The 71,037-nt window shown below is 45.5% G+C and overlaps 3 protein-coding genes and 1 long non-coding RNA gene across 9 annotated transcripts; 3 read left to right on the plus strand and 1 right to left on the minus strand.

Annotated features, from left to right (window-relative positions):
* Positions 1-6,982: 6,982 nt before the first annotated feature.
* On the plus strand, positions 6,983-36,487 carry LOC135391625 (uncharacterized). Of its 4 annotated transcripts, XM_064621952.1 has the most exons (7): positions 6,983-8,930; positions 9,550-9,624; positions 29,481-29,562; positions 29,630-29,755; positions 29,884-30,024; positions 35,429-35,557; positions 36,159-36,487. In XM_064621952.1, exons 1-4 carry the CDS (start codon positions 8,691-8,693, stop codon positions 29,701-29,703), a joined length of 471 nt encoding a protein of 156 aa, XP_064478022.1. In that variant the 5' UTR covers positions 6,983-8,690; the 3' UTR covers positions 29,704-29,755; positions 29,884-30,024; positions 35,429-35,557; positions 36,159-36,487. The 4 variants fall into 4 exon arrangements, 1 of the variants encoding a protein (XP_064478022.1); XR_010422062.1 differs by lacking the exons at positions 6,983-8,930; positions 9,550-9,624 and adding an exon at positions 16,549-17,119; XR_010422060.1 differs by lacking the exons at positions 6,983-8,930; positions 9,550-9,624 and adding an exon at positions 24,003-24,458.
* LOC135391628 (uncharacterized) lies at positions 17,113-23,485 on the plus strand. Its single transcript, XR_010422063.1, has 2 exons — positions 17,113-17,643; positions 17,731-23,485. It is a non-coding gene; the product is annotated as an uncharacterized LOC135391628 (long non-coding RNA).
* LOC135391624 (ran GTPase-activating protein 1-like) lies at positions 36,111-51,847 on the minus strand. Of its 3 annotated transcripts, none has more exons than XM_064621949.1 (11): positions 51,556-51,847; positions 51,266-51,396; positions 50,825-51,205; positions 49,951-50,109; positions 48,752-48,865; positions 45,173-45,357; positions 43,000-43,105; positions 42,060-42,313; positions 41,758-41,979; positions 41,422-41,572; positions 36,343-36,438 (listed from the first exon to the last, which is right to left on the minus strand). In XM_064621949.1, exons 1-10 carry the CDS (start codon positions 51,680-51,682, stop codon positions 41,425-41,427), a joined length of 1,827 nt encoding a protein of 608 aa, XP_064478019.1. In that variant the 5' UTR covers positions 51,683-51,847; the 3' UTR covers positions 36,343-36,438; positions 41,422-41,424. The 3 variants fall into 3 exon arrangements, with proteins under 3 accessions (XP_064478021.1, XP_064478019.1, XP_064478020.1); XM_064621950.1 differs by lacking the exon at positions 36,343-36,438 and adding an exon at positions 36,510-38,099; XM_064621951.1 differs by lacking the exons at positions 41,422-41,572; positions 41,758-41,979; positions 42,060-42,313 and having other exon boundaries at positions 36,111-36,438; positions 51,556-51,843.
* A 209-nt stretch (positions 51,848-52,056) lies between these two features.
* LOC135392484 (uncharacterized) lies at positions 52,057-58,022 on the plus strand. The gene is made up of 3 exons (XM_064623192.1): positions 52,057-52,324; positions 54,258-54,457; positions 57,512-58,022. The coding sequence occupies exons 1-3, from the start codon at positions 52,207-52,209 to the stop codon at positions 57,869-57,871; spliced, it is 678 nt and encodes a 225-aa protein (XP_064479262.1). The 5' UTR covers positions 52,057-52,206; the 3' UTR covers positions 57,872-58,022.
* The last annotated feature ends 13,015 nt before the right edge of the window (positions 58,023-71,037 follow it).

Consider the following 71,037-nt stretch of genomic DNA (forward strand, 5'->3'; position numbering starts at 1 on the left):
ATAATGATCGCTGCGTAGAAGCACGGCACCGTTTTCTTCGTATAGCGAACATGCATTCCTTTCTTTCTTTACTGGTTCGCGCCGGCCGAGTGACGATATCCTATTACATCCGGAACGAGGACCGATTGTCTTGCGTAAGCATACATGTCTGTGCCGTCTTTTGACGATGGCAGGATAATTATTGACCTGAGGAATAATATGGATTTATGTGGTTGTGAAAATAGACTTTGTGTTTGTGAGTGTGAAAATGTTAGTGTGTGTGTGTGTGCCTGTGTGTGTGCGCGCGCGCACGCGCTGGGACCCCACTTGACAAGTAAGTGTTTGCCTTTTCGTGTGGCACGAGTGATACATTTATGTACTATTGCGTGAAATAGTGGTTTAAAAAATAAGGGCAGTCGCGTTTGCATTGCTATCTGTAGGATAGGACGAGCGTTTTTAATGGAATTGCCTCGCGAACCTGGCGAAGTCTTTGTTTTGGGCAGGGTATTTTATGAGTGCCCGACGCCGGTCCTGCTGTTGTTTGTTTGTTTGTTAGTATGTATCTGTCACGTTCGTAGCGCTGTTCAAGCGCTAGCCGCGTAGCGATACGCGGTGATTCTCCGATTATTCCTGAGCGGTACCGACTTTCCCTGCTCACTTAAGGAAATTTGTGTATCCCTGTCCTGTGACACAAATGCGTGTAATTTTTCGCGGTTCTTTTCTTCTGTCACTGTTTTTACTCAGAATGTAGGTGAGGGGGGAAAAAGTCAGCATCCAGGTAGAGCAGGAGAAAGCCGCTCGGCAGAGGAGAGTTCATGAGAATGGAATTTGTTTGTTTTTTGTTATATATCGTTGAGTGTCAGTATTCACTAGAGGTGTGCGAATATTCGAAATTTCGAATATTGTTCGAATATTGTTGATATTCGAACCCTCATTGCGTGCAGCCAACTTAAAGGCACAACGTCTGGTAGGCTACTAGCCGATTTGATTTTTTTATGTGTGCTTTCGTTATTTTTTAAAAGATAATACAGACTCGAAGAAGTGTTTGTTTGTTTGTTTGTTAGTATGTGTCTGTCACCTTCGTAGCGCTGTTCAGGCTTTATTTTCTTTGCAAAAATTCAGGCTTTATGGTATTAAGCTGTTCGAGTAGAAGTGACTTTCCGTGCTCGCTTAAGATAGATTATGTATCCCTGTCCTGTGCTTTCTTCACGCAGGACCAATGCAAATGAGTATTTAGCATTATGCAATAATTATCTGATAGCAGAAAAGGGTGTCTTTGTCACAGTTTATTAGCGTGTGCGTCGTTCTTTTATTTATTTTTTCTCTTATAGCTATGCGAGCAAAAGTGCGTGTAATATTTCGCTGCTCTTTTCTTATTTTCTCTACTTTTTATGTAGAAGAACGCCTCCTGCGTAAAAGCTGAATAGTGTTCTACCAGTGGAAGTGGGGTTGTTTGTTTGATTTTGTTGGGTGTTCGATATCTTGACGAAGTAAGCAGAGCTTAATTTTGCAGGTTTTTGAGCAGAAATGCTGGTATCTGAGCACGGAGTACAAATTTATATATTTCTCTGCTCCCTAAGAAAATTTGTACGTCGTTTTCCAAGCAGACCGCGTTTAGTTTACGCAAAATAGAAAAATGAGGTTGTGTATGCTCTATGATGATCCGCCGCAGGCTTAGGCCTTTTCCCCGATCACCAGTGTTTTCGCATTCGATGTCGCATGTCTAGACTTGTTCAGTAGTGTTGCAATTTTTACCCTTCGCTAATATCTTGTTGCTGCCGTCTTGTGTTAGACGTTGAGCTTCGTAGCGATGTGCGGTAACGCTACGATTATTCCTGAGCGCTCCGTGTGTTTAATGCGTTGTCCTCTGTGCGTGCATGCGTGTGCTTTTTCCCCTGATTTGTGACGTCATCGTGGCATGTCTGGACTTGTTTAGCAGTGTTGCAGTTCTTCCCGCCGCTAGTATGTTGTTGGTGTCATGTTGTGCTAGCCGCGTGGCGATGTGTGGTGACCTGAGGTCTTAAGCCTTTTCCCTGCTCACCTAAGAATATTTGTGTATCCCTGTCCTGTGCTTTCTTTACGCAAGGGTAATGCGACTGTGTATGTGGCATTATGCAAGAATTATCTGGTGGCAGAAATAGGTGTCTTTTTCTCAGTGTATTGGCGTGCGCTACGGTTTCTTGCAGTTACAGCTATTGGAGCACACATGCGTGTAATTTTTCGCGGTTCTTTTCTCCTTTCACGGCTTTTACTCAGAATGTAGATGAGGGGAAACAGTCAGCATCCAGGTAGAGCAGGAGAAAGCCGCTCGGCAGAGGAGAGAGTTCATGAGAATGGAATTTGTTTGTTTTTTGTTATATGTTGAGTGTCAGTATTCGCTTTCCTCGATATGTTGAGGAAGTCAGCCGTTATAGGTATTTGTGCAGAAATGCTGGTATCTGAGTGTGTGGAGTAGAAATTCCTATAAAGCACCTCTCCTTGTGCATTCCTGAGCTGCTGTGTGCGCGCGCGTGCTTCTTTTTCCTGGTTTGCGACGTCATGATGACATGTTGGGGCTTGTTTAGCAGTGTTGCAATTTTACCCGCCGCTATTATCTTGTTGTTGTTGTTATCTTGTGTTAGCCGCGTAGCGATGTCCAGTGACTCTGCTATTATTCCTGAGGTCTTAAGCCTTTTCCCTGCTCACCTAAGGAAATTTGTGTATCCCTGTCCTGTGCTTTCTTTGCGACAATGCGTCTGTGTATGTGGCACTATCAGATACCAGACATGAGTGTCTTTTTCTTGGTTTATTGGCATATGCTTCAGGTTTTTTTTAAGTCAAGCACAAGTGCGCGCAATTTTTCGCTGCTCTCTTCCTCAGATCACCGATTTTACGAAGAAGACAGTCGCATGGTACAGCTGAGAAGAGGGTTTCTCTGATTGTTTGTTTGATTTTGTTGGGTGTTCGATATGTTGAGGAAGACAGCTGTTAAAGGTATCCGTGAAGAAATGCTTGCATCTGAGCGCAGGATAGGAATTCCTGAAGCACGGCACCCTCAGTGTAAATTAATTATTTTGGATATGAGTCTGCTTCCCTGCATGACAAGGCTGAAATGGGAAGAGAGAAAAAATTGGAGCGCTTCATTAGTAGCGATCCAAGTAATAGGGCAATTATAGTTTCATTAGAAAGTAGAATTTTAATGGGCTCCTAAAATTATAGTTTAGTTGTAGTTTTTCTAAACTGCAATGCAATAATCATTAATATAGTATAGGAATGCTATCGTGTTCCCGTAAAGGCGTTCTGTCTTCTGGTTTGGAATGCGCGAATAGAACTTTGCTCCCAGGCTTTCCCGCCTTTATGCTCGCAATGCGCGAATGGAACTTTGCCCAGGAATGAATGGAACTTTGCTTCCGCGCCTTTTTTGCTCGCAGGTGTAGCCTCAGACAACGAATGTATGAGCATAGAAAGGGTCATGTATTACATAAGCCTGGAGGTGATGTTGAGTGGTCTCACTTATTATTTTAAAAGAGCAGTGGCAGTTTACTGTAATTCTAATGACCATGATGAGCCTTTGGGGTGAAAATCGTTAATATGCGGGGTGCTTTTTGTTGAATTTTAATGAGAGAATCAATGTCATTAAGAGTAGGACAAAGGAAATAATCTTGCGATTCAATAAATAATAGGAGTCTTTGCCGGTGTCTTCTTCAGACAGGATGTGATGACGTCACGCAGTCTGTAGCAATGCATTGACCGTTACTGGAAAAAAGTGTGGCAATAGAAAAATAGTGTGTATTGTCCTGGGCAGATTTATGATGAGCACTGTTTTTGAATAAGAGGAGTGCGTGTGCTTAGAAATAGTTTGATGCTGGTTTCCTTCTTTGTTTCTTTTCGCTTTTTCCCCCCTTGTCTGACAAACATGTGCTGACATGGCTGGGCTTGTTCTGACATGCTTTCCTTCTACATGTAGTTTTTTTCTTTTTGTACAAGGCATATTCTTGACGATAGTGCTGCCTTGAATGGGAGTAGAGCTATTCTTAATAATTTTGCGATTCATTTAGTTCAGAGAGTAACCGCGAGGGGGACAGGTGTGTGACTTTATGTCTTGCTGAACCATTTTTTTTTTCCTGTACAGAAGACTTTGGGAATGAAATGCTACAATCTCCTCTTGTCTATGGTGCTCTTCTGCAATAGTTTCCTATGCAATCGTTATAGATAGAAGAATAAAGGAAATAATCTTGGGATAGTGATTCAATAAAAAATAGGTCCCCTGTCTAGAGCGCACGCGTCCTTGAGCCACGCAGGTGCATGATGACGTCATACCGTGGCTTCACTGCAGATTGACCAAAGGAGCAGTAGTGGAAAAAAACAGGGTAGCCCTGAGACAATAGGATGACGTCACGACCAATGAGAACGGCTAGCAGGGGGCGCAAGGATTCACTTCTCTCTTGGACACTGACGGGTCTCGACACGCAAATTCTGCTCCTGGCGTTGGCCGTCAGTGGAAGAGCGTAGCTTCGGTGGGGTTCTGTCTGCCTCTGATGGGGTGCGGATGTGTGGTTCGTCACTGGTGAATGGTGTTCGACGATGCAGGTGGATTTTGTGACGAGCGGATTTACAATGAGGGAATGCTGTGAACAGGAAAAATGATGGTGAGTGCCTTTTTCACTCTGTTCAAGTGTTTGTTTTCCTCTGTTGCCCAACAGTCGTACGATTTGTCCTGACGTGTCCTGACATGCCCCGGTATGCATGCTTTCCTTTGTTGACGCTTAGTATTTTTTTCTCTTTTGACAAGGAACATTGTTGTCTTGACGATAGTGCTGCCCTGAGTTCTGCGCTCCTGGTTACCCGTACTCTGTGCTGATATGTTGAGTGCCTAGTCCTCTTATTTGTCGTTGATGGAGTTACGTGTTAGGATATTTTGTTCTTTTGCAAGTCTCATTTAGTAAGACTTTGGAATTCCTACGATCAGCTTTCATGCATGGTGCTCTTCTGCAATAGTTTCCTATGCAATCGTTATAGAAGAATAAAGGAAATAATCATGGGATAGTGATTCAATAAATAATAGGTCCCCTGTCTAGAGCGTACGCGTCCTTGAGCCACGCAGGTGCATGATGACGTCATACTGTGGCTTCATTGTAGATTGACCAAAGGAGCATTAGTGGAAAAAAAAACAGGGTAGCCCTGAGACAATAGGATGACGTCACGACCAATGAGAACGGCCAGCAGGGGGCGCAGGAATGCTCTTCTCTCTTAGCCTCACGACCAATGAGAACGGCCAGCAGGGGGCGCAGGAATGCTCTTCTCACTTAGCCTCACGACCAATGAGCAACGAGAGAAGAGGGCGCAGGAATGCTGTTCACTCTTAGCCTCTCGGAGGTGGTCGCCCCAGAGGGCGCTAGGAGTGCGTATGCGTAGCGGCCGCGGAGCGGCGCCCCAGTCAGTTTCTCTCCGGCTGTCGCAGAAAGCAGACGTGCGCTCCCCGCGCTCGCTCAGTTTCTGGCTGGTTGTCACGGAGAGCAGTCGCATCGGTCTGCGCTCCTGCTGTGGTTAGGTGATTTGTTGCGTAACTAATGGTTTCGTCAACTTTGTTCCCGCTTTGTTTGCGATTTTCGTGCCAGTGCTGGTTGCTGTTGTCCGGGCATCCCCGGCATTTTCTATCATCTTCTGCCTTGGGAACGGCAGTAGCGCTGGCGTGATTCTTAATAATTTTGTTGTGAGATTAGTTGAGAAAGTAACCGCTAGGGGGTGCAGCTGCGGGGCTTTATACAGGACAAAAAAGCATTACGAGTCAGTTTCTGCCTGCCTCTCGGATGGAGCAGTCGCATGGTTCTGCGCTCCTGTTGTGGTGGGATCATTTGTTGTGTAACTAGTTCTATTTTCTTGTTAGCTATTGATGGTTTGCATACTCTTGCTTTCCCAGCCTCTGTATTACGAGTGTTTTTCTCCTTGCATGTCCAGAGCTGTCCTAACTTGCCCAGACATGCCATGATGACGTCACAGCTGACGTCACAGGATGTCCGGAACTGGTGCTGCGATGCTTTGCAACCTGCCTCCGTGCTCCGTCGCCCAGCGACAGTCAGCGGCCGTTCCGGGCCGCTTTCTACAAGATGGCGTCGTTGATCTTCAACTAAACTCCTTCTCTCCACTCTATCTCTATCTTTTTATTTTATTTTCTACCTATTTTTTTTATTTTTTATCAGCTCAAGTAGCCGGCAACTCACATCTTCGTCTGGACGTGTCTTAGATGATCCCCAATTAGTGTAATGACTCCCTGGTGGGTCCTGATTAATGTGGGGGGTCCCAATTAGCTCTAATTGCTAATTAATGGCGTCCAGACGAAGATGTGACTTGCCGGCTAGTTGAGCTGATACATTACTACTCCCACCTTTCGCCCTCCCCGTTTTTTTCCATTGATCTAATAAATATACCCCCCCCCCGCTTCCCCGGGCCAAAGCCGTATTACACGGCACTGGCACTGCCCCGGCCAAAATAGGGAAGCCGATCGGCGACAGCGCTGGTTTATGTGGCACTCAAAATAATTCATACGGCAAGAAAAGCTTTTGTTCGTTTGTTAAACCAAGCATATCATTCCAGATTGCAACAAGAAGAGTAACTCGTTCACTAGTCCTTTCTTTGCAGGCAAGATGGGGGGGGGGGATATATTTATTAGACGAAAGAAAAAAAGGGGGAGGAAACGCAAGATGGAGATTAGTGTTCGCCAAACGGAAACACAAGTGCCTGCTGCTGAACTTCGGAAAAGTTTGCGATCAACAACTACAAATCACAAGGGGACTGTTCTGAACTCCCTGAACTGCAGTCTTCTGCAGCATAATACACTTTAGACTAACTGCGACAGGTGTGAGCAAGCAGATGTGCCTGTGATGTGTGATTCAAATGTGTGCTCAAATCGCTGCAAACATAAAATAAAAGAAAATAGAAAAATAATAGACTGAGAGCAATGTACATATGATTAATGTATTCCATTTAATGAAAGAGTTTCTCTGTATATCTGGGATCTCTGTATATCTCTATATAAATTGGGAAGCATGTACAACAACAATAATAAATGATAGAGAAGTCATGATGACATGGGATGTTTACCCCTGGAAACCAAAGGACCCTACCCTCCTTCACAGAGGTTGATATGAGAGGAAACACAAAGTTCATACAAAAGTTCCACATAGCTATGATAATCTATACTATTTTGTGAAGTAAAATAAATGTGGAAATCATCGTGTATCGAATACATAATGCTGAATTCGAGAAGCCGTAATGGGTAACATGCGTCGGACAGCGGCACACAGGCAACGTCGTAAATAATATTTCGTGACGCGTTTTGAAGTGCTGCCTGTTTCAACGGAACATTTAACGGAATGTTTATCCTGTTCTCAGTCTGACGGGCTGCGTACATATAATCGCTCATAATACATTTTTTGAAGTTAGAACTTCCAAAAAGCTCGAATAATTTGCCCTACTTGCAAATAGTTCTGCCGTCGGGCACATACCTCCCCATCCCCGTCTTTGGTGTTCCCGCCATTCCCGCTCCATCCCTTGCTCACTCTTTCCCTCCTCACGTGACATATGACGCACGCTATGAGCCTGTGTGACTCGAACTACAGCCGAAAAGAGTCTCCCTGCGAAGTGCCATGTCGCGGAAGAAGCTCCCTGGCGAAATACGTTCATACTTTCGGGAATATCTAGGCAGCGCAGGAACGACATGTAAACAAACTCACATGACCTCAAAATGACGTTACCTATGACGTGTGGCCGGAACAAGATGGGTGTTTTATGAAAAGCTCCCGCTTGAGGGTGGTTACAACGATGTCGGGTTTATGTCACACCTGTGCTCTTCTGGACCTGTTGGGCTTTGGGTTCTTTCCACTCCGCGGTTTTCCTGCATGCTTTCCTGGTTTATGGTTCTCTTTTTCCAGGACTTCTACTCTGTTCATTAGGGATTTGATTAGTTCTAATTTCGTCTCATTTTCCGTAGTGATCTCAATCACACAATTTTACAGGTCTACGATATTTTTTTGTCCTGTTGAGCATTCTGCCCCTCTGAGGTTGTCGTTCCTGCTCTCTATATAGTGTGGTGAGCCTGTCCATCATTGATCTTCATAACGAACCCTGAGACTGGGGAAAAACACACTAAACAGAAGTTTGAGACTCCTGTTTGGTCTGTTTTCCCCAGTCTCAGGGTTCGTTATGAAGATCAATTATCACCAGCTCGACTGCTTTCTCGCCGCTCTTTACGGTCCACTATTGTTTGCTTGTCGACGATTAGTTTCTGTACCCTACTTTCTAGGGTCTTATTATTGTTTTCCTTGAACTTCCGGTTCAAAGCGTGTTGGTTTTCTATTTGCTTCTCCAACTTTTAGAATGTTTCGCATATATTACACTCGAAGCGGGCGTTGAAGGCGCGCGTTTCGTCAACGTTTCGTCAACTCCGTTTGGTCAACCTACATGCAACTCCTACATTTATCGCACTGTATCATTTCCTCTGCTTCCGGTGTCTTCTCCATACCAGCTTGTGAAAAGAAGAAGAAAAAAGAACGGGCACTTCCAGTGACCGTTTTGAAAAGCGCGCCGCACCAGGCCACAACCGCTACAGGCGCTAATAGATGGCGCAACACTAGCCCCGCCATCTCGCCATTGCTTGCCTTCTTCTGCGAGTGCCTTTGCGTATGTGAGTGCTTCCGAGTTTTTTTCGTCGTTGTGCTGCAGTTTTGTGCAAAATGTGGAAAAGCAGAGGGAAGACTTGTTCCGTGTTTGCGTGTAGAAACTGTGACAGGGATCTTATTCTCTGGGACGAAGCAGTTTGTCAAATCCACGAGCCGTCGCTACACAAAGACTGCCCGTGTTTGAGGCCTTTTGCAATGCACGGGTTCCCACAAGGAGAGAAAAACAAGCTTGTCCGACAACGATGGGTATCGAATCTTCACAGGAAAGATTTCAGACCGGGAAAATCAGCGAGGGTGAGTAGCTGACACAATCTATTTGCGCACTGCCCGTCGATAGGGCGGTGTGCTTAGCGTTTATTTAGATGGAATGCTTCTCCCATTGTAAACACATTATTGTAGCGCTGTATGTATTGTCATGGCAATTTAGCAAAACAAGACGCAAGAAAGCTGGTCTTGGTTTCTTCACGGTTTTGCACCGCGTGTAATTTCAGAGCTATTTTGTATTGCAAACTGTAGGATGGGACAAGCAGAATGCTTGCCCACATGCTTTTTCTTTGACGTAGGTGCGGCCCTGTTGAACGTGGTCTTCGTCGACAGAGGATGATACAGTGCATGGCGCGCAGACTTTCCTTAAATCGCGTGCTGATAGACAGCTGGAAACGAGATAGGGATGATCGACTGGGCCGTTGAAGGGAGTGTCGGCATACACAACGGACGCGTCAGAAAACGGTGCGGTGTGGCCGGTGTGGCGAACGCATCCGTTGTGCGTACCAACCCTCCCTTCAAGGCGAAAGTGGATCATCCCAATCTAGTTCCCAGCCGTTTTCAGCGCCCGATGACGCGCGCTCCGCTGTTCAATGCAAGTCTGCGTGCCACTGTACGTGGTCTTTCACATGGGTTTTTCTTACTGCAGGTGTGCTCAATCCATTTTGTTGATGGTCGTCCAACAAAAGACAACCCATACCCAACGCTGCACCTTCAGACACTGGTAGGCACGCAGAGCTCTTGTTCTGTCGTAAATATTTTGCCTTGTGTTATTTATCCTGTGACATTTTGTGTTTGTATTTCATGCAATATCAGCCCAGCAAACCGTATACATACGAGGTACATCCTGGGAATATCCCAAATTGGATGTTCGGATATTCATGGGAGCTTCACAGTGAGCTCGTTTACATAGAAAATATATCCATGCCGCTGCCAGTATTCCATCTGTTTTCACATTCCAGAACTGACGCATAGACATCTGTTTTGGATATTTGAATGTTCAGGGGATATTTAAAAATTTATGTTGTTTTTGTGTTGAATCAGTTTGCAGTTGATAGTTTACTATAGCAAATAGTGCACACACCATTAAATAAAAGTAAATCTTTACTTTTGGCAGCACACTCTGTGCCATATGTATACAATATATTTATCGGCAACACTGCATGACACTAAGTGACACTGTGTAAGAGAGGGATCGTAGAAAACACGAGACATGTGATACTGGAGTGCACGGTCCTTGGTGGAAAAAGAACATGCTTGCTAGAGGAAGCCCTCGGTTTTACGGCGGCCAGCGGAGAAGATACAGAGGTGGCAACAACCAAACGCCAATTGAAACGATGGTCGGTAGAAAATCGATAGGAGCATAGCAGACAGAAACGGAGGAATACAGGCGATGCAAAAGCAGACGATACAATGGGACCCCTCATCAGTGGCGTAGCCACGGGGGGGCTAGGGGGGGCTCGAGCCCCCCTTACCTGCCACGACGGACCCACGCAAATCGCGCAAATCCGAGGAGAAAATAATATATAGGGGGGGAAGAGTGTGACAATCGCGAAAGTTCTTACAGTTCATGGCACTCTTGAATGGTTTTCAAAGTATGAGCTTTTCAAAATCCTTCCGATCCCGTGACACCGCCTCATTGGACATCACTGCGTAATCGTATTGTGAACGCCCAAATCAATTACCGCATTGTGCGGTGTGCACAAGTATTGTGTGTTGTCGCACCCAGGATCAGCGGGGGGCAGGGGTGCGAGTTTTCGTATCGAGCCCCCCCTACCTTGGCGGTCTGGCTACGCCACTAGCCCCTCATCCCAAGAGAAAAGACGGACGCGACATCAGCACTACCAGCGGGGATATAGTTGAAAGGACACGTCTGTTAAAGACAAGAAAGGACGTGTCAACTACTGCAACTAATTAATGAAAGAAGAGAAACGAAGCAAAGAATATCCGGCATGTCCGCACATTTAAAGCTGGGTCCTCGTTCCATAGACGCACACCAGGGGTGCCCCTACACTCCATCCATCCATGCAGTAACCAGTAACCCCACTGCGGGAGGAGTGCCCAACGATCTTTCGGACGTAGTCCAAGGCATTGTCCACAAACGCAAACTGCATTAGCAAATGTGCTCTCAGCACCGGAGAAACAGGCTTACTTTTTTACCCCTCCATCAGATACATGGATTTGAAGAGGGACAAGAGCATTTGCTGAAATACAAGTTGTTGAACTACGCTCATTATACTGGGACTCCACAACAAAATCACCACAAAGGTTGTGGTATACCTGTAACCTTTGGGGTGTCAGGAATATGTTTACAAAATATCTCGTTCCAAAACTGCACAGATTTTATTCAAACGAATTTATTACGAAGAGAGCGCTTCGCCTCTCTGAATCGAGAGGTTACTGAGAGCAACATGCTGCCAACATCATCGGCAAGGGAGAACGCAGGTTGCGAAGCAGACGACAATGCTGGTTGGCTCCACGGTATACCATGGAGCTCTGCATTCTGCTCTTCACATTTTGGTTTCAGTATGGCATTGTCACATTTACAAATTAATTGCTCGTGCAAAATGGGTCCAAGTGTTGTATTCAGCGTTGAGGGGGTTGTTCGCGTTCTGTATGGTGCTCACCTAATTTCTTTTCGAATCCTCGCGAAGTCCCCCTTTAAGTATAGTGTGCCGTATCACGTGTGCAACAGTGCCAACATCTTAGCAGTAAACCCGTGCGTCTCCAAGCGACATCAGCGTATACCTGCTAATGTTCCTGGCATCCCTTCCTGGCAAATATTGTACGTTTAATTCAAGCTACCATCTATAATTAGGGCCTGACTTTTTAGGGTTAAACCCGTATCCGCCCGATATTTACCCCCCGAACGAAATCTGTAAAATTCGGGTTTAACCCGAATCTACCCGAAAACATCCGGGTCGCGTGGCACACTCATAAGCATGCATTAAAATAAAGTTTGATAACATTGCTAAACATTAGTTCCATGTTAAGACAAATTTTTATTAAACAAACAAAAAATCACCCGAATACACCCGAATTCCTGACAACAGAATATGCCGTAACGGGATTTAACCCGAATACACCCGAATTTTCAAATGGAAAATATCACCCGATATTTACCCCCCGAATTTGGCCAAAAATAAAACCCGAAAAAGTCAGGCCCTATCTATAATGTGATTCCTTTTACTTGGTAAATAAAGTCAGAAAAGGCCATGACAAAAAACCGAGACTGGGAAAAGACGAAAAACAGACGACACAACACAAAGTCAGACAAAAAAGACTTTGTGTTGTGTCGTCTGTTTTTCGTCTTTTCCCAGTCTCGGGTTTTCGTCATGGAGCTTAGCCACCAGCTCGCTTGCTTTTTAAACCATTTTATCTGTATCGGAAAAGGCAGTTCAAGTACAGCAAGACTTTAATTCAGACCACAGCACAGTACACTTAGTACAGCACATCTGTCTGTGAAAACACAAGCGAAACAGATTTCAGTGTGTACTCCACATTCTGACCAAGCCAGTTCCACTTTTTAACTGGTCTGTCAAGCGTGGCATTTGACGAGCTGGTGAGGGCACTTGCCACCACTGTGAAAACCCAATTCACCGTGGCACCCTAACATCAAGTGCTGGTGACACTGATGAGGTTGCGTCTGGGACCGCCTCTTCACGACCTCTCTTTGAAGTATCAACAGCTGCAGTCAGCAGGATTTTCCGCTGCATAGTGTCGGAGTTCGCCAGATTCACAAGGAAATATCTGGTGTTTCGGATGGCCAGAGGCACCATCAAGAAAACATTGCCTGACATTTTCGACAACTACCAGTCTGTTAGATGTATCATTGACTGTTTTGAGCTCTTTATAGAGAGACCCACTAGTCTGAATCAAATGAACCTACAGTCAGTGCAAATCACGTAACACTGCAAAGGTCTTGCATGTGATTGTTCCAAATGGTTTTGTGATGTTCATCTCGAAACCACACGTTCGTCATCCCAGTGATCGTTTCATCAGGTTAGATAGCATAGATTGAGAAGTTACCTGTCAAAAAGAACTCGTTACGAGTTAAGTTACCGTGTGAAAAATGTAACTAAGTTGATAACAAAGTTCTTCGACCTGAAATCTGACTCACAGTTACTGAGTTACTTAAAAAAAGAATGAGTTACTTCCAAGTTACTACGGACACAAAATAGCATTACGCTTGAGTTAGACTTATTAGAGTTAGACTTACTTAGAGTTATTATTGAGTTACATCTTGAGTTCCCTGCGAAGGAGTGCAACACGCATAGATCGTTTTCGTTTATGTCCAACAATAGACCTCTCCCTGTTTGTAAAGAAATGGCGTCATAGTGTTCGACAGCACCACAAATTTGGTAGAGTTGGACTACGCTTGAAGCTAGAGGTGATCAAGGCCACGCCCAAAAGCCACAGTCTTGAGGGGATTACGATATGGTCCCTTAAAGGGACGCAACCCTCTGTCCTGCTTTTCTTTCAATGGGAGACAGTGAACAAGTGCCCGTTCGTTGAACCCAGCCCTCTCCTTCCGATTTGTTTCGGTTTCAGTCTGTCTACCAACGTCATGATGACGTTTCTTGGGTAGAGGTCTATTTGAACGCTTTGCACCTTACTCCCTGTTGGCGCACAATGGTTCAGCTTCATTTCAATGGCAGCGGTTCTTACTTCCTGAATAAAATACTGTCATTGATTGAATATCACATTTTATGGCAAAAAATGCCATGAAGGAACCGGAGAGAAAGCAAGAAAATATGTGGACGTGAGTGAAAAGCAAACTAGAAGTAACTTGGAACTTAAGTTACTTCTGCTAAGTTACGTGAAATGAGTTCCTCTGAAAGTTACCATGGCGCAAAAGTACTGAGTTAAGTTACCGAGTTAATTAAGTTAAAAGCTACCAAAAAAAGGGAACTTAGTTACAGTAATGAGTTACCTCGACCTCTATTAGATAGTGGCTGTTTAAAGCTCCTCACATCAGGTGATGAAATTCTTGCAGACCGAGGATTCACCATATCTGACGTAATTCCTGTAGGTGTTAAAAGTAGCACAGAAGTCATTTCTAACACCCTGCACCATGCAAAGTAATTCACATCGCAGAGTCATAATTATTGCAGAAATTGAATTTAAAGTACGCCGCAAAAAGCGACCATGTGCAACGGCGGTGAAGAGCAGTACCAGCCTGTGATCTGCCTGGAACATGCCTGGAAGAAGGAGAACGCTCGCTTATTGGTCTAGAGAAATGTTGTCGGCTACTCCTCTGTCGTCTGTTCTCGGCTGCTCGGGGTTCTGAAAAAGCCCTTCTCCTGGCTCGGTAATGATTCGGCTGCTCATTCTATCCCCAATTCTCCGGGAGAACTGGAAAAACTGGTTTACGGCGGCAAAGGGACAAGGCACTGACCGACAAACCAGAAGGAGTTCTCCTTATAACGTCATCGGTGACGTGGCATCATACCTTCTCCTCCTCGTTGTATCCGGAGTGGCGAGATAAGGGTGAACGCGCGGAGCCATGTTTATGTGAGTTTTTTTTCTCGGAAACAAATTGCACACATCAAAACCTTTAGCGCTATTCGGTAAAATGACGCACACACTTTCATCAGACGTCTTAATCTGAAAATTTTTTGGATGGCCCTCTGTACTCCGTTAAACTTGTACTGCCACGCTTTTCAAAGGGCAGCCCTCAAATCGGTGGTCCAAAAGTGGTGGCCTCGCGTCACCTAGCTAGGCTTTGAATTCACATTGAGAGCTCAACTAGGTGTCGTAAATGTTTCAAATTGTTGAAACATTTTCGAGCCAGCATTTTTGCTAAAAAGCCACTGGCTAATGATGTTCTTGTAGCCATAACTGGGCTGTGCAACCTTCAGCCCTTCTTGATAAAGGATGACTGTGCTAATGTTCCTGGACAATATACCCACTGTCTACCTCCTACAAGCGAGCAGTTAGGAGCAACAGAAAACTTTGTGATAAATGACAGTGTTGCATCCAAGATTTTGTCCCGTTTATTCTGTTTTCTTTCTCCCTTTCCTTTCAACTGCGTACCAGCCTCTACTGCTTAGTTTTGACAATGGCAGGCAATAACTGAAATAAATGCTTTTAAGCTTTGGAACACAGCTCTATAAAATTCTTTGTCATAAAGCACCTCAACAACGTGCGCTTAACTGAGTGTCCAAATGACAAGGTCGCGTTGTTCCTTCTGACAACAGAAGAGCCTTCTGCTGCACTTGCAAATAATACAGATTTTTCCCTGTGTTGCTCAAAAGAAGTCCATTCTCCGTTGCAACAACATATAATACTTTTTACTCTTAAAGAGGCTTTGTAGGCTTCCGTACTTCTGTACGAAGATTACAGTAAGGGTGTGTCGAGAAAGTGCCATTTGCTATTAATACACAGCAGACATTTAGCAGACTATTGCATTGTTCGATTTTTAGTGATAGTGGTTCTTCACTTAGCTCATTTACAGTTTTGCTTTTTTCAATTCACGTTAAGGCTTCTGTAGCAACCGCAAACCGTACCAGCACATTCCTGCAACTCCCTATTGAAGCGTGCACCCTCCTGAAGCATTTATTATGTAACTCAACACGCAACAATACAGAACTAGAAATGAAAATGCGGCTAGGTGACGGATAAGGTGTCTGAAATGAAGTTGAGAACTTTGATGTTGAGTGCACCGCACTCTGTAGGAAGTTTTTAGTCTGTGATGGGGCCTGATTTACTCTTGTATCCGTAGCGCCAGCTTGAACGACGGTTTGACGAAATAATGCTAACCAGTTTTCGCAGTTATGAATTGGTGTTATAGTTATGTTTTGTGGGTGTGATTTCCCTGCTGTTCGAAACAGTGTTGACGAAGCAAACATTTTGTGCCTCGAGTAAACCCTGTTATGTTTGTTATCAATTGAAAGGGAAACTCACACAGAGGCGAATGCAGTCAGTAAAAATGTAATTTCGCTAAAGCGCAAACTACAAAAACGCCATAACGAACTGCCGACGCAGAAAGGTCTGAAAGATTCCAGTATATCGTGTTGCATGATGTAATGAAAAAATGCCATTTGCTATTAAGATGTGCTATTATTTTGCTATTAACTGCGACATCGTCCCTTGTTTACTGCGTCGCAACTGTCGGCAGCTCTTAAGATAGGCAAATAAAATTGTATATTTGAGAAGCAGACATTTAGCGGATATTTGCAGTGTTTGATTCTTACTGATAGCCGTAGTGGTTCGTCCTTTACAGTTTGCCTGCTTTTTTTCTCTTCATTTCTTTTCTTTACTTCTTTTCGCATTCCTGCGACTCCGTCTTAGTGTGCGACAGCTGGAACTACAGAACTGTTGGCATCTTTCATCCGAATTGTTTTGCCCCAGTCCCTTTATTGTCTTGAGTCCCTTTATCTTTTATTGTATTGTCCCAGTCCCTTTATTGTCTTGCTATATCTTTGTGGAGACTGGAGGATCGCAGTTTTCGTTATGCATTTAGTTTTACAGTTAGTAGTAGTAGTAGCCATGTCCTATCCCTTTTGAGTCAGGGTGGGCTATGCTCGACTTCTGGTAGAAGGTTCGCCATAGCCTCTGGGACTAAATAAAATACTCTTAAAAAATACACACGAGATAACAGAAGGAAAAGTTTTACGGCGCTTAACATAGATGGCGACACAATCAATTGGAGGAAGAGCGGAAGAGCAACCATGAGAGCAACGGAGATACGGAGAAGTGGCGTGCGTGAATTGTTGTGAAGTGGTGAACAAATACGTTGGACGATAATGGACGAGTTCAGTCAATCTATTTCCATGATTCATTCCGTCTGAACTGTGTGTTCACGAACGACACATCACTGGATTCAATGCGACGGCGCGTGTAGTGTGTCCCGAAAGTGAAAAGTGTTGAAAGTGGCAGTCTCTTTTCTATCCGTGCTGTGTACAAAACCTTGCATCCAACCGATCTCTAGGATGCCTGGTGTACGTTGTAATGTTCCGGGATGCACAAACCGTATGTTTTCGACGACTGGCATTTGCTACCATAGAATTCCGAAGGACAGTGCGCGAAAGCGAAAATGGTTTGAAGCACTCAATCACGAATTTCGTGATACGGGACGTGTTTGTTCAGCCCATTTTACTCCTGATGCATACGAAGTCTTACCAGCAGACGCCCCAAAGCGCCTAAAGAGGACTGCGGTTCCAATATCAGCGTTCCTCCGTGCGGCCGACGTGTTCGTCACTGGCAAGTCGTTTGAGGTATGCGGCTGCATTCCAGAAGTTACTCGGGTCGACACAACACACATCAGATTGTTGCATGTGAAGGTCGAAAGCTACTCCTATGTGTTTTAGAGCTAGCTGCGGACCAGTACAGCGTCACTGTTTCTGAGAATGCGCGGTATATACTCCGAATTCATGGCGTTAATGCTTTACGAACACACGCAGATGACCCCATACTGATGTAAACACCGTCACACTAAAGCGAAGCAGTGACCAGTGGTTCTGATGTCTCGCAGCCCAAATGTCACTGTCGTCTGCTGTTGCCATGTCGAGAATCGTACTTGCGCCCGTTCCACAACCTACCCGAGGGTTTTCCTACTCTCAGGGTCCCATGGTACAACACTGACATCTGGCCCACTCCTACTCGAGAGTTGTGGAATGCAGCTGGTTTATTCACATGACGTCATCCACATGGCGCCCGCCACTTCCGCTAGCAGGCTTGCCATCATAATGTAGATCCACAGATTTTGACTGCCCAGGCCTTCACCCACATCACGTTCACCGTACGTTTGGTGCTTCAAAGTTATTGTACCGTACGAGTATTATTTGTACCATAATCCAAGTAATTTCCATGTTTTCGACATTAACAGTCCTATTAATAGCATGAAGGCGGCGAACGACACAGGAACCACGCTTCGAGGGACATACATCATGGCAACAATTTCGGCTTTTCGAAGCCAGTGCTCTCTGGGGGAGTGACGTCAGTGAATAGACCCTATAGACCATCTGCCCCGTGGGCGCCGCCACATTGAAAGTGCAGCACCGTCTAGCCTGGGGAGCATGTTGAAAACTGTTCATCTTTTCCACCGCTCAAGCCAGATGGAAGGAAAGCATACAGGCCGTATTCTTCCTCCTTGGTATCGTTTTTCTGCCGGCTAGCTTGGGCAGATTGCAAAAGCGCTGGGTGTGAGTTTGGTTGGGAAACAGTGTATACAACGAACCTCACACACAGTGCTTTTGCAATCTGCAAAAGCAAGCTGGCACCTGGATTAAATCAGATGGCACTTGGAGTAATATGGGCGGGAAAACCTGTAGTAGGGTGCCGTTCATTGTGTAGGATACAGACTTTAAGCTTTTCTCTAAAACCATGAATTTTGCATTCCAAAACTGTAATTCACATACGTAAGGCTCTCGGTGCTGAAAGCCACGATTTATTTCCAATTGCAGCTTGAAATGATCCAAACCCTTCGACAATAATCTTTGACCTTTCCTTTGCGAAGTTTCGCTAGCAAAGTATAGCAGCCGCTCGTAATGTCACGATGAATGCTCTCCCAGTATGCGCACAGTACCTCTGTTCAGAAGCGAAATAACCCATACTTTATCTGGAAACCCCTGTTCAACGAGTTGCCACTATCGATCAAAGCCGAATTCAAGTGATATAGAAAGAAAGGAGATTCAGCAAATCTGTCCTTCTGCCAATGCTCACGCTTTCAAGAAATGAGTGTAGAAGCAGGTACGTGCCTCGACGGTGGAACGCATATTTAATAATCATTAATTAATGAAAACACTTAACATGCACACATGAGAACAGGTCATTTGGAACGGGGAACATTTAACAATGCAAAAATTTATGAAGGCACAGCTCACGTCAACTTCAATAATACCACCGGAAAAAATGTGGTCTCGTTCCCGAGCGAGATTACAGCGCCCCCAGGGGCCATGAGGAAATCTTAGTTGAACAAAACTGTTCTGTTAATTTAACATTCCCCAGTGCCCCCAGGATGGTGGTTATTGCGCTCGCAAATCAGACCGAATTCTTTCCAGTGTTATTATTAAGGTTGACCGGAGCTGTACTGTATTCCTTTCCAGTAGAATCAGGCACACCTCCACAAAGCCAGCTTTGAGAGCTTGCACAACTTTTGTGTTTTGTTTTAATTTTTCTTGAGCTGCTTGCAATACTGTCGCATTCGTATTGCAACATAGCAATGCAGCACCTGCGCCGTTATGTCCACTTTGCATTAATCGCGAGGGAGTGTCAAGTTGTCGTCTGGTATGTAGTCAATTACCAAATCATACGCTTGCTTATCAGAAGCACTTTAACGAAAGTTTTGTTCTGCCTCTTTCAGAAGAGAGAACACGGCAATATTTGGATGCACAAGTCCACCTTGTGTCTTGCACAATAGAAGGGCCAGGTCTTGCAGTATCCCTAGCACCTGTCATAGTGAACAGTTGGTGGTTTTAAGGATTCTTTGGCGCACACACCCAGTTACATAATAAATTATACAGTCGGTTACGCTGCTCAGTGCAGGTGCACCATCAAATACGGTCTCACATTCAGTCTCGATTTCCACAAGGCTATCAAGCTTCCATTTTTGTTGCTCCAATCTAGAATGGGAGGGTTTGTCTTCCTGAAATGGCAGTGTCGATCAGACATGCTCATCAGATGTGGCTCTTCAGTTTAATGAATTTCATAGTTACCATATTTAGGTGGTTTCACAAGACTGTAAATAGAGAGCATGTTGTACAGCTGCAAAAAAGTGGGCAAACAGGGATGTTCATTCTGGCCACCTGCTTGACATATGATGCAAAAATTTTCTTTTCAAGAACATCTTGCATTCTGCGTCTCTTAAGGCCGTTAACACTCACCTTGACACACTTGATGGCTCGCACACACAGCAAAATACAGAAATACGTCAACTGAAGATCCAGCTTAATGAGCTTGACCAATATGGGCGTCGCAATAATGTTGAAATTCGCGGGGTTCCAGCTTCGGTGGGGGAAGACCTACTTAAAGTTGTGAATGAAATCGCCCTTGAACTACAACTTCCCATCTTAACAGCATCAGACTACGAAGCGATCCACAGATTACCATCGAAGTCAAGCGACGGTATGCCTCCTATAATTGTAAGATTTCTTGACAGAAAGATACGCGACGCTTGGCTTGGTCGGAAGAGTAGACTAAAATCTACATCACAATCTAGTACGGTTTTCTTGTGCGAAAATCTGACATCTGAAAACAAGAAACTTCTGTGGCAGACTCGGCTATCAGCCAAAGAAAAAGGCTATCAGTTTGTTTGGGTGAAGAATGGGCGTATTTTTGTGAGGCGTGCAGATGGTACGAATGCCATTCGAATTTCACACGCCGATAACCTCACGACACTGTAGAGCGCTGCCTTGCGGCAACTTTGCTGGTACCTTTTGTGTTGCTTCAGGTGTTTATTGTACTCTTTCTTTTTACCTTCGAACTTTCATTGATGACCTTTGTTGCATTGGAAGACTTGCCTGATGCTGATGTGCATGACTCGCTTACGCTGCATCTCAATGTAAGAAGCCGTCCCCAGCACATTGACGAAGTAAAATCTGTCATTACTGCTTTAAATAGCAAGGTGTCTTTCCTGGGCCTATCAGAAACATGGACTCAAAAATCACATGAATCATTCCTTGAGATTGAAGGATTTAAAGCCGAATTCCGTCATAGGTGTGATGGCTACGGCGGTGTCGCGCTTTATGTTAATCACAATATTTGTTATTCTGTGAGACATGACTTGCATATTAATCAAATTTCGATACAAAGTGTTTTCATTGAAATCCCCATGTGCCCCGTCTCTGTGTGTTCTTACCCAGGCCGCCCACTGATCATTGGCGTTATCTACAGGTCCCCGAGTAATGACCTTTGTGCATTTTTAAGTGACTTTACTGAACTATTACATACACTATGGTCATCCAAATATAACTGCATTATCCTTGGTGATTTTAATGTGGATCTATTGAAAAATGACGCTGCGTGTATCTCGTACACTGAAACGTTCACTGCATTTGGATTCGCGCAGCTGATTTCCAACGTAACCCGTTTCAACCAGGATGGAGGGTCATTAATTGACCACGTGATCACCAACATTATTGACTCCAAACTAACTTACGGAGTTGCTGCATGCGACATTTCAGACCATGAAATTATTTACATTGGTGGTTGCTGTGAAAAAGCGGAATTAGCCGGACATCAGATACGCAGCCATGTGAACTACAAAGCTATTGAAAGATCCCTTTCGCAAATGATGTGGGGCTTTCATCGCTTTTCAAATGTGCGTGAAAAGTTTAGCTTCTTTATCTCCACTATTTCCGACGTAATTAAGCAGTATTCTACTCAAACCATATCTAGTCGGCGCACAGCTGTGAGGCAGCCTTGGATTACGAAGGCAATCCTAAGGAGCATTAAGCACAAAAACAGCATGTATAGGAAACTTCGCTTGAACCCGCTAAACACACGTCTTCGTGCTAGATATTCTAGGTACAGTAACGTGCTTAGAGATACCTTGAGGCTTGCAAAGCGAAACTACTTTTCTTCAGCTATAGACAGCTCTGCTGGTGACCCCAAATTGATATGGCGGACAATAAACACTGCGCTATCAAGAAAGCTTAATGTAACTCCCACTGGTGCGCGCCGGCTAACGCAGAACGGAACGTCTACTACAAACCCGAAGGAAATTGCAAATCAGTTCAATAACTATTTTTGTAACGTCGCAACTCGTCTTTGTCCGCCTGTAGACCCACTTCCAGCGGCCCCTATGCCTGCTCGAAATGACACTTCTTTTTTCTTGACACCGACAGACCGTTCTGAAGTCATTTCTGTTATTAACGGGCTGAAACCGCTTAAGTCATCCGGACATGACAACATTTCTCCCATTTTTCTCAAAAGGTTTTGTAACTATCTCGCTGATCCTCTTTCGGAGCTATTTAACGAAATATTCACTGAAGGTATTTATCCCCAAGAATTAAAGACTGCTAAGGTGTTACCTATCTTTAAAAGTGGGGATCGTACCGACACTTCCAACTATCGACCCATTTCGTTGCTCTCAGCCGTCAGTAAGGTTCTTGAGAAACTTATCCTACGTCGACTAGAGAGCTTTTTCGATTTGAACAAGCTGCTTTCTCCATCTCAATTTGGTTTCCGCAAAAATAAGTCCACCATTAGCGCACTGATTTATGCCACAGAAAAGATCAGAATGAACATTGAAGAGAAACTTTTAACTATAGGTATTTTCGTCGACCTCCCTAAAGCTTTTGACTTAATCAATCACAAAATTCTACTACAGAAGCTGGAGCGCTATGGCGTTAGAGGAACACCATTACAATTATTACAGAGCTTCCTGTGCAACAGGGATCAATTCGTTATCCAGGATGAGAGCTGCTCTGATGTTGGGTCTATAGGAGCGGGTGTGCCTCAGGGTTCGATTCTGGGTCCGTTCTTATTTCTCGTTTACATTAACGATCTACCTAATCACCTTTCTACCAGCTGTTTTCTCTACGCGGATGACACCAACATATTCATAGAATCTGATAATCTTTCATCTCTATTCTCTAAAGCAAACAGTGTCCTTGACAGGTACCGCTACTGGCTACTGTGTAACAGATTAGTTATTAACCTGGAGAAGACATCATATATCGTCTTTCACCCTCCTCAGAAGCGTCTTGACGTTAGTGACAAACAACTTCACTTCGGGAACTATGCTCTTACACGTGTTGCTTCAGTGCGCTTTTTAGGTGTAATTCTACATGAACATCTAAACTGGCAGCCACATATCACTTCGGTCCGTAACAAAATATCTGGAGGGCTTTACGCACTTTCAAAACTACGGCACTTAGTTCCGACCTCAATACTCCTGAACGTTTACTATGCGCTGGTGCACTCGCATATAAACTACGGCCTCGAGGTATATGGCCTGACGTACACTTCTCATCTTCGTCCCTTACTCGTAGCCCAGAAGCGAGCCCTGAGAATTATGCTTTCTTTGAACCCCCGGGACCATGTGTCATTTGCGTTTCCTCTACTCTCTGTGCTTAACATCTTCGACCTCCTGAAATATAAGATGTCACTATTGATGCATACTTTTTTCTATGGGACAGCCGACCGATTCGAACTGCAGCTGCACATTCCTCCCACATCTTACTCCCTTAGGAGTCTACAACTTTCTCTCTACAGCCCCACCTTCCGCACTAACCTTGGATTCTTCTCTGTTTCTGCTTTTGGCACTCGTCTGTGGAACGAGCTTCCTATTGCCATACGATCCATCGATAAGTATGCAGCGTTCAAACACTCTTGCCGAGCCTATTTTCGAGGCAGTTATGTTGATCCTTGTGTTTAAAAATGTATAATCATGCATAGGTTATGTACATATCCGTTACCTTTTGCAGTTTCTGTGTCTTCTCTTTTTTTTCTTTTTTTTCTTCGAGGTATGTTATCTAATAATTTATGTATGCATTTTGTTTTCTCTGCTTCCCGCAAGTCATTTGTGTAAAATTATGCACGTGGGTATAAGGACCGTTTTACAGGGTTCGCCCTCACGGTCCTCTTGTACTTTGTAATCGTACATTCCACTAATAAAGGAATCTTGAATCTTGGTTGAATTTTGCAGTTAGTATACATTTAAATCGCACTTTTCCAAGAGGTAGAGTTGACCCGCGTTTACCTGGACGGCTCTGTTTCCTGTGAAAATGTCAGGATAGCGGGGGAACCGGATAAATGAAACACGAAAATCCAGAGTGATCTTGAAAAGACATCTTTATTGACCATTACACAGACTATCCACTACTTACTTACAAAACTATCCATTGTCATCTGTTTCATTCTAACACACGCATTCAGTTCTTGTCTGGCATCTGTCTTGAAGCTGTCAGAGATGTTACTATCTTTCCTCAAAACAACCTACCACTACTGCCACTGGCTGGGGGGGGGGGGGGGGGGGGGTGTTAGCTTAGCCAATTGGCATAGCTCAGTTGGTAGAGCCCTGGACCGGTAATCCAAAAGATGTGGGTTCGAGTCCTACAGCTGGCTAACCTTTTCAGAGGCTTCCATAGTCCAACGCATGACTTCACAGACACACACATCACTTTTACGCGGCGTTTAGCTACGTTTCTCGCATAAGGGTTGGCAACACTGGTGACTGGTGCGCTGCGATGCTCACGGCCAGCGTTGTCACGGCTTTCATGAGTGTATCTTGGCGAATCGTGCATCTCGGCCCGACTAGTTGCTGCAAGCAATTAGCATTTAGTTGTGTCAGGATGCCTGGCGCACGGTGTTGTATTTCCGGATGCGGAAACACTCATGCGAAAGCGCGTGATGTTTCGTATCATGCCGTCCCAAAATGCGAGCAGCGAAGACGAGCGTGGTCTGAATCACTGGGCATGGATTTGCGACAGGAGGACCGTGTATGTTCAGAACATTTCACGTGGGACTGTTACGAATTGTTCCTACCCGGCGCGCTACGTCGACGATTGAAGAGCTCAGCGTTGCCAAAGCTGGAAACAGAGGCACCGACGGGACACGTTAGCGGGGTTTGTTCTGTCTCGTACAAAAGTGGATTGTGGTTCGTTTAGTTGGGTACCGAACCTTTCCAGTGTCTTTATAGTATTGTAGTAAGGGTGTACTCGCGTGGTGCACTGTTTACTCGCTGTTGCTGCGTACAGACAGATCTAAAGCCACAAACTATCATATCACAAACGACCACCAAAGGTTTTAAGCTGTGCCCATTTCGCAGTGTGCAAGCTCGGTGAACGGCTTGCAGTTAGTGTCCCACCTGGGACGTTATTACGCCAAGTACACCGTATAGTAACGCGTAACCTGTCATATATGTGTTAGCATACGAATTTCTCTGTCTACTTTGCAGCTTAAGAGCACACTTGTCACCAATGGTTTACCAATAGGTCCCTGTGTTTTAGGGTAAAAACTGGTTTTTACCTCCGGATTTGAATCATCATCACTTATGGTAAAACCTGAAAATGAATTCTGCGACTTTAAAAGCGATAAAACCCCCGTGCCGGGAAACAAGTCGGTTTTACTGCTTTTAATGTATGCTACACCGAACAGCCCAATTTTTAAACGTTTTCGAACTCTGCGAAGTGCCAATTCAGCCTGCTCAGATTTCGGACAACCGTGTGGTGAGCAGTACATTCAGCACAGCCATTCATCGTCTTCTGTCAATCTAAAATGCAACAAGTGCTCTTCTTTCTTTTTTCCCGCCCACTATCACCCGCCACAGCCCCTGAAATAAAACCCGCTTTTTACACCCCCGTTTTCAAAAATTTTTAAACTAAGAAAAATGGCCCTATTTATGCGGAATCACAAGCACTAAGGTGTTAACAAAAAATGGAGGGGTAGGTCATTGCTACTACACACTGTATACTGTGTGTAAGCACTTTAAAGGGACTATCACATCCGTCTCACCGTCTCCAGAACTACAGCGCCATTTTAATCTACGTTCATCTAATCTATGATGACAATGCCAAAATCCCGAAGCAAATTGGCGACGTTCCTACGCATTTTGATGCAACACATGGCAAGAGCAGATGACGCATGTTGAGAGTATCTTGGGATTTTCTCTGTGGAAACGTCACACGGACCAGGCAAATCAGTGTGCGTTCGTTGGCACGGCGGAGATGAGACCAATCAGGCTGGAGGGACCTTGGTAGCCTTGGGGAAAGACTGGCGACTTGGAATACTAGGGCGACAGCGTCCACTGTGTGATCAGCTGGTGGAATGCTGTTTCTGGTTAGCGTCGGATGAGTTTGTACAGCCAGGAGTGTAACACCCTATTCCACGCAATATAGTCAACTTGCGCTGGTAAGAGAGTGTTGTTGTATTTATTGAGGTCTTTTCACTTCGTGTATTGCGATGCGAACGCTAAGCAAACAACCTCGGCGACAATCGCCTGCACTACGCTTCTATTCGTGTGCCTGGCTTACGTCATCATGGGGTTAGCCTGCAGTTTTTGGAAGAGAGTCTTTCCAAGTTTACCGTGAAGCAGTGACAAACATTACCGTATCGGTGTCGTACATACGTTCCTGAAGTGATAGTCATAGTATCATTGCCGACAAAAATGCAGATCTATGAACTCACTGAACTCCTACAAGAGTAGGTAAACACAATCTTAAACAGTTTACTTTTGCAATATCTATAGCAACACTTAGAGTAGTTGTGGAACTTTCATAGATGTGGTTCATCACGCTTCCTTACATTGTACAGCAGACCAGAATACTGAGGAAAAAAGCATTGTACTTCTGTGTTTTGTGCTTAGCGAGATCAAGCCTGTAGTCTGCCAAGCCAAAGGAGTCTGAAACAAAAAGTACTACATTGAATACACAAACATACCACAAAAATACCCACGATACCCACACTGGTTGTGATGATTTAAAAAATATAAACAAATTAAATTTCAGTGCATAACTTTGAGCAATACACAACTTCAGAAAAACCCAGAACGCTTAGCACCACTTTGAACTCTGGGAACTTGCTGATAACAAAGGTGGACAAGGTCTCCCAAACTGTTTCGGTTCCTTCTCTCCCGGCCGATTGTCCACGAGCAGTCAAGGTTAGCGAAAATGAAACGCGAAGGACTGTTCTCCCTTCCTCATGGCAGAAATCGCTCAGGATGCAAAGCATGCACAAGGAGCACTGGAAGTTTCACAAATCTGGTATTATTGCTAGTAGCCACCCGTGCGAGAGACCCGAAAGGTTGATTCCTCTTGCACTCGCATGACTTAAAGGAGTACAGAGGGCCATCCAAAAAAAAATTCACATTAAGACATCTGATGAAAGTGTGTGTATCATTATACTGAATAGTGCGAAAAGTTTTGATGTGTGCAATTTGTTTCCCAGGAAAAAACTCACATAAACATAGCTCCGCGCCTTCACCCTTAACTCGCCACTCCAGCTATAACGAGGATGAGGAGGTATGATGACACGTCACCGATGACGGCATAAGGAGACTCGTTCTGGTTTGCCGGTCAGTGGGGGTCAGCGCCGTGTCCCTTTGCCGCCGTAAACCTGTTTTGCCGGTTTTCCCGAAGAATTGGGGATAGAAGGAGCGGCCGAAGCATTACCGAGCATGGAGAAAGGCTTTATCAGAACCCCGAACAGCCGAGTAGCAGACGACAGCGGAGTAGCGGACAACATTTCTCTAGGCCAATCAGCGAGCGTTCTCCTTATAGCGTCAGCGCGAGGTTCCAGGCAGATCACAGGCTGGTACTGCTCTTCACCACCGTTGCGCACGGTCGCTTTTAGCGACATATTTTAAATTCAATTTCTGCGATAATTATGACTGTGGTGTAAATTACTTCGCGTTGTGCATCTTACTGGCCTACTTAACAGTTTTATAGGAAGAAAACTGGGTGTTAAAAATGACTTCTGTGCTACTTTGAGACTTGCAGTAATATATTACCTAAATGTTTAATGCCACATGTTGTACAAAATGTACAAACATACCGATGTTCGAAGTGCCAACCAGGTTAGATACATGAATTAAAATTGCAGACCCGCTGAGATTAGCGATACTGCAGCCTCTTTTGTTATACTGTTCAAGAACGGTTCTCATTACTTGTAGCGTGCAGAATCTTCTTTTGTAACATGTTTGTATTGCCGAAAATGGTGCACGTTGCCCCAGACTAAGTGGATATAATTCAAATGCGATAAGAACAGGGGTTAAATAACAAAAGCTTAACTTTCGGTTGATTCTTTTTGCCTGCACCTCCTGAACTAGTTTTAAGGAGTGCAACCCTCTCTCATTCTTTTCGTCGTAGACCTCGCAGGTACTGGTGCAGCATTTCTTTTCAAGAAGAATAGACATTTTAATTGGGAGAGCAGGTAATGATTACGGCATATAATTCCTGTAATCCCAGCAAGTTTAATGGCTAGAGTCTTCATATGGTATTCTCAGCTCAAGTGGCTAGTGAAAGCAAAGCCTAAGACTGATGTTTTCTGCAACTTGTAATTTCACGTGTAATTTCTGTACTTGTAATTTCACACGTATAAGCCACACTGCAGATAAGCCGCAGGACCTTTCTTAGGAACATTCTGAAAATTTTCCACCAGATGAGCCGCGGGCAGTACGGCGCCCCTGATTTGTGCGGTAAACCAGTGACGCATAATTTCCGGGGTGGCATGGTGTATAACAAAGGTCAGTTCTAGTGTTCTACTAAGATCAGATTGTGCCCTTGTTGCGTGTTTTTCTTGTGGATCGACAGATCAGTGGTCTTCCAGAAGACATGAATCACTGTCACTCCTTTCAGCTGCATGGGAGAGGGTACCAGGAAAGTCAGTTTACTGGAATGAGGACGTGCCCCTGTTACGGATTGTTCGTACATTGGTGGGCATAGCTGTTCCCAAAAACATGAGACACTGTTGGCCCTTTTGTTAATACCAGCCAATGGGGAAAATACCGGGAGAAAATAGTCATCAAATAAGCTGCAGAGGGCCAGTGAAAAAAAAAAAATCCGCATATAAGCTGCAAGTAATATGCTTGAAATTACAGTATATATACAAGTTAAAACGGAGGGTCTCGAGGATGCTACCTGGGTTGCTGTCACCTACAGTTGTGGGGGCTAGTGGGTTTCGTCAAGCTGCACTTTGCGGCTTTCTCCTCGGCCCAGTCCATCACTGGATGGAAAATAAATAAACTGAAGGGGAGGGGGTTGTCTCTAAAGTTTTGATGGGTGGAGGGGTGGGCTTGCTTGTCTCAGCCAAAGTTGTTGCCAGGTGTGCGACACTTCGTTCTGGATCGATCCTACACAACTACTATTTCTGATACGTGTATATGGAATTCTACCCTTGAGCACACCGCTCAAGACCAGGGTCCAGACCCGTTATTTTTGTGGTTCGGTTTGGGTTCAACTCCACAGCAGAGCAAAATATCACTTCCAACCCGTTCAGGAAAGTGAGTTTTGAGATGATTGCCATGGGCTAAGAGCAACCACATGCTTACAATTCTCAAAGAACAGAAATGTACTTTTGTTGTTGCCAACGCAGCACTGGTTCACAGCAACACTGTGTGATACAGATCTGCATTTCAGGTGCAACGTTACAGTAGCGTACTGTACTCTCTATGTTTACTCGCCGTATACACGCCGTTACATCCTGCTCCGGGGCTGGCCTTCATTTTCGCAGCTCAAAATGAAAACTTGTGGTTGCAGGACGACAAATCTCACATACAAGGAAGCCTACAACTGCCGAAAGGACGACCTCAAAGCTAACACAACTGAATCAACACAATAGCTGCGAGGAGGAAACACGAAAAATGCCTGGCACACTTACAGATTTGTTTTGTTCAGTTTTGGTTTCAAATATGTTTGGGAACACTGCTCAATCCATAGTGTAAATTGTAGTTCGGATCTCTCACAACAAACATTACATCTGAACTGTTTTGCGAACCGGCAACTATCAAAATTTATTTTGGTTCAATTCCGGTTCGGTTCAACGCAAAAAAAAATTTGTTGGTTTGGTTCAAGGAATAATATAGGTTTAGTGGTTTCTGTTTCGGGTTCAGTTTCGGTTCCGATCCTTACTCAAGACCAGTTGAGCTGTGCACAACGACTTATCTAATGACACTTTTACTGTTTCTTTTTGGACCAGGCCCAATCATTACACAAGTACTCCACAATCACTGCAGAGCACCTGTACGCTCGGACACATCCAGAGGAGATGAAATCTTCCTGTAATTATTCCAGTTGCATGGTGTGTAAGGATTCCACAGCACAAATGAGTTTTGTTTTCTTTCACAGATGTCCAAGCAGATATTCCTGCAGAATGCCACAGCATCGGAGTGCAAACTGATCCATCAGACTTTCCTGCGTGAAGTGATGCAAGTGCCTGGACTGCAAGTGAAAGGATCAAGTGCTACGTGCACGGTATGCACATTACCAAGGGCACAAAGCTCTCTTTTCTGAATCTTGTCTTTTTATGCTGCCCAAAATGATGCTGAAATCAGAAGAATGTTTGCTTTAGCGTGAATTCAGACCGAATTCAATTTTTCCAGAACTGCAAAGATCTTGAAGATCGCCATGGACCCAAGGTTGCTGCGTGACATGCTGCAGCTGTCATCAGTGGGCCAAATATCCTCCCTAGAGCCATACCACACTAATTGCAAGTCTTGCCTTGGAGCCAACAGCTTACACACGTAAGGTTATGAGGGTCAGGTATTACTTGAAGCAGAGATGGCTTTAACACCACTTCGACCGGCGGAGCCAGTGTCGTATATTAAAAGGGCGTCTGACCATTGGGAGGAGTCCCAAAAAGAGGCTCGTCCTGTCAGAGTTCCGCACCTCTGATTGGTTTGGTTTTTACCACAGGGGTCGTCATGACACCTTACTGCCACCCAAGATGGCAACAAAAACACTGTGAAACAGGGATTTTGTGACAAAAAATTTTCAGACTACTCCGATTTTACGCTGCAGATATACATCATCATATAAGTTTCCCACGCTTCAACTGGTGCTCCGCTATCCACGTCTAACCGAAAATGTTTTTCGTCTTTGTTAGGCCCAGTGAACACGGCGATCACAACGAAATCATAACAAAAATGGCACTGTACTGTACAATTTGTACAATATGCAGTCTAGGTTGCATTTATCAGGTTTGCACCAAAAACCCACTACTTTTGCAGGTCGCGAGAGGCATTCATTTCAATCCCATCCAATCCACTTGCCACACAAAATGGCGCTGCTCATGTTGGATAGGGGGACAAATAGTGAGGTTAGGTTGATTGATAGTGCCCCATATTTCAAGTCGTCATTGGTCTGAAGTCTGAAAATGTGGGTGGAGCTTTAGGTATAGGCATAACCCATTAATGGCCAGACTCCAGATACGGCTCTCGGCGGAGCCAGTGCCTGGAGCAGCTCTCCTGGTCAGTCATTTCTGCCAGCAACCATTTCTGCAATTCTAAGCCTTCCAAACATGCCCCTCTCAATGCAGATGGCATCGATAAAAATGGGCGCAATATCTGTCGTTTTGGTCTGTCACCAGTGATATCCATTTCAATCCAAATCAATCTAGTTTATCCAAAATGGATGCACCCAGTAAGTAAGGGTGAGGTATAAGTACTGGATGGATGTAATAATAGACAACTGTATTTCGACCTGTGATTGGCTAGATACCTCTAAAAGTGGGTGGAGCCTCAGGTATAGGCAGATCCCATTAATGGCCAGACTCCCTCTGGCATACATGGCACTGGGTGGAGCAGGAAGAGGGACACCCTGGTGGCGCTTCACAGAAATATGTAAGGGGAAAGGGTGGCTTCCCCATTCGAGTTAGTCAGTTAGTCTTATTAACACAGTGCGTGTGTTTGTGTTTTTGACAGTTGTGCCTGACGAGCGTTATTAGATATCGCCCAGAAGCGATGTCGTCGTCTCACTGGCACACACCTTAAAGGGACCATGAAAGGATATTTGACAAGCCCTCAATCATTTTTATGTTGTTCCCCTGTGCTAAAGCATTCACTCTGTGAAATACGAAGCTGAAAATGGCCCAAATAGCGATGTTATTCTATATTAACCAAGGGCGTGAACGGCAGCTGCTACGGCCCGCCTCCGAGGCGAACTGCCCGTGACATCATACACATAGCTTTTGCATACATCATAGCTTTTGTGAGCAAACTGCAAACCTTGCAAACAAGCTTGCATACTTCGCCATGAAATATGTTTTAATTTGACCTGGAGACAATATTGTATCTAAACGTTGACACAGAATCGTATGAAAAAATGTAATATAGCCATTGACTGTCAGCATGATTACCAGAGCACGTTTTCCTCTTTGAACTTCTTCGTCAGAACATACCTCCGTCAGTGACATTTTACGAGCTGCTGAGTACCGAACGATCCATAGACGCTGTGTGTGTCGCATAATGTCTTCCTCCATCGCTGACAATTTGCCTTTCGTCATATTTCAAGTGATTTGGATGGCAGATATACAACGTCGTTGTTGTCCAAACTGAAACCATGCACCCACATGGTCCTGCGGGGTGTGTCCTCCTCGTCGTTTACAGTTGGTTGAGGGAATTGGATGGCGATGACGTAAGCCCGCTTCGAAATCATATATCCGGCAGTTACGCCCCGCTATTTTTGTCTGATAACTGCGCGCCCGTTGTACTGAAACGGTTAATGTACAGTTAATACGGTTAATAATACGGCGATGTGTGTACGATAATGAGGGATCATGAAAATGGTTTCCTGCAGAGTACTCTGAATTCACGAAAATAATTTGATGGTCCCTTTAAGTAAGTTTGTGCATGTGAATCGAAACAAAGTGAGCGAGAATGCTGTAACTTTGTGGCAAATTTATTTGGCTCTGAATAGCGGGCTGCAAAGATGCTGGTGATAATTTTGGACTCTGGTAGCCAAACTGTCTTGACGTGCACTGAAACGATTAATAAAAAAAAAAGGCTGCCTGCACGGTGCCATATCTCACGTTTTGTATTTACCGCATAAATATTTTTGTGCATGCTGACACACTTTTCATGCAACAGCAACATGTAAACAGTGACTTAACAACAGTCCAGTGGGAACGGGAACACCGTAGGTGCTCTCGTCGGTGCAAAAGTACGTGAAAAAAAGTCTGTGCAAAATGCATACTACTATCGGTTTACAGAATGCTGAACTTGCTCCGCAACAGGGCCGTGGCAGATGACTAGCTGTGCTGGTAATGCACTTGGCACACTGCGTTATTGAGAAGTCCATTGCGTACCGCATCAACGCAGAATTTTTCGTAGGAGCTATGTCCCCAGCTTCTGATTTTCCATTAGACACATAGCTCCGTGCTATAAGTCAACTGTGTAATACAGGCATTTAGAGAGGAAGGCTGAATCAGGAATGCCCCTCAGCCCCCAACACTAGCAACCACTACCGGAGAGGAGAACAAGCAAGTCGCTCCCACTGTTCCTGGAGGTGAAACAGATATAAAACTGCAGATAGTGAAGAGTAGTCCTGTTGCTAATGGCAATAGAGTCAGCCTGACCTTCCCACAAATTGGCATACGGTCACTGAGTGCAGCACTTCCCCAGCTAGTTATCTACCACGGCCCTGTAACTCATCTGCACGGCCGGAGCAAGACTACAAGTTCAGACATCCTCAGCATTCCCTAAGCTGAGATTAGTATATTTTTTCGCCGACCAAAAGCACCAACTCTTCTACTGCACATGAGACAGTTGATGTTCTGAGGCTGGAACACATATAGTCGCTGGGGAGGTGTGTTAGCTTAGCTCAATGGGTAGAGCCCTGGACCGGTAATCCAGAAGATGTGGGTTCGAGTCCTACAGCTGGCTAACCTTTTCAGTGACTTCCTTCTTTCTTCTACTGCGTTCCTGTTACCAGTGAACTGTTGCAAATGACTGTTTACATGTTGGTGTTGCATAAAAGTGTGTCAGCATGCAAACATATTCATCTGGTCAACCCGCTAGACTTTGGAAAACTCTCGAGAATACATAACATGAGATGTGACACTTTGCAATGTTTATTTTTCTTCGTTGGTTCATTTCTCATTAAAACGGATTCGTTACCACTGACCGCAGTTATCACCAGCATCTTTTTTAATAATTTTTTTATTTCCATCAGTATTCAAAATTGAGTTTAGTATTCTTATCAATTTTATTCACTCAAACAAATGTTTACTGATGTCTGACTTATTTCCAGGAACAACATTGATTCTCTTTTATATCTACTACCATGTACCTGGCAAAATCATCAAAAATACAAACAAGCTATGTTGATAATGCCAGCTCACTTACGCAGGCTCCGGCGCACTACAACGGCCCTCACCTCTAACTGGAACGGGAAGGTCAAAACACCCCCTCCCTTTAGTTCTTGCTTAGCGTCGCCAAGGTCTGTCCCCTTCAGCTATGCTGGTCGAAGCAGTGTTTCAAAGGGTTGCAACATGCAACCCGTCATGCCAGGTTATCCCAGATAAACGTAAGAGAGTGACGTGAAGCTGCATTTCAAGTTTTGCAACAAAGGGGGCAATAGAAGCGTAGGAAATTGGGACTGCATACAGTAGAACCTCTTTATACTAAACTGGCCAGGACTTGTGGATAACTTTACTATATCGGGAGTTTTACTATATCAGCTCTAGCTTTAAGAGTCATAAATTGAGCAGGACAAGTCATTCAGAGATTTATTACACTGCTGTGTACAAATACAAACTCTGCAGTGTTAGCAAAATGCCCCTATTCTTCACCAAAACAAACTGTCGATTGCAAAATGGCAAGTTTGTCTGTGATTTGCTTACGCGTCAGTTCGTTCCTGTCCACCAGTTGCGGTAACATCTTTTGAAGGAGTGTCAACACTTTGTGTTTTCTGCCACAGTCCGCCATGTCCCAAACTTCACGTCACACACACAAAAAAAAACACACACACACACATCACGTCGCCAAATTGCAAACTGGAAAATGCATGCTGGGAGTGCAAAATCAGCCAGAAACTAGGAAGTTACCTCGCCTATGCCGCTGCGCATTTCCGCTTCACATTCGGTGGGTGAATCGAGATGGACACTATTGGCTGTTCTTTTTCTGGCTGATTGCAGTGTTGAAAAAAGAAAAAAAAAAGAAGTGGCAAGCAACGTCTCCAGTGTCATTGACAACGCAAGATGGCAGGATCGGACATACGGAAACCCACATTCTGGGTGTCTGTTCTTTACTATAAGCAGTATCATAGAATTTTTCTGTTTACTATTTGAGAAAAATAAACCGTTGGGTCTATAGGAATTCAGTCGGGACCGCAGTTTTCTTTTACTATAGGCGGAGTTTTACTACAAACAGAGGTACTATAATGAGGTTCTACTGTATACAGTAACCCACCTGGCTCTGACATCACGACGTGCGTCGCCGCCAGTGAGGCAGCGCTACAGAGGTCACATGGTTATACAGTGAACCCTCATTAATATGACCACTGCCATTCTCGCGGATTTTGGTCATAAAGCGAATTGTCATATTAACGACAAACATGCCCTCCATGGACCGGACACACCGCTACGCACAACAAAAGCTGACGTAATTATGATTTATTTTCTGAAAAATCTGTTAACAATGACAACGTCAAACAGTTTTCAGTTATTTTTCTAGATGGACAATAGCATCATCAATTGCGGACACATTATTGACCTTTATCTGCTAAAAAAAAAACGAGTCAACCTGTAGGGCTTCGCTTGCCTGCTTCGAGTAACACCGCTCTTCATTCAGACTGCCAAATCAGACCTGTTCCGCTTCACTCCGACCATCCTTACGTGAAAAGAGCAGCACAGTGTCTCTGTCACAGTCTCTGATGTCTTCACTTTAATCGGCTGTGTGTTTGACGGTTTGTACCTCGTCAAGTACGACACACAGAAGAATAATTCTGTTTTTCTCAGTACTCTGAAGTGCAGTATAATGGGTGCATGATGTAATGAGCCACATCTATCAAAATGTCCCAACCTCTTCAGGATAACTCTGCTCCGAGTATTCATGTTTCAGCTTGCTTTTTGGCTTGATTTTTATGGTACAGTGTGTCTGAGAATGGTTGAATTGAAGTCTCTTATACATGCATGTGCTCATGGTGCAGCTCGCAGCATGGTACTTCGATGAAAATGTGTGATGTGAGCAAGCTTGCAAGATAGATGGACAGTTGTTCCGGCAAAAGCAACCCAAAGGAACAAGAAAGGAGCACTAGCAAAAACGAATGCTACATGTGGTAAGTGTGATGTCCAGTTATGTTTTGGGGGTTAAAACCGAGAAAACAGTTTTGTTTTTTTCATTCACTATCGTTATAAATGGGCTTGATTGCATTGGCTAATGAAAGAACATTTATGCTGACATTTATTTAATCAGATCTTGCGATGATTCATCCTGATGTCGCGATAGTGTCTGGTAGTAAACGAAGTTGTGCAGTAGTTTCCCGAGGCTATACTGGACTTCAAAGTGAAGCCAATACGTACTACACTTGAAAAGTACCACTCTGGTTGCTGCATTCCTTTTGTCCTCAACCTGGCCACAAGTGCTCATGATGGCCAAAGAGCTCGCTTGCTTTTCTTTTTATTCTCTGGTTGTTGTCCAACACTTGCAGATGAAATAAAGTACTCATTCTCAGCACTTTTGGAAACTAGTTACTGGGTGAAAATAAAAGTAGGAAGGGTTTCACCTACATTGTGACGCATTGTGACGTTTATGCAAGGCTGAGATTTGATGTTGCACAGTTCAAAAGAAGGGCCTGCATATACTGAACGATGAAAGAGAGGTACAATATAAACAATTCTGAATTATTTTAATACATAAAAGTATTCTTATCCTTCCAGACAGCCCTTTTGGAGATGGTTGGTGATGGAATGAAGCTCACATCTCAACTTGCACAATGCTCTACTACAGAGTACAGGAAGGCCATTCCAGGGTGATCTGGCAGAATGGGCTGTGGAAAGGAGTGCTCGGAATGTACTGCTATCCCCACTGTCACCTCTCGCCAGTTTCTTCGCCAGTGCACAACAGAGACTCTTCATTCAGATCAGTTTCCTCGGAACTCTTTGGTGGACTAGCATTCGTGAAGGCATCCAGCTTCTGCTCCATGTTGTTGGCACACTTCTGTAAGAGAGTAAAGTATGAGCATACAGGGTGCTTCTCATGGAAAGCATGCCAGAAATTGTCAAGTCCATTTTCTCACGTGCTGCTTATACGCGCTTGGGCTGCACTGGTCTATGCCAGGAGTCACAACTACCTTCTTTTCGTTCTCTGACATGCTCTTTCTACAAACGGAAGATTTTTTTAAAGGTGGCTGCAGAACAGCGGTCTCCTGTTACAGGGAGGTCACCCATGTTCATTGTATTTGCTGCTGGACACATCGCAGCAAAAACCAAAATTAGGGGGAACTATTCATTTTATTGCTGAGCGGTGCCCACCAATGGCGAAAACCTAAATGGAGGTGTACTTAAACAGTGCCAGTGCTAACAAACAAATGTCACACTGTAAATGCTTCCTAAATGCATGTCACGCAGGAAGTGAACGACGAAAGATCTGCAGATATGTCGACCCGCATAACCCTCCCACCACTTTGCGTCATCGCATGTTATGGCCAACCGCTCAGAGCGCAGTGGAGGTAAAAGTGCAGAGGATTTGCAGTGTCATCTGGACGCAACATACCTTGGTATCGCCTCACTGGAATGTAGTGGCCCTTAGAAACCACCGCCCACTAGCAACATCCATACCTCTACTTCAGTGCTTGGGGACACACAGATGTGTCCACATGGTATAGGCAACATGTTTATTAAGAAAAAACTATCTGGGTGTCAAGCTGTGGCAAGGCTATGACACTTTCTCTAGAGAACGTGAGGACACAAAACTATGACTCTGTTCTCTTTGCGAGGTCGAGGTTCTGTTTGTGAGGTACGCAAGGTTGAAACAGCTAGTGCAAAGGCACCTTTGTTGCCCGAAAACATGGAGGAAATGCCTGGAAACTAAAAGTGCTTGAACTAGAACCACGACCAGAACCCCTGAACTCTGTAAAGGTAAAGGTCCGTAAACAGAGGAAGCGGCAGAGATGCCGATGCCGATTGGGCTGGTATTGGATTGACGTTTTCGTCTGTGCCCAGAGAAAAAGCAGGCATTTGAGATATAGAGAGGGAAACTGCATTTTCCGGGAGATTTGCTTCTCAGCCGTACAACCGTACAAACCGGTCCGAATCTGGGAGTCTCCCGGATGAATCGGGAGAGTTGGCAGGTATGCAATTGCTCCCCCCTCTTGTGTTTTCAAGAGGAATAGCATCCTGGGGGCTCGACTTGACAGAATTAGATCCACGATCCCTAGATCCACGCCTGTATAAGTGTCCCCCCCCATTTCCTCCTCACTAGATCTCAGTATTGCTGTGTTTAAACACTTGTAGTGATTTCCCTAGCACAATAAAACTCGTGAACGAGTACGGTGGCAAGTGCATGAGACAATACCTCGCCCTTTCTCATGTTTCTTCCATTTCGGGGGAAGCTTCTCTTGGCTGTGAGAGGTAACACAAAATGGCACACCTAAGTCATAACTGCTTGTTTTGGAGCACTTTGGTGCATTTCGTGCAGGAGTGGAATTACTGTGATATGTACAACATGGTAAGATTTTTCTCTTGCACTTAAATATTGGGATTTTTTTTTCAGCACATCGAGCTTCCACACTTGCCATGCTCATATTATTCTGTATGGAACGAAGGAATCAAGTACCACCCTGTCAATTTGAACCTAAACTCCAGCTCTTCAGACAGCAACTGAAAATGAGAGGATCAAAATTTACTCACATAATGTAGTCAGTTTTTCATCAACAGTTTTATATTTGTATCAAGTTCACATCTGTCATGAAGCTTTCATGTACACAGGAGGAGATACAGCTGTGGTAATACGCACATTGGCATTAATTGCTATTATCCATTTGGAAGTAAGCAAAAAGATTTACTTATTCATGCTCAGAGCAAAAAGCACCAGAAAGATTTGGTTTATTACAAATACTGGTGAAAAACATGGCACAATAGAGCCTCTCTATGGTGCAGTTGATGAACTATTCAAAATGTGCATCACACATGTATCAGTGTCCTCACTGTACCACAAGTGTGGTTTCTACTCCAGAACGATTTGCAATGAAAATTACTTGAGACATGTACACATGCATCTGGTAATCCAAAAAGGAAAGCATTAAAAAGGACAGACAACGCATGCAAGGCGTACCTCGTGTGTTGTCTGTTTTTTCCCCTTTTTAGCGCTTTTGCTCTTGAAATAATGGAAATTATTTTCACTGTACTTGCATTATCTGGCCATACATTCAGTATATATTTAGGGTGGGTTCACACGAAGGACGCATCCGCGGGACAAGTCCACAAATGAGGTAAGTGTCGCAGCCTACGTCATCAAGTTGTGCGTCTCCTCCGGTCCGCGGGGACCGGAGTACCACCACTGACCATTCGCCTCTGACCTACAAACTGTCCCGGTGTTGGCTGGGGACTTGAGGATGGAGCAGCATCTTTAGACTGTTTTTCTTTTCTTTTGACCGGCTGTTTTACATCTCTAACTGCTGAAGCACAGAGGATTCGAAGAACCGCATAATTAAAAAAGAATCATCGTGTATGGGTCTTCACGAAGCAAGAAAAAGTAGGCAAAATTGGCGATTTTGCTACAAGCAAGTGGGTCTCCAAATAAGATACCCACTAGTGCACTGCGTAGAAATGTGACCTTACTGCAGGATACAACAACAATATGACAGGTTTTGTATATGCCGCTTTGTTGTGCAAACAGCTTTTAATACGTGTCCAGAATCGAGAACCTGACTGTTGTCTGTTTCCTTCGCTGAACTCTCCGAGACTCGCTGAAAAGTCGCAGTTTGAGCTCTCTTTCTTTTTCCAACAAAGTGGACATTTTATGATTTTATGATTCCGCAGCACAGCAACCCTGCCCTACGCAAAGGCGTTGGCCGCAAAATATGTGTTGTCATCGGCGATAGCAGTTTCTTTTTATTTTGCTGTTGTGGTGGTGTCCTGCATTGTGGAATGTTTGAGATCAAATGTATCCAAACGTACAAAATATCAATTTTTCTGTTCAACCGCAGTGCAGAAAAGTGAGAAAACTCATTCACGCAGCCTGATAAGTGTTTTTGGAGATGGATGTATCTGCTCCCATCCATCCTCCTGTGTGAAGGCTCGATGGGGACTCCTTGTCCCACGTGACGTCACTGCGCCAAAGCGGATTTCCCCCCGGTCCAGTCCTTCGTGTGAACCCACCCTTAGGATCTAATCAAGTGAACATGCAAAAACAACAGTGACAATCACGTTGAGTCCTACAATGCAAGCATATACAGTGGAACCTCGTTAATGCGTGCCTGGCGGGACACGGAAAAACTACGTACTAAGCAGCAAGCTGTTCAAGAAGGCTTCTTTTTTTTGGCAAACTGCCACAGTACGTCCAACGCCTGTGCAGGTTCAGATTCCGCTGGACCTCTTCCAAGTCTTCGACCCCGTCATTGTGTGAACTTCTTGAAGCATTGCTCGATGGTATGGATGACGTCCAGTTTCTCCTTAATGTTCAAGACAAGGTGCCTCAGCACAGCGCTGTCCTTCCGCGTCTGTACAATTTGAATGACTGCCCATGCCACGACAAGTGTGATAGAAGCGAGAAACGAAGCTAAGGAGAAGGAGGGTAGGATTCCTGGCCTACTTGTCCTCACCACTCTCCAAGAGAATGACCTCTCCTCCTTGCAGGAGTAACATATCGGCCTCGCCCGCGGAAGAGCCACGTGCGTCCAAATATTTGATTGTGGTAGGAGACGAACTAGTTATGTAGGGTAGTTCCGTGCGGTCTGTTTCAGGACAAAAAGTACGCATAAACTGATATTGAGGGGACGAGCAGCTATGGCTTAAAGGGGTTGAGAAACCAAGTACAACAGACTAAATGTAGGGCACAGTTTCATACATTGTAGTCCATGGAGCAGGCATGCAAAGTCCCACATTCGTCACTTGAATGCTTTTTTACTACTGGGTTTTTAAAACTGTGTTTTTTCAGGTCACCGTCGACGGTGGTGCCGAAGAAAGCTGAGGGACATTGGCAGATGAACAGAAGTGACGTTTTAGGTGTGCGCGCTTGCCCGAAGTTACCGAAAGTCATCGTGCCGAAACTGGTCCAGCGACGGTCTCCCTCTTAACAACAGCTTGCGGAAACGGAAAGGAGTGTGCTTCCTCTCTCGAACATGAGACGTCAATGGTCGAGGAGGTTAAGAGCTGAGAGCGATGGAGGAGTTCGCTCAGACCTTTGAATTGCATTAGCTTGGGATCGCAGAGACGTATGGCGGATTCCATTGGGAGAGCAAATTTTGCCCCGCACTGGGTGGGACTTGAGTATATGCTCCCAGTGGGTTCACACGGGGTTTGCTTCGTCAATAGAATGCTAACAATTGTTCAATGTACGAAGCGGCAGACCAATGTACAAGACCAAAGCGAACCCGGGAGAGCATGGGCTGGCGCGCCGTGTATAGCGCGTGAGCCCGTCCTTTTCCGGGTTCGTTTTGGTCCCGTGGCTCAAAAATGCCAATGAAACATTCAACGTCTGAGACAGTTCTGCCAATGGAACAGTTTTGCCCAGCTCTGCCAATGGAATGTGCAAATACATTTTGATGTGCATGGTCCATACACATAGATCAATGTGTACCAGTTGCACAATGTAACCCCCCCCCCCCCCGAGACTAGGGAACACGAAGGGACAGACAGACTTCGTGTTGTCTCTGTCCCTTCGTGTTCCCTAGTCTTGGGGGTTTTTACATTATGCATCATCTTCACCAGCTCACTTGCTTCCTAGCCATTTTTTCATGTACCAGGTGATTTCTTCAAAAGTTTGGAAATGGTTTCAGAGCCTCTTTAAGCGGTTAGCAAATAGATTGGTTTCAACGGCAGTCGCGACAGGGATTCAGCGAACTACCATTTAAATGCAACTACGGTTTAAGCTGGTATGTATTAACGAGGTTTCACTGTACGAGGTGTACGTTTCAATGTGCCGCACCCAAAATATGCCTATGTTTTGCACGGCAGACACAGTGGCCCACCTGGCTCTTACATGTTAGTCGTAATATCCACAATAAGAACTTGACGGGTAGAGAGTCCTGATTCTGCGCACAGCACAACCTGGAACCTTCCTTTGATTTCTTGTGCCACGGCAGCCGTAAATCCAGCTTATGAAGGAACAATAGGCGGTGAATCGCAGACGCCTGTGTAAAACGGTAATGAAGAAAATAAAGGACAGACTTATTTGACCAAGAGCGGCACATACGTGACGTATCACAAGAACTTTTCAGTAGAGCATTACACATTGTGCTCGAAACAGAAGTAGCGTGCTTGTATTAAATCACCATCCATCGGTAAACGTGCGTATGAGAAGTTTTTTTCACCATACCTATTGTCAAGTGGATCGAGAAGACGCATGCGGCGGACATTACGGCAAATGACGTGTGCGTGAACCACCAAGAGCTCCGTCCGCATGCACACGTCGTTGAAGAGCGGGTGATCGGTAATACAGCTGACCCCTGCACTCTCACAGACAGCCAGCACCCGGCTAACAGACCTGCAGCACAGGTGTTCGTCAGCCTCCACTGGTGTACACTGAGTGCAGAGGCATCTGTAATTTTCAAGTAGACAACTGTCAAAACGCCCTGCTGAACTGTGCGCAATCTTGAGTGATCAACATGTCAAGCGTACCTGAAAGTGTCATCGGATGGCACATTCGCACTGCCTGCCCCTTCACCTGTGACAGGATGAAGTGGCAGAGGGTCTGTAGAGAAAGGGTCTGTGGAGAAAGGGTCGTAGTCATCTAGTTCTAGCATAATGTCATCACTCCAGTACTCCTCAGAATCGCTTGGAAGCGATGAGACGTCACTTTCAGATTCCGACGGTTCCGACTTGACCGTTGCACCTGGGCTCGTAGACTCGCCTTTCAGAGGCACACCGATCAGCTGTGCGGAAAGACGTGGCCTCATTGGTGCAATTAAGCGTGACATCTTTGGGATCTTGTGGAGAGGGACTTCATCCATACTCTCAACATCCGTGATCAGCTCTCTCGACGTATTTCGTGATTGCTCAGCCATTATACAGCACCTATTCACTTGAGGCTTTTGGTGCCCTTGTCAAAAATCACCGAGAAATATATTGGTATTGAAGTTTCGGAATCTACTGGACATTTTGGGCGCTTATGGCCATGAAAAAGAGAAGTGGCTATGTGGCGTACAGATGGAAGGAATGGGGGGTTAGTACATGCCCTGGGCCAACTTCAAAGGGAAGCGTACAGACAGTAGCCCGGAAAGTCTTCAGAACTCCCAGGGAAAACCGCAGACAGCACAGCCGGTGGTACATCCCAGTCTTATGTACAACCTTGGCTACCACCACCGAGCGAGACACCTTAACCCGCTCGGCCATGCCGCTGGTAAATTGAAGCAGTATGTCGGCTTTCTCCTTCTTTCAAACAGTGGCTTCAATAGTGCACTAAGCTCTCAGATACCTTCCAAGGTAGTCTAATGCACACTAACCAGTTCACCTACATAGATTCCCCATCACTGCCACATTGTGTTGAAGACCATAAGAAAACACGCCTTCCTCTAACAATTTTTGTTGTGTCAGCGGTGCACTGCACTCAAGCACCTACCTTCATTTGTGGAGTCTCCTGCTTAACGTCCTCTTCTTCAGCACTTTGATCAGTATCTTCCTCCTCTTCATCCTCATTTTCACTTGCAGAGGACCCTTCATCATCACTGTAGACATTCCAATCATTCAAATTTGTAAGCGAGGTCATCAAATATTAGAGAATGGCAAATACAGAGCTTGTAACAGTGTGGGCAGGGCTTGAGTTCCACAGACTTTCTGTGGGCTGTGAGCCAACTAAGGTAAACCATTAAACCATGAATCTTCAGCCAGGGTTATGCCAGCCATCAAAGAGGATGAAAACCTAGCTCCTGACTACAGGCTTACACAATATTTGTCACACTAGAGATAAGCCCTGGCTTTTTCAGATACTACAATGAACCTGGATAATGCTGACGTGACACATAGAACAGAGTAGCAGGGTACAAGCTAGCTGGTTTCCGACAATAAACATGATGGGAATTAGTGTTTCTGAGGCTGGAACACATAGAAAGGACAATTATACATACAAAGCGTCAAGTGCCTAAGAAGTGCCTTTGAGTCCTACAGCTGGCTAACCTTTTCAGTGACTTTCTCCTTTCACCTTTCTAGCAATGAGGTTTATTTAATGAAAGAATCGCAAATATGAGATAGTAAGCATCTCGCCGACCCCTATTTGTTCTGCTTACTTTGCTGGTTTTGTTAAATTGCTGTTTTGAGTTTTCTCCTGTCCACTTGTATTCCACCCATGTTGTTTACCCCAAAATCTCACTTATGCCACGTCATCTGAACTGAATCCCCCACAAAGAAATGATGATGAAATAACGGTTGGTGCTGAAGACCTTTCTGACTATTCACAGTAGATGTTGTATACAGGTGCATTAGCATTGGTATACGGTTTGCATTGCCTAATGCTAAATATGCACGACAAAAAGATAGGCAGTGCAAGGTTCAGGCAAACCACAAGCTTTTCAAAGGACATGGTAAAGCCTCCTTTTGCAGGTCAGTCAAACAAATAGAAATTCAATAAGTAGACAGTCATAATTTTACATTTGCCACAAAAGATGACCCATCTGTTTAGAGATGGCGCATATGCAGTAGATTATGTCAACAATGGAACACTGGAAGTGCAGTCGTATGCTGGTTTTGACGTTAGAGTTGTATTCGACTGCAGGTTACGCATGCATGCCGGGAGAGCAGGATACAATTTGTCAGGGAGAGCATTGCCGGTTTTGAGGTAAAGGAAACCAATGGCATGTTCACACATGGTCACATGCCACAGGGATGCGACCTAGAGATAAACCTGAGAGAGGTCTATCGTAAGACATGACTAGAGCCCCTAGCTTTCTGCGAAATTTCGTGGAATTTGCAGTCTCTCACAGAGCCTGCTGCTTTCCTCAGAATTATGCATTGTTCGTGGAATATTCAACACATTTAGGGTCTGACTTTTTCAGGTTAAATTTCCTTACTAGGCTCGGGAGGAAAAAAAATCAGGTGATATTTTTAAGTGTGCAATTTGGGGCGAAATTGGGTGCTACGGACACATTTGGGTGCTATCAGGCTTTTCTGTTTTGCTTTATGCCCAACGATACACCCGTGGTTAACGGGACAGTCTCGTAACCCCTGCCCCTCTCATAAAGTGTATCTTTAGATTGCCCTTTGTTGAAAATTGAATATTTGGAATTTACCTGACAAAGCACGTCACGGTTATTAAACAACCGAAACGGAGCTTTGTGAGTCATGGAAAAGTTCCACGCAATGTTCTTCCACGATCGGGTCAACGTCTTCCCGGGCGATAAATACAGTAGACGTACAGATCTACTTGTCCTACAAGTTTTTATTTTTCGTTTTATTTCAGCTGTCCCGCTGTTGAACCTTTCTTTTTTTTTTCTGAGGCACACAAAGACAGGTATAATTTTCGTGAATGCAGAGTAACGACCGGAGTAACAAGCAGCTTTTCTACTTGTTGCTCAGAGACATTTGGTGTCGAGTAATTGGTAACGGTAATCAATTACTTTTCTTTAGTAGCAGGCACAAGTCTGAGAGCTAGATATGAGATTTATTGAAATAATCATGTGATATTGAACTATTTTACACAATGACTTTGAGGATGATAAGAAATTGCCACTCTGACGTCATCCTCTGTACGCAGCCATAATAACAGGGCCCCTTAAAGTGAAAGGACAGCCTCGACTCACCTGAATGCGCACAGTTTGTCTAACTTGCCAACGGCTTCCATGGCTGCCTCAAGTTCCACGATGCCTTGCGTACCAAAACAGTTTCCATCCAGCTCTAGGACCTCCAGAAACTCTTTATTTGACATAGCCTTTACTACTGCCAACCCTCCCACTAGAGACACTTCATTGTAGTCCAGGTGCACTTCCTGTTTATGAAACGAGACACAAACAGCTGAACTCCACAGCACACTCAATAGCACAGATGTGATCTACATAACGTTTGAGACTCCTCCGCAAACTATTATTATTTTTTTAATTCACCAGTGAAGGTGTACCCCTAGCTAACTCTTTCATGTCTACAGCAATAATTCAATCCACAGCTTTTGCTCCAAGCTCTGATATGTGGAAGCACAGGGACGTGGGCTGGGGAACACAGAAAATATGAAGGAGCAAACGAGACTAACACAAAATAAAGGTTGTTGAATGTTGTGCGTGTGTCTTATTTGTCTTCACTGTGTTTGTTTACCTTCAAAGTGCTGTTAGTATCAGTATGCAATATTGACGAGCCCAACAGGTTGTTTCGCTAATTTCAGGCACGATTCGTGCATGCCTGGAAGGTTTGGATGTTGAGATTGTAAACTAGTACACCGTAGGAACTAAATCGAGGAATTCACACAAACATCGGTGCGTTTCCCGCAGGGGGTTTGCTCTTCACCATAAGGCTCTCAGACGGTTTTAGACTTTAAGAGTAAAGGAAACCCACATGACAAGACACGAGGTTATCTATTTGGCTCCAATGCGACAAAATTACGGCATTAGCGAGAAAATCTTGCAGCAGAAATGGGGGCAAAGCTTTTGTACAAAACTTGTTACAAACATTCTACCTGTTGTATTCTGTTCTACATTCTAATGGTTTTAGACGTTCCGTAACCTTTGCACCACACACTACGACGTTTATGTGAAAAACCTGTGGCTTTAGTACAAGTATGGGAATGAGTTAGAACAAGCAACCTTCCGCAAGTTGATAAAATAACTAAAATTGAGTTGACAAAGGCTGCATTCCAGAACTGACCTGGGTCGACCCGAGAGTTGAGGATAGCTACTCTTTGCGTTCCAGAATCAACTCCATTACGTCACGACCCGCATTCCTAAAACGGGTAGCCTACCCTTAGGGTAGCGACTCCTGATCGACTCGCGTTACTCCCTATCGGGTAGGGGTAGCTAAGCGTAGTACGTCAGAGCTGTCATCTGTTTTCACTGCCGCTCGTCTCTGCTGAATCGCGGCATACACCCGAAAATTCCAGTGCGGATTTTGTAACCTGACCTTCAGAGCAGTATGCATGGAACCATGTGTGGAACCATACGTACAACACACATCGGCTCATTGCACGTGAAAGTCGAAACCTGCTTCTATGCATTTCAGAGCTGGATGCAGACCAGAACAGCGCCACTGTTTCTGGAAATGTGCGGTAAATACTCCTGATTCATGGCATGAGTGCTTTCGAACTTACGCATATGACAACTTGTCATACAAACTCTGCAACGGCTCACATTTGAACAAAGAAATTTATCACAATCGGAGTTGCGTATGAAACTAATATCTGTCTTCTATATCTGGTGCCAGCACACAGCACAGCACACTTTGTTGTCTTTATCACAAATATGATTTTCCCACCTCAAAACAATCTTTTGCTTAGAATCCTTTACAAATGAGAACAGTGCACGGGGCTTGTGAGGGTCATGGGCAGTACACACGTAGCAGAGCCCTTCATACGCTAGAACATTTAGCTCGCACTAGGGTAATGGACCTTTTCCACATACGCGTCGTATCCTAGTGGCTCTCCAACGAACCATGCTCGGTGCGCGTCAAAACGAATCCACGTGGGTAGGCCAAAGGACGAGAACCGTGCCCGGAGTGGGGCCGACGAGCTCGCGCCATTCGTGCGGTCCCCCCACTGGTCCCCACTTCTGTCGTCCCCATAGTGCGCCATCTAGTGAAGACGGAGATAATCCTCTCCAGTGCTTCAAGGTCATACGCATGCGCATAGGCAATCGTGAAAAAGGTCCATTCCATTTCAAATCGACCAAGGTGGGAATGAAAAAAAAGAAAAAAGAAATATATATATATACATATATAATTATTTATAATAATATAAAATTATTTTATATTAATTATAAATTAATTAAATAAATATAATAATTTAAAAAAGTTATATATATATATATATATATATATATACATGTTGGACTGTGTCTCAAATGAATGGGAAAGGCACATGTATGAATCCGAGTAATGATGAAAAATGAAAAAATGGCTAGGAAGCAAGAAAGCTGGTGATGATGATGCATAATGTAAATGTGAGCTGTGTTTGAGACTTCGTGTTCCCTAGTCTCAGGGTTTTTACATCATGCACCGAGTGATGAGGTTTTCGTGAGTGACAGGGGAAAAGCTCTGCTGCCATTTCTCACACTGAAATTTCTACCAAGTTTGACATCCGACGTTACAATACTTTTCGCTGTATAAGACGCAACTGTTGAATTTCACCCTCGAGGAAAAATGTTTCTGTGTATAACACACGCCTTCCAGGTTGCTCGTGCCGCATGTAGCGTTAGGTTAGCGACACTTACAAACTTAATCATCGAGCACACTAGCGGATCAGAACACCTTAAGCTTGCACTGGAATATTACACAATCCGCCGCTCGGTTCTCTTAGTCTTCAGTTATGTGATGTCACCATGGTTATAAATGGAAGCGGGGAGAAGGAGCTCATTGCAAAAAGGTATTTGACGCAGACAGCACAACATATAACAGCCGGCGCTGCATGGACGCTGCAAAAACTTGAAGTGCGCTTCCTAGGAAAATAGTGCAATCTGATTTAACAAAAATGAACCCGATCAGCATTACAGAGGCTGAGATATAGGGCACCAAACATGAGTGAATTCCATAAAGGGCCTTTGTCTGTTGACATCTCACTGCACTGCCGTACGTGGTACTCTAAAGATCAATACATCAATCAACAGATCACGCCTTGACGATCCTAATGACGCCATTTAGGCAAGATGTGCCCAACAGTTTTATATAACAGGGCGCAGAAATTGCAAAATTGTTGTTAAAGGTGGCAATTTTACCCCAGCGTTTCGTTAGTACGAAGATAACAGTACTACTTCAACGTACACCGAAGCTGGTGTCCTATTCATGTGTCACATTGGAGCATCATAGGCAGAACCAACACACACTGGGAATCCGTTAAGCTCAGTAGAAATTTCAGCGCGAGAAATTGCATCTGAGATTTCCCCCTCTCCCACTCGTGAACGGCTCGTTGCTCGAACATGTGTCCTTCTCGTTCGTTTGACACCGTCCAACATATATTTTTCTCATTCACATAAAAAAAAAAGAGGATTTCCCACCTCGGTCGACTTAAGATTGAATTACTCACTAACAACTGGCATGGTACGACACGCCTAGGCCACCCAGCGAAAAAATGCAGTCAGGCTAAAAACTCAGCTGAATGCTATCAAAACTAATGCAACTGCTGAATGTGGCTCTGATTTGCATACACAAGCTCTCTGTACAAAACAGCCTTCACAAGAATCTCTCACCCGAAGTTGCGGATGTCCATCTTTCAACACGTCGGCCACAGCTTGCACTCCAGCTGTCTTCAGAAGGCAGTCACCGAGGTTGAGCACTTCTAGGTCCTCAAAATGACGCAGTGCCTAATTACAAACAAAATGAATATTTGTGTCCTATAAAAGCATTTCTGTGAGAGGTAGCTAACTAAAAGTTGAGCCAAATAAGCTAAGATTGTTATATTCAGCCATAGCAGTATCCCTAATAAAGCACTGCAATTAAAAAAAAACTGGCGACTTTTTTCCAACTCTCGTCTCGTGCCCTTAGTAATCCAATCCTTTCCCCCTGTGTTCTCCCACACTAAAAAGCACAGTACTAGGCAGTCTAAGTAACTTCCTATTGCTGATAGCAAAAAAATGCTTACCGTATAAGTACTAATTTTCGCAAAATTCGCGAGCGCTCTTTTCTTCGCAAATTTAAAGTTCCGCGAAATATTCCAACCAATGACAGAAAAATATGCGAACGAGATATGTAAGAAATTTTACCCAGGACGCTGAGGCAACTTATGTACGGGGTTTCTTACGCTATTACGCTGCATTGAATGCCAATCGTACCCGCTCGATGCAGTGACAGGAATGACGGGAGACAGGGCAATTCGGCAATGACCCCGATACCTCTACCGAACTAGTACTGCATCGGAAAAACCCTGCGAAAACAACACGATAAGGGAAGTTATCAAATGCAAGCTTTAGCAATGTGATGTCACCCGCATCAAAGAAGCAGGGCGATTGGCTTATGTATGTACTCGGAACTGTTGTCCCGAACACCTTCCGATGTAATACATAACTTTCGTAATCTACATAATATTAATACGACAGCGCACTGTAGATAGCCGAGTAAGGACCCCCTAATCTCGGCCCTCTCAGTCAGAAGAGCTCAAAGGAAGACAAATGCAACAGGATTACCCAAATAATTGCCTGATCCTGGCTCCTCACAAATTCGCGAATGATTCAGTCCGCGGATTTAACCACTTAGACAGTATATATGAGGCTTAATCTGTTGCACTATATGAATAAATGAAAAGCAGTTTCTGCTCCCACGCATAATTTTCAAATGGTGTGCAGGAACAGTTTTTTTTCCATACGCAGCAGTATTTACCATTGTCACCTGCACAAAAACAGTGTTCTAGTGTATTCGCCTGGGCACGTACAATTTCCTTCGTCAAACATACCTGTGCAAGGTTCCTAGCCCCCGCAGGCGTAAGGATGTTGTCGTTGAGGTTGAGTAGACGGAGTCGCTTGTTGCACTCGAGCCCTCTAGCAAGTGCTTCCACACCTTCCTTGAAGATGCCATTTTGAGGAAGCAATAGCTCTTCTAATGTTCCCAGTTCCTGAGCATTGAAAAATATTCGTAGGTATTTTGCATGCGTGCCAGTCAGCAGCACCAGTTTACAGAGCAAAATCTTCACTTTGACATCCAGTCTCAGTGTGAGTAATGTGTCCTAACAATGTGGCAGCAAAGAAAAATGAGATAGCAGTACCTCACACCGTGAATATGTGAGAGAGCATTGTTGAAGCTGCGCAACTCAGGCACTTCAACGATAGTGTACAACTGAATCGTTGAAGTTCCTGAGTTGAACAGCTTCAGCAACGCTTTCTCGCATATTCACTGTGTAAGGTACTGCTATCTCATTGCCACATGGCAAAATCATGGCTTTTGTTAGGACTTCGAGGAACGTTATCTACGCAGCTATGTAAAGGTGTCTATTCAACACTCCATAGTGTGATCCTCTATGCCTGAAACTGAGGATGCTAACCTATAAGGTGGCACAAGCAGCACTTTGTGTTGCCCATATAACTTGCGCAACCCAGAAGCCCTGGGCTTATTTACGTTGTAGGAAACAAATAACGCAGTAAGGCTGATCATTACAATTTGATAGATACCGCTGTCAGAGGCGCAACACTGATAACGTGCCTGTGCTGTCTCTCACCACCCTGGTGTGCAACATGAAGCGAATGCCAATGGGAAACACCTTCATTTTGCTCTCATCAATGAGAGAGTACATTCTCACAAATCATACTCCAGCTACGAAAACAAACACAAACCTTGATGAGCTCTCCTAATGCAGTGGCACCAACATTCTCCAAACGGTTCCGGCCACAAACAAGTTTCCGGAGGGGCATGGGTGCGCGTAAGGGATCATCCTTACTGTCTCTGAGCGCTTTACGCAGGGCACCAAACAGCACCTGAGACCCAGCAGGTCCGAGACCGTTATTGTTCAGCTTCAAGATTTCCAGACACCAGCAGGCTCTAGAACTGAATAACGTCACCAGTCCTTGGGAACCAACTGGCCCAAGTGCATTGTCGCTCAAGTCGAGCTCCACCAACTGGGCTCCCGAAAGCAGGATGCCACTGCTCAGGAACCGCAAGGCATCCGGTATCTCATTTTTCAGACGTCCAGTGAAAAGGTCCTTCAACAGGGCACACTAGGGGAACCAAGTAACATCGTTTATGTGCGAGGAAAAGGTGAATAAATGGTAAAATACCTTGAGAGCTGGACATTTCTCCAGCGCTTTACCAATAGCTCTTGCCGCATCTTGTCCTAGAGTATTGCCTTCAAGGCATAAGCTCTCCAAGCACGGACCCGATTCTTCAATTGCAGCAACAACGCCAGCCGCTATGACACAATAACGATAACTTAGCATAGGATCCACGTGGTCGTACAACGTAACCCGATGCGACGTGTGAGCACTTATACCACTAAACACATTTAGAACTTGGAAATTCGAATGATAAACAAGCCTTCAGCGACAGTGGAAAACGGGCGTATTTGTACCTTCTTTCTCGGTGTCCAGCTTGAGGTGCTGATCCGCGAAACTGACTTTGCAAGCATCCTTTATGCGTGCAGAAGACAGCAGCTCAGTAACTTCCTTGATCTCGAGCGAGACATTGTTCGATGACATCTTGTAGAGAAGGCTTCTTTATCGTTGTTATGTTAGGGAATATTCGATGTCTGCCGTTACACGCTCGCTCATTCATTCATTCGTGCACACACAAACGTGAAAGTGAAAGCGCGGCAAAGTGCCAAGAGAAAAGAAAGCCCGCTGCGACGTGGTGGCGCCGGTGGCGTAATCGACAACGGCCGTTCTCCACGCTTCTCATCATGCTCGCGAGAGGCGACGCCACGTTGCGTATCGTACCTTTCGTGTTTTGTTTTATGTTTTGTTAGAACATTAGCTTTAATTGTTGAACATTTTCGCATCAAAGAGTCAAATGCTCCAATTGTCATGAATATCAGCGAATCCATTACGTTATCCACATCCAACTCATTATCCAATCCAAGCTTATCGTATTGAATTCGTGCAGCTTTTGATACATACAGATAAGATACGCTTGTTCGACGTAGATGGTTATAAACATGCAACTTTCAGCAGAAGAGGCGGATAGCAGTGCAGAAGGCGCGCCCAATAAACTACGTCTGTGAGCCATGGAACCGAGGAAGTACGGTATTTGGCGGTTGTCCAACGTTGTAACTGCAGTGTTTTTCATACTCGCCGCTCTCGTTCAGCTAAATGACCCTGATGCTCCAGTGTGGTTTGTGAGTAGTATATGTTGCATGTGCACCATGTGCTTGCATTACACCGAAAACTGAGAGAGCACGTCTTTGCTAGGAATTTCCACCAACACAATTTTAGGCTTGTGACGCTTTTGAGAGGCTGCGGGCTGCGGCGCGAATTTTTGACGCGACCATCACGAATTCCATCCTTCCAAAAGTCAAGAACAAACTATTTTCTTTATCCTTGCGGGACATACATTCGCGGCACACACCACAATCCTCCAGTATACACGCTGCATCAAAGGAAGTCTGTTTACTGCAGGTTACTTGATGTAGTGTGCGCTCCTTTACCCAAGGAACACGAGACGAGAGCAAAAGAAATGGTGTGGCTCGGCGCCACGTTCGTTAGTGCAGGCGCAAATCACATTTGACGAAGCAGTACGTCCTTCGTCGTATAGGCATGTGGGGAATGTGGCCAGTCGTCCCGATTTTGGCGAGACAGGACCCGCTGACCCGCCAGCTTCATTGGAGCAGCGGGTTTTTCACGTTTCTGGCTGAAACGATCCCTGAATGAAAAAAGAAAGTGGCCAAACAAGGATTTTCTACTCCCACATTGCCCAGATCCGGCTCACATCTTTCCACGATCTAGCGAGTGGAATATTATATTACGATATGTTGGACATGGACCTACCGACGGGGGGGGGGGGGGGGGCGTACACCCCCAAGGTCGCTTGTTTAACCGGAATACTACGTTTTGGAACAGTATGTGACATTAGAAAAATGAAAGCGAAATGAAAGTGCAAGCTCAACCAGTTATCGGCGAGATTATTCGTTCATATCCGTACAAGTATGAGAACACAGTAAACGGTATATCTTCAGTAGTCAGATTAAGTATTTAAGTTTATTCGATAAATAAATAACAAAAGTATGGAGAGATTGAATTCAGCACCCGACAAATTTTGCAATACACAAAAGAAAAGAAAACGCGTAACGCACGCGCCCACCAAAATGCACCCAAGCAGCACATATTTGCCCAATATTGGTCCAGTATTTGTCCAAGATGATGCGCGGCTTGGGCAGTCGCGGGGCCACAATTATATACAAAGCAATAACAACATGTGCGCAACATCAACGACATACGCTATACAGCGGCAACAACCACAACATTGGGTCACACACCGACCGTGCATAGAACCTAATACACATATTTCAAAGAACATTGTGCAATAAAATTCAGAAGTGCTGCAAGAGCTGCGTCCCTCTTGTTGTTGGAGGGCCAGAAACCATCAATGAAATGGCGGGGATAAAGCAGCAAAAAAAAAAAAAAAACGCGGACAAGAACAGACACATACACACCATAGGCTCCATTCAATGTGTAGTATTCGCGTGTGTCTGTTTGTTGGTGTCCGCGTTTTTTTGCATATCCCAACGATATGTACCAACTAGCCCATGCAGCCATTCTCGTCCAAGTGAATCATGAATCTGATTTGCTGACTGACAGCCCCCCAAAAGGTCCCGCCTGAGGGTCGGATGAATATGGCCTCATTGGGGAAGGTAACTCGGGTTTCACTGTACTCGGGTATTGACCAACTCGTAAAAATGTAGCCCACTCTCACAGATCCTTCTCGCAGATTAAAAGACGCGGAGGAGGAACAGCCGCTGCCTTGGGAGCCTGGGCGAGGTTGCAACGTCGCGAAAGTGTGCTAGATTTGGCTCCTTATCGAGTCGCCGCGTGTTGCGTTCAAACTGCGTGTCATGGCGCTGACATCATCTAAGTTCGTAGCTAGAGAGCTCCCCGTCATTGGACTCGTACCGCGCTGGAAGGAAATTTGCGCCGAGGCTGAGGGCCCGAAGACGAATTGTCGGCTTAAAAATTTCAAAGAAACAACGCAAAGCACTATCGCGACCAGCGAGCTGCATTTGGGAAACAAGGCGAGGCATCGGGAATTCGGAAGGGACCAGCCAGGACACTGGCGCGTGAGAAACGAGAGGCCAGGGAGACGTCGGCGCGGGGAGGTTGCAAAATCGACTCTGGTGGCCTGAGAGCCGCAACTGCCAACTTCTCGCGCACCCGACATCGCCGTGCAGCCCATGGACCTGGACCAATCAAGAAGCGACCAACCAGATATCTGCACCGAGTGGTTTGGGAGGAGCAGAACGCCGAGGACGCCGAGCATATCAGGTGCGCCGAAAGAGGCTTGCTACGAGCGCGCTAGTGACACCTCCTCCGCAGCCACGTATCCGAACCCCTCGCCGCCCCCCGTACACCTCCCGAATGTTTCGCGAATCCCCTAACGTTTTTCCCTGTGGGCCCCATACAGCGGGGGAACTGTTATTTCAGCTTTAGATAAATGTCACCAATGGTACACGAAGCTGTTACAACGTAACTGCAATAATGCCCGCTTCCTAATTTTGCCCCCCCCCCCCCTCCGTGTGTGCAGTTCCCGATAAACCACTGTCCCCCGCTCTTCGTCGACAACCAGTTTCGGGCACGTGTGCGATAGACTCGACCTGAGTCTCATCAGCTCGTCGCTGATGGTGCATGGTGCTCGAGTGCAGTGGCGTAGCCAGACCTCCAAGGTAGGGGGGGGGGGGGCTCGATACCAAAACTCGCCCTACTCCCCCCCCCCCCCCCCCGCCGCTGATCCTGGGCGCGACAACATACACATACTCGTGCACGCCGCAAAATGCGGTTAAAAAAACAGAACGAAAATAATTGATTTGGACGTGCACTATACGATTACATGTATAGGCTGTCATGTCCAATGAGGTGGTGTCACGAGATTGGAAGGATTTTGAAAAGCTCATACTTTGAAAACCATTCAAGAGTGCTGCTTAGACGCCATGAACTGTAAGAACTTTCGCGATCGTCACACTGTCACCCCCCCCCCCCCATATATATATTATTTTCTCCTCGGATTTGCACGATTTCCGTGGGTCGGTCCGTGGCAGGTAGGGGGGGCTCGAGCCCCCCCTAGCCCCCCCGTGGCTACGCCACTGAGTACAAGTGCGCCGATGAGTGCGATCGGCTGGCCGAGTTCATCAGGGATAGCGGGGCTCACGCTTGACGACGGGCAACAGGTCTCCATGTCGGGTTCCGGGGGGGGGGGGGGGGGGGGCTCGTATCTCGAGGCGCAAACTGTGAAAAGACTCGTCGATAACAACAACGAGGGGGATAGGCGCTGCTTTAGTGGTCATATTTTTATGTTAGCCGGAGCAGCAATCGCCTGGTGCGTACGAAAGCAACGGTCAACAGCCTTGTCAACAGTAGGGGCCGAGTACCTAGCGATATGCGATGCAGCCAGGGAGGTCCTGTGGTTACAACGTTTAGCGCAGGAACTCGGCGCAGAGAACTTCGTACTGGAGCCGCAAACATTGTTCGTCGACAAGAATGGTGCGATAGCAGTAGCGGTGAACCAAGTAACGTCGGAGCGGAATAAGCACACCGAGCTGCGGCATATTTTTCTTCGGGAAAAGATCGAAGAAGGGAAGCTACGACTGGAACACGTAAACACGTCAGCGAACCAAGCGGACGTCATGACGATAGTCTTAAATGGGGTGAAAACCCGGCAAGTCTGCGACGCCATCGGACTCCGAAGTGGCGTGCGGACGACACATTGAGTGCAATGAGCCGTTGTGTGCAACTGTGCACGCCTGGACTGCCGTTTGCAGAGTTCCTTCATGTTCCTGTGTGTGTTTTCGTTCATTTTCGTGTTCGTTGTGTGTTCATTTCCTTCCCACTCATTTTCTCCCGCTCGGGAACCGGTGAAGCAAAGATATCGCATCGGCCAGCACTCCTCACGTGAACAGCTGTGCATATCGCACGCGGAAGCATGCAATCTTCTTTTTCCCCGCTCTTTCGAACGTTGATACGCTACTCAGATGTTTACCGGATGACGAGTTATATAGAATGTTACGTTGTTATCAGTCATACTCATTAAAGACAGCGGCCTCCAGTATTCATCCCAATGGGAAGTGCGATTTTGGCAGTCCACCCCTGTTGTGTCGTCGCTGGGAACGAAGGAGCGCTAAGGAGCGCATGGAGGCTGGTGGTTTGAGAGTAACGCGACAAGGTCTATACGGAACACTACACTCTAAGAAAAAAGGGTGTGAAAAGGCGGTAACTTCTATAGTTATCACCTAGGTCAACATAGCGTCTGATAAAGGGTGTAAAAGCAATTATCATATATCCAAATTGCTACAAAAAGGCGTACGCTCCGCTCGCTCACCGAATGAGAAGCGGTAACCCTATCATTCGTAGGTAGCGGGTATACAGTTTAGGCACAACGTATGCGACAACTATTACCTCCTGAAAGGTGTAACGGCTCCACCCTTTTTTCTGAGAGTGTATACGTTCCACGGACCCGTTCCAAATCCACACGGCCACGATAGGTATGCGAGCGCACTTGTCCTGCGGTCTCATTGGATGCCGCCAATCTTCGCCACCTGGGCATCCCATTCGTTGCTGACAAAGACGGCTCTGTTGTGTTGCGTTTTTCTTCTAAACGGTAGCGCTGCGTGAACTAGTTTTGCTTGCATTAGACTAATTGAAACACGGACTTTCATTTGAGAGCAAGTTGCCCCTTTTGGCCCTTTGCCCCTTTAAAGGCTTCTGCGGCAACGTTGACACACGTCTCGACTTCTTGTCTCTCGAATTGCTACACCTGTTAACACGACGGAATATAGTGGTTTGAGGGTTTACTGTCACCCAGCTACTCGGGAGAACACAGCTCACGAAAACGTTCGGTGGCTGAATACTGGAATCGGCGTATAGGACATACTGCGAAGCTATGGGTGGGTTGGCCACTACTTCAGAGACGTCCCGCTCAGAAATAGTACGGATGGTCAAATGATACTTGGAAGACTCAGCACGAACGCCTTTAACAGCAAATGGGGCTCGGCTCGAGCAAACCAAAGGGGTTGTTCGGTCAAAAATCAGGCAAATGGCACGAGGCTGAGGTCAAAGCATTGCTGGATGAGCCATCGCGACTACCAGCTGGAGGAGCAGCGACGTCGTGTAGCACTTCTTCGGTGGGCACGTCTGCTGGGTGCGACATTGAGACGTTCTCCTCGCCAATAGCTAATGAAACAATAAACTAATTTGTCATTTAGCAGAATGAGATCTGCTACTACTAAATGTGCTAGATGCGGGTTCGTGTCATGTGCGAAAATTTGCGTTCACGGGGCAATGCAATTGCGTGGAGCCCACTGTGATGCTCTGCGTCCCTCCTTTCAGGCCGCATATGCTGGTCCAGCTACACTGAGTGCCTGGGAAGCTTGGGACGCTCATGCTCACAACCGTAGACGGCGTTTTATGGCAGCGGGATTTGGTGTGTTCGCAGCAGCACTGGCCTTGCAGAGCATATGGCTTGCGTGGCAGCTTCCTGGATGTCGCTCCGTCATAGGATGCGAGGAGTCCCGCGAAGCCCTCGGCGCTTCCATGGTGTCTTCTTGGATGTGGCTTCTCTGGAGGCACGGTGGGGAGTCGGTGCACAAGAGCCCGTGGTGCCTGGTGGTTAGCCTCTTGCCCCTCATATTGTGGGCTACACTCATAATAGCTGATGTGCGAGCATTTCTTTGTATACCACTTACATAGTGTCTGTCATCAGACGTGAGGAGAGGTGTGTGTACAGTTTCATCGGTACCCAGTTTACGAGAGCTGACGTAGAAGCACTTAGCTGGCTATTGTGATAACATCGCGAAATAAAACAATGTATGACAGCGAAATAAATTACTATAATATCGTACGGGGGACTTGAGAGGCTTTGTCTCAGGCTCGCTGAAAAGACAGTAGGCAAGGGGCTATCACGTCTTCCTGGCAGTGAGTGTTAGCGGACCGTTGAAAAGTTGGCATCCAAAGTACCGTATCTACCGCACCCAATTAACGGATGAGATGCTGAGTTCTGCATGCTGAATCGGGCGCGACAGAGTAGCTCTTCCGTCACCCCCGGGAAAACAGAGAGTGTTAGGGTGCGTTCCAAAAGCTACTCGAGTCAACTCCTGAGTAGCTCTACCCGAAGCTCCGTTCCAAAACCGGGTCGAGTAACTCGATGACGTCGCTAACTCGATGTAACTCGATGACCCGCGTTCCAAAACAAGGTGGAGTAACCAGAGGGTTAACTCGATTCAACTCTCCTCGGAAGGCCTGTCAGGGAAGGTTCGCTCGAGTAATGACGTCATGCTTTTGTCGTCTGCTCTTTTCCGCGAAAGCGCGGTATCGGAACCAGCTGAACGTTTGGTTGTCGAAAAGCCTCTAGCTCCACGACGGGTTATCAATACACAACTGGACACCGAAATGGCAACACTCTTCCGATGCGGCTTGTGTGACATGGTTTTTGAGGAACAGGCGAACGCCCAAAGACATATGAGCCAGATACATTTCCCAGGACAAAGTGAGTCTCGTTGGCGCGCCTTTGTATTTTGTCTTCCTGTACGTCGCGTTTCCATTATCTATTTAGCATATGTTCACTAACAGCTGCCCTGCAATGTTTATTTGTTTCACTGCCTTGTAGCCACGTGGTCCTTGTAAAGGCAGAGACGTTCAAAACTATATTAGGAGCAAGGGCTGTCACTGACCAGCATTATTATTATTATTACTTTTATGTGCGTGTGTCCGAAATGGGATTTTAAATGGAATATTACTTTTCTTCCTTTACCTTCACAGTTGTAAGATGGTTTGTCGGTATACGTTCGTATGAACAGGTTTCAGATAAAATATGTACCATAGGCGCAGGCTAGCTGGTGGACAAATGCCTGGGTGGAACTTGGATAAATTCTGAGCTGTGGAAGGAAGGGACAACACGACAGAACTCTGTCACGAATTTCCCATCTTTTCGCCCAGGCCCAGACTTCTTTCAAGGTGAATGAAACAGGAGGCTTTTGCGCACTTCGCGATACGTGCACTATCAGAACCGCTTCATCGCGCTCTGGTTACGTGTTTTGTTTCAGCCGTTCAGCTCACACTCGACTCCGACGCCGCGGACATTTCCGTGACCCTAATCACGCCCGCACCACTACCTCAGTTCCAGGATTCCAACCAGCAGCTTCCACCTTATGTATTTTTCATCTTCTGTCGTCATGATGTTAACATTTTTCTTTTTTTATTTCTTTTGACTACCAAATGCAACGGGATGTATCCACTTCATGCATTTGGGGTAGCCAATGGTACGTGAAGTCTTCCATCCCACAAAAAATTAACAAATAAATGACGACAATGTCAGCTGCTTTTCCATTTCATTCTCCAATAGAAGGGCTTAAAAATAATTCTGCAGTGTCTTGGAAGAAATACTACCAGACAAGCAATCTCTGAATGTAACTGTCTACTAAGTAACAACATACCCAAAGTGCTGAAAAAGCCAAATGCCCACTGGGCCGACAAGACAAAGTTCAACTATGTCCGACGGGGCATGGTGACTCCTGTGAACAGCTCACAATACATTCCCAGTCGTCGTTATCGTCGTCTCTGTAAAATAAATCTGACGCGCGCGAGATGAGAGCGGTGAGTCCCCCATGCGTTCCCAAAGCTACTCGACCGGGCGCGTGCTCTGTGGTCACATGGTACAACTCGGTCATGTGACCTACTCGACTCGAGGGTTTCTTTTGGAACGCACCCGTAGAGCGCAGATAACGTCACCAAAACGCTACCGTTCCTATCGGAACCAATGCGCGCGCCGTGTAGCGGCTTTAGAGCGCAGGGAACGCGCTCCTATTTACTAAACGGTGTCACCCCATTTTCGGAGCTTGGTGCTTGATGCAGGTCGGAGCGCGTAAGTGCTGTTCCTGCTCCTCTTGCTCGGTAGCGGCTCTACCCAACGCGTTCGGTGGACTCTGTCGATCGTACTCCGGTGCCTCTACTAGACGGTCTTCTGGAGCCACGAGCGCGATACGCGCGGTGGTGAAGTTTCTAAGACGGCTCATTGGTTTTCCATCTTCCCCTTCCTCCATACGTCCTGGAGCAGGCGGAGCAGGAGCAGCAACTGCCCCGACATGCATGATGCATCAAGAGGGTCCATCATTAGCACCCCGCTCCGGAAATGATGTGACACCGGTTAGTAAACAGGAGGAGTGCTCCCAGCGCTCTGGAGCCGCTACTTAACGCTCCCATGGGTTGCGATAGGTACGGTAGCTTTACATGGATGTTATCTGCGCTCTAGTAACACACTCTTTTTTCCCGGGTGTGACGGACGTGCTATTCTGACGACAGCGAGTCTGTCTAAAGAAGATTGTATGTAAGGGGTTTGAGACGTGGTACACACCGTCGTACACGGCGATTTCAGCGATGACAAAGGGTTCAGCCGGTTGAGCTGTCGGGTGTATAGCGGTGGTGGTGGTTAGGTAATGTCTAGATAGGGTTGCCGTCAATGATGAGAAGTACGTACTCCAAGTACCAAGTACTCAAATATAAGTACATTTGTCAGTATTTGTACTTTACCTAAACATAATATTTCAATTTGTGTACTTTGTATTGTACTTTAAGTACTTTTCTGCGGTACTTTTCTTTAAGTACTCAAGTATCGACCTGGCAATATAAACGCAATATTTGATCGCAAAATCGTTGCTTTCGGTTCTTAATGAGTCGGTTGTGAACTATCTACCTTTTTAGCTAGCGCTTGGCGAAAATGCTCGCAAAAAGCTTTCCAAAGATAACAGTCGAGACATAATTACACCACGTTTTGTCGCTGCCGAGTATTGAAACGTAAATTCGTAATGTACTTGATCAGTAGATTGAAGTACTTTACTTTACTTGAAGTACACCTGTAGTATGGTACTGTACTTAAAGTACAACAGGTGCTAGGTACCTGGTACCTCATTTCAAGTACAATTTTGAGGTACTTTTCCCATCACTGGAATAGTGGGCGATACGATAGGGGCCGGTGGACAGACAAATGAGCACTTCGGAAAGTTGAGGTTGGCACTGAAGGCAGACGAGATCGCATTCATCTTGGGCGACAGAATGGTGGGTGTTGTCGTGCCGCAGTTTGGCTGCTGCTTAATGGTCACCATGGTCCGGTTGTGTGCGGTTTGATATGGCACTCTTCACTGTGGGAAGTCGCCTCTCGCAGTATGGCGGTGTTGTCCGAGGGCGAGGGATACCGAAACGTGGTGTCCACCACAGGGGTAGCATCCAATGTATTGCTCCGTAGACGAAACCGTGCTTTGTGAACGCAATGCAATCTGGACAGGTCCTGGTCGCCCGTCACAGCAAACATAAAGGCACACGTGACCTTAAAGACGGCAGCGCCCGTGATCGGCGGCCAAACCGTTTGTAAGCAATGCGGTTGTTGTTTCTACACTTCGATTTGAATGTCTTTCGATCACGGTAATTATTTTTATCCGATAATCTCACATTAAAACGCGCAGTTTTGCACATAAGGTCTCGTACCGTTGACGGCTTCCAAAGATGTGATGACGATCGCGCGTTATAAGACTCATTGAGCCGATGCGACGTACTTAGACTAAGGAGAAGTGGGCTACAATGTTGCGGAAGAAGCACCGCATAATTTGCGCTGGCAAAATACGTTCATCTCTTGGCATTATGAGGATGGAAATATGTCGGTAAGCGGCAAAACGACATGTAAGCAAAGTCACATGATCTCAAAATGACGTTTTCTATGACGTGCGACCATGACAAGATGGCAGTTTTGCAAAAAGCACCCGCTTGAGGGTAGTTACAACCATGGCAGGTTTGTGTCACTCCTGTGGTGTCCACAGCGCTGACTGCTATAAAGGAGGAGGGAACTGAGAAGTTTGAAGAACTGAAGGTTTAAACCAGGAGGGTGGTCGAGTGGCAGAAGCTAGAGTCAAATAGGGGTAGTGACTCTAGTGACTACCAGAATAGTGAATAATGACTCTAGCAGAAGCGAGTGCGCATGAGATGTGGGTCATCCACCTAGTGTGCAATGGAGAGACAAAAGGCCATCATGTTGGCAAGAGGACTGATGGCACGCTCTGGGAACGGTATATAGGCAGATGTACACATATATGGAGGATGGCACAGACTCGGAAAATGTCTCGCAGCTTGTCTTGTATGGCATAGAAAGATCGTCTACGGCGGCTGATGGCAGGCAGCTGTGAACGGCAGACTTACATAGTGTTGACGAGCTCAATGGTAAGTTTTGTAGGAGATGGGGCGATCTCCGTAGGTATCCTGCGAGTTAAGGCATGTAGACTCTGTGGGCGAGTTGTGCCAGTTGTAGCGAAGAGAAGGCGCCGGCCGTAAATGCCGACATGACAAATGACTGAGAGTTCGACAGCTTCTTGTGGAGAGATGGCAAGCCGAAGCACTCCTAGAAATGAACTTCACCTCATAGCACGCTCCTAGCAAACCATCACGTCGAATGATATCGCTATCTGCCCTCATTTGTTGAAAACGGGAGGCGTACGCCTTTTCTGTGACACTTAAAAGGCGTACGCCTCCCGTCTTCGACAAATCAGAGCAGATAACGATATCATTCGAGATTATGGCTGGCTAAGAGCGTGCTGCTGCATCACATCCTGCCCCATTGTGCCTTGGGGTAGTGGGCCGCACCTTAAGTGGCGAATTTCCCCATTCATTATCATTAACTTATTTGTTGTTGTTGTTGTTGTGCGGTGAAGTTCAATTTTAAGAGTGAAGGTTTTCAGAGGACAGATTCGATCTAAGGGATTACGTGTGTTCCTCAAGATGGCTTTCCCAACATTGATAACGAGAGGATGATCGAAAGCGCGTCGATACCCGAGTGATTTCTGACAACATTCGATTACCATATTCCTTGTGGTGAGAAACCACGACCGACTGAAAAAGCTAGATATATCCTTGGGGGAAGGTAACGAGTAGTTTATCCAGAACCGCAAGTTCGCGGGGGTATTGCAACAAAAAAAGAAAAGAACATTTGGGTGTTGCCAAACATTTTGAGGGTGATGGGGGTCTGGATAAACCACTGAATGGAAGCAACATGGGATACCGGTCACGTTGAAAGAGGTGCTGCAAAGGAGTAAGGAAGCAAAGTTTCTCAATGACCCAAACAATTATGAGCGTACGGCTGAGAAGCCATCGTACGTTTCATTGGCGTTCTCGTGATTTTTTTACCGAGACGTCTGTCTTTCAACGCCAGTGCCTGCGAAGCGGAGATTTCGTGACAAACCTTGTTCATAAGCTACTCCAATTCTTTTCTGTGAGCATACATTTTCTTGTAACTAGCTGCAAAATCGGCTTCAACTTGGTTTAAAAAAATCGACTTCAATTTGGCGCACATGCAGGCAAATGCTATTGCACGTTAGTTTCTTGATGCTATTTTCCTGTCATGCTGTTGCTTACACCTCCTAATTGTTGCGTTTGCGCTCCTTCTTTAGGCCTGTCAGACCACATGATGTATCTAAATACCGTATGTATCTAAACGTGTTAGATACGTGATCTAAGTAATCCACATACGGGACGGTGGATGCGCTTCGCGTACAAGAAGGTTTCCGAATGCTCACACAGCATACGGGGACTTGAGTTACACCAACATGTCCGCAATTTTTCTAATGAAACTATGTGAATACCTTCGTATAACATTTTTGTATGCTTTTCAGTATAGACATAGGACAGATATACAACTACATAAGAACTTATAGCCGTTATACACGCAGTGCATAGGTCATTTTAGTCATTTTCATAAGGGATATCTCCTACTTTCAGCCGCACGACCATTTTTGACAAACACAAGTAGTATGGAATGGAGGTTGCAGGAGGAGGAGAATGCCGTTCCCAAGGCAGAATAAGATAGAAAATGGCGGGGATGCCCTTACAGGTACAATAGCAACCAGAGCCCGTCATGCACGGGCATGAAAATCGCAAACAAAGCGGGGACAAAGTTATCACGTGCGAAAGAATTAGTTACACAACAAATCAACCCACCACAACAGGAGTCACGGGGAGCGCAGACCGATGCAACTGCTCCATCCGACAGCCAGGCACAAACTAAGCCGCGCGGGGACTGCGGAGCGACCGAGGACACGTTTGCACTCCACGAGATCCAGCGAGCAAGTGACTGGGGCCCTGGGGCGTCGCGCCGCGGCTGCTACGCATGCGCTAGAGTCACTGTACGGGGGAAGAGTACCGCAATCGCTCCGCGTCGTCTGCTCCGGCAGGCATATTGCTTCCAAGCCGCCACGGAGCGCGTGTCAGGATAGCTGTAGTTACATGGCGTTGATTTCGCAGCTGTGCACCACAACTTTTGTGACTTCCTGTGGTAGGACTCGGCTAATACTTAATGAACAGGGCACAAGCGTCACTACAGTATCATTTATTGTATTATGTATTGTATTGTATCCTCGATGCTCTGGTCACAAAAATGTGTGACGGTGGCGTCTTCCTCGGCAAAATTGATTCGCTCACAATTACAGTTCAATATTGCGGTATACATAGTTTCATAAGAGTACCTGATAAGGTGAATCTACATGTATTTCGACACATTACCTTCCTCCACTGCCCCTTGATCTTATACTATATGGTGTCATCAACTTAAGTGTGCAAATCTTTTGGTTACTCCTCGGAGAACTCTGCGTGCGAAGAACGGGGGATAGGAGCTTTCCTCAACCTGACAGGTGTCCGGTATGCAAAAATGCTTCGGACTGCCATCCACTTCAGCTTCTTCCTATCGATTCTCCTTGTCCTCGAAGTCGTCGCGTGTGAAGTGGTCCTGAGAGTGGCGTTTTATTAGCACCGCAGAACGGAGAACGCAATGGAAAGATCCGACAAGCACTACTTTGATACGCCCGGCTGTTCTTTGCCCAGTTTAGCTGTTATTCAATACAGGCTAGTTCCATATCAAATCGAACAATCCGGTACACTTGATGTCTCGAATGAACGGGAAAAAAATATATGTTGAAGCCATCGGTGAGTTAGGAGAAATAAACGCTTTCCGAATTCTCTGCGCTGCGCGGTTCGGGAAGTACGAGAGGAGGAAAAAAGTGCCTCTCATAAGACGATGTCGTCGCGCGCGAGTTTGAGCGTTCGCTACAAGGCTATTTCTTGTCGCATTATAGAAATTTCTTGATTTGGCTTTAGACCACTTAGGGCACAATAAGATCCTGCGTTGGCAGTGCTGTCTCCGTTTTTGTTTGTCTACAAAAAAATATCAAAGTTGACTCAAAGTGCCAAAAAGCACCATATTCACTGCAACTTTGAGGACGATGTACAAAACGGATAAGATTGAGCTTTATGCCGGTTAATTTTTCATTCATGTGGCTATCGAATGATGTATAATTTGTTGCTCTACTGTGTCAGGAACGTAAGGGATACCTCTTTCAGTAACACCATACCACCGAAAAATGACGAATTTCGGAAGCCTTTATCTAAAAAAACCCACCAAAAACTTGCCTCGAAAATTTTATATGTTGTAGGTAGTTCCTTAGACTATGCACAGAAGAAAAATCAAAAGTCGGACTTTATCGGTAGGCGCACTGTGAATTTTTTGCCAGCCCTATACGCAGAGCGCATTCAAGCCGTGGCACCGTGTCCCGCGTGTTGCAAAATCGAATTTTCCAAAGGGACTTTCAACTTCTGCCTTCACATAAAAAGTAATTGCTATCATTTGAAACCGTTTTGAGCGATTGCGTTCATAATAGTGTTGTAATCGCTGAATGTAGATTGTGGAGCAACCATATGTGCTCACATTTTTTGCGGGATGACACTTGCATTGCAAGTGCTGGGAGCCCGTCAAGAACAGAATGCTTTAGAATACTTTTGCGTCTTTATAAGAGGTATATTTGTCCTATGTGATCATATTGAAGCACATTTACAGTACACAGAATAATAAGAACTTGACAGCGAAGAAGACAAGACGAAGGTAAGAAGGTAACCTAAGTTATGCAGAGCATCCTGGGTGGATGAGAGTGCTCGTGTCATGAACTGCTTTAGGCCATTGTGGAAGCCACTTTCCTTAATGTTACTTTTGATGGCAGGTTTTTGTCAGATTTTCTTTCAAATGTGGGCAACATTGTTGCGTGTTGTGATTCAGCCACCTTTACTGTGAAGTACTTGAAGCAGCTTCTGCATAGCTGACCCACTTCTGTTACGCCTTCGGCTTAATCTGCTGGAACCACAGTCTTTATGGCCGCTACGCCGATCTCCGAAGCAAAGCGAAAATCCTTTATCTATAGCACTTTTTTCTTGTGTATGAGGCGGTAGTCAGCGAAATCCACTCGATCAGCACTGTACAACGAAGAGGCCAATGAGGTAGGTGTGATACCAGGACGACACACTACAGTAATGCAGATGTCGTCGCACACTCTGTATAAGGGCACTCCATGCACTTCTGTAGTCGAGAAGTGAGTGAAGCGTCTTCTGTGTGTAGGCGAAACTTTGCGCAAGGTGTCTTCAGGGAGTAAATGCGATCAGGACCTTCCCATGGTCGCAGCATGTCGAACCGAATGACATATTGGACAGCGGCTCCTGTCGGGCTGTTTCGGCAAGGTTCACAAAAGGCACCATGAATTAGCCTCGAGTGTGTGCGTATGACACTACAACATTTTCCTCAGTGCAATTTCCCCCGTCCGAGGTCATGAGGCCGTAGGAAAGGAAATGTTTCAAAGAATACTGGAAGTCACTGCGTTCCTCCTGCCATAATGCGTACAGTATATATGCTTCTTTAGAATAACCCTGAACAGATATGCCTCTTACAAAGATGTAAAATCATCCTGTTCTTCCCTTGCTCCCAGCACTTGCAATGCATGTGTGACATCCTGCAAAAAATGCGAGCACATCTGGTTGCTCCACAATCTAGATTCAGCGATTACACCATTGTTATGAACGCAAACCCTCAAAACCTTGAAAAGGAAACCTTGAAACCTCAGAATGGTCTCAAATGACAGCAATTACGTTTTATATGAAGACAGAAGTTGAAAGTCCCTTTGGAAAATTCGATTTTGCAACACGCGGGACACGGTGCCTCCGCTTGAATGCGCTCAGCGTATAGGGCTGGCAAAAAATTCATAGTGCGCCTACCGATCAAGTCCGACTTTTGACTTTGCTTCTGTGCATAGTCTAAGGAACTACCTACAACATATAAAATTTTCGAGGAAAGTTTTTGGTGGTTTTTTTTAGATAAAGGCTTCCGAAATTCGTCATTTTTCGGTGGTATGGTGCTACTAAAAGAGGTATCGCTTACGTTCCTTACAGAGTAGAGCAACAAATTATATTTCATTCGATAGCCCTATGAATGACAAATTAAACGGCATAAAGCTCAGTCTTATCCGTTTTGTACATCGTCCGCAAAGCTGCAGTGAATATGGTGTTTTTCGGCACTTTGAGTCAACTTTGATATTTTTTTGCAGACAAACCAAAACCGGTACAGCACTGCCAACGAAGGATCCTATTGTGCCCTAAGTGGTCTAAAGCCAGATCAAGAAATTACTATAATGCGAGAAGAAATGGCCTTGTAGCGAACGCTCAAACCCGCTCGCGACGACGTCGCCTTATGAGAGGCAGTTTTTTCCTCCTCTCCTATTTCCCGAACCGCGCAGCGCAGAGAATTCGGAAAGCGTTTACTTCCCCTAACTCACCGATGGCTTCAACATATATTTTTTTCCCGTTCATTGGAGACATTCATTGTACCGGATTGTTCGATTTGAGATGGAACTAGCCTATATAGTGTGCAAAGGCTTCTTCCGGCCGATTCTGTGCCGATCGTAGCGTCCCGTCACTTTTGCCCGTCGGATTGCAAAAAAAAAAAAGAAGCTTTTCCTGACTCTGTCCCGTTGCTGCACAACATTCAGGCATGGTTGCTCGTAGTTCCTCAGCTCACTGGAATCCATTTCACGTACAAAAAACGCAAAAGCCGCACACGAACGTACAAGCACATGCGTCACAGCCATTGCGTTCCCCGTAGACCCGCCGGGAAGTTGGAAGCAAAGAGGAGGAAAGGGCACCACGTGACGCGCCTCGGCGAATGAGCGAGGCGGCGGCACGGGGAAAGCGAATGCGATACTATTCACCAGGGTACATTGACTCTAGCATGCGCGCGCTCTTAGCGCCCTCTGCGGCGACCACCAGCGAGAAGTAACACGACCGTACCTGCAAGAGGCTAAGAGAGAAGTCTATTCCTGCGCCCTCTTCTTGCTTTGCTTATTGGTCGTGACGTCATCCCATTGTCCCAAGGCTACACCGCTCTTTTTCTTTTTTTTTTCACACGGTCGAAACAACTGGACAAGGTCAATCTGCAATGAAGCCATGGCATGATGTCATCACCTAAGCATGCAGCTGCATGATTCAAGGGCGCGTACGCTGTAGACAGGGGACCTGTTATTTATTGAATCACTATCCTGAGATTATTTCCTTTATTCTTCTATAACGATTGCATAGGAAGCAGAAAAACTATTGCAGAAAAGCACCATGCATGAAAGCTGATCGTAGGAATTCTAAAGTCTTACTAAATGAGGCTTGCAAATGAACAAAATATCCTAACACGTAACTAGGTGCTCAACAAATCAACGCAGAGCACAGATAAAAATAAATGAGAATAAATAAAAAATAAATAAATAAGCTGGATAAAGCCATCCGCCGGAAGCTGCCGTTTACGCAATGGTCCAGGGAAAATGGCGGGCGCCCAAACCACGTGATCCCCAGGAGCCACTCACAGCGTCTCCGCTGGCCAGCGAAAAAAGCTCGGGCCCAGCGCGCATGCGCAGACCGACCTCCTTTCCCAACCTTCTTCCCCTTCTCTCCTCAGGTTTTTCGTCTCTCCCTCTCGTCCCCCCCCCCAGCCTCGTCCGTTTGTCCTCGGCGCTTGCTGTCCCAAAGCAGGCAATCAAAAAGCGATGGTGTATGACAAATCAACTTTGCATAATGTAAAACCGCGAGACTAGGGAACACGAAAGGACAGACACAAACAACGCATCATCTGCATCATCTGCAACATTATGCATCATCTTCACCAGCTCGCTTGCTTCCTACCGTTTTTTCATTGTCAAATTAACTTTATTTGTTCTCGGGAACTGCCTCGAAAAAGCTACAGTACATATCTTTTTACGTCTTGTAACAGGCTTCACTGGAGCTTTAGGTGCTTCGACATCGAAGGGCAGTTCAAAAGTCAATGCTGAGCTATGTGCGTCGTTGTTGCCGATGGCTGCAAGAGAACTAAAAAATATATATATATACATGTATATCGATGATCCGTAACTCTGCACGTAAATCACTGGTGTGATAGGCAATCGATCTTGATTTCGTATTTGAACACCAAGGCATTTGTCACGAATGTTCGTAGAGCACAGTGAATGAACGGTTGCGACGTGCATGAGGGGCAACTAGCATAACCACGCATAATTTGATTAACGGCATATCAGAAATGTACAAGTTACGGCAATGCACTGTACAATTAAATGCCACTAACATGCCGAGTGACTCGTAAATTTTGTACGTAATACACTTAACATGATAAACCTGCATTACTTCCTTCAGTCACAAAAAAATAATCAAACTTGTCTTACCGTTCACCTTCAGTACGTCGGGAAGAGTGCAGACTTCCTCTCTGACGATTTCTGCGTCCTTTGGAGGTGCAGGGATTCCATGTCATGTTCGTCTTGCCGCTGTTGTGATGATGAGGTGGATCTGCCATTTCGTTCTCACATTAGCAGTTCGCCACAATCTGAATCTAAAGCATTCAAAATCCTCAAACTACCCCCTAGCGTCTTCGTGCCCTACGGTTGCAGTCCGAGAGAACACGCGTGGCCAGACAGACGCGATGTCTCCTCTGTCCTTCCTTCCTTATTATGGGTTTAGAGTGGTCAGCCTTCCTTCCTTCCTCCTTCCTTACTATGGGTTTAGAGTGGTCAGCCTTCCTTCCTTCCTCCTTCCTTATTATGGGTTTAGGTCATCCGTTTTTCTTTCTCCTCCGTTCGACTGCTTCCGTTGAGCGGTTCGCGCGTTCCGATGCTCGCTCCTCAGTCAAATGACTCTCGCCCAATCAGCGCGAAGGAAACTGACGCCAGTTTTTTAGACCAATGAGCATCCAAATATTTATACATATATTGCGCAGCCAATCAGAGATCTTCTGCGTACGCGCGTCGGTGGCGACAATATTTTGGAGGCGGTGCGTTTCACTTTAGAGCCGGCGGCTGATAAAGCCAAGCACCTGTCCCCCTTGCGGTTACTCTCTGAACTAAATGAATCGCAAAATTATTAAGAATCGTTCTAGCACTACTCCCATTCAAGGCAGCACTATCGTCAAGACAAGAATGTTCCTTGTCAAAAAGAAAAAAAAAACTACATGTAGATGGAAAGCATGACAGAACAGGTCAGGGCATGTCAGCGCATGTTTGTCAGACAACAAGGGGGAAAAAAGCAAAGAGAAACACTTGAAAACCAGCATCAAACTATTTCTAAACACACACACTCCTCTTATTCAAAAACAGTGCTCATCATAAATCCGTCCAGGACAATGCACACCATTTTTCTATTGCTACACTTTTTTCCAGTAACGGTCAATGCATTGCTACAGACACGTAAAACACTGCGTGACGACATCACATCCTGTCTGAAGAAGACAGCGGCAAAGACAAACACTCCTATTTTTTATTGAATCGCAAGGTTATTTCCTTTGTCCGACTCTTAATGACGATCACTTTTACAACAAAATTCAACAAAAAAAGCACCGTGCACGAATCTTGATCTGAGCGATTTTCACCCCAAGGCTCATCATGGTCATTAGAATCACAACACCAGTAAACTACCACTGCTCTTTTAAAATAATAAATGCGACCCCTCAACATCATCACCAGGCTTATGTAATACATTGCCCTTTC

Source organism: Ornithodoros turicata, chromosome 4, assembly GCF_037126465.1.
Source record: "Ornithodoros turicata isolate Travis chromosome 4, ASM3712646v1, whole genome shotgun sequence".
Classification (NCBI taxonomy): domain Eukaryota; kingdom Metazoa; phylum Arthropoda; class Arachnida; order Ixodida; family Argasidae; genus Ornithodoros; species Ornithodoros turicata.

Excerpts from the sequence above, each read along its gene's own strand:
- LOC135391625 (XM_064621952.1), top strand. The coding sequence starts at position 8,691 with ATGTGGAAAAGCAGAGGGAAGACTTGTTCCGTGTTTGCGTGTAGAAAC. Across the intron at positions 8,931-9,549 it reads GACCGGGAAAATCAGCGAGG|GTGTGCTCAATCCATTTTGT; the intron begins GTGAGTAGCTGA and ends TTCTTACTGCAG. Across the intron at positions 29,563-29,629 it reads AGAGGAGATGAAATCTTCCT|ATGTCCAAGCAGATATTCCT; the intron begins GTAATTATTCCA and ends TTTCTTTCACAG.
- LOC135391624 (XM_064621949.1), bottom strand. The coding sequence starts at position 51,682 with ATGTCATCGAACAATGTCTCGCTCGAGATCAAGGAAGTTACTGAGCTG. Across the intron at positions 51,206-51,265 it reads AGAAATGTCCAGCTCTCAAG|TGTGCCCTGTTGAAGGACCT; the intron begins GTATTTTACCAT and ends TGGTTCCCCTAG. Across the intron at positions 50,110-50,824 it reads CATTAGGAGAGCTCATCAAG|GAACTGGGAACATTAGAAGA; the intron begins GTTTGTGTTTGT and ends TTCAATGCTCAG.
- LOC135392484 (XM_064623192.1), top strand. The coding sequence starts at position 52,207 with ATGGAACCGAGGAAGTACGGTATTTGGCGGTTGTCCAACGTTGTAACT. Across the intron at positions 52,325-54,257 it reads TCCAGTGTGGTTTGTGAGTA|AAACGAGAGGCCAGGGAGAC; the intron begins GTATATGTTGCA and ends CTGGCGCGTGAG. Across the intron at positions 54,458-57,511 it reads GAGGACGCCGAGCATATCAG|GCCGCATATGCTGGTCCAGC; the intron begins GTGCGCCGAAAG and ends CCCTCCTTTCAG.